Raw genomic sequence first — 72,089 nt, 5'->3', positions numbered from 1 at the left:
AAGAAAGATCTATCAATTTCTAAATCTTTTTGTTGGAAATACTATTGCCAATTTTCTATGAAACCTAGTTTCCAAATTTGAAATTTCTCGAGTACCACGGAGTAGGGATAAGTCCCTCGCTACTATTTTTTTACCTCATAACGAATGTGCTCAGTGTTTGAAGGTTAGTTAAATTACCCATTCCTAACAGCATTTTATAAGAATCCCCCCATGACACTGCAGGGAGAAAAAGATGACGAAGGCTTACTGTAGAAATGCAACCCTAAAAGCGATGCAGAAGGTAATGGAAAAACAAGAACAAACAATGCACACAAGTTTACGAGGTTTGACGAGATTGCCTACGTCCTCAGTGAGATGAGATTCTGCTTCACTATCAATGGAGAATAGGATTACAGCACTCATCCTCACACCTCTCAGAATTACTTACAAAGAAAGTAAATCTCACTACAAATATATAGCGAAAAAATTCTAATCCAAAAAGTACAAAACTGCCCTCAAATAAAAAAACTTGAGCGGAATTTGTGCCCTTACACCCCCGTTTTGCAAGTAGTAACTAATATCTTACTTCCAACTTCACCGAATGCAAAAAGGGTTCTTAAGGTATCCCATCTATCGTACTTTTCATTCCACATGTCATCTAGAACAAACAAAAATCTTTAAATCTTTTTTTCACTCACTACATCTTGAAGTTTCGCCAATAGCACATCCAATGAATTAGAAGAAAGGGATGACCCAATGGCTAACTCGAGAATTTCTTTAGTTAATCTCACCACATCAAAATCTTCAGATACACAGACCCAAGCTTTCAGACCAAAATGCTTCTTAACTCTCTCATCATTGTAAACAAGTTGAGAAAGGGTCGTCTTTCCGGCCCCACCCGTACCTACTATGGGTAGCACTGAGAAATTATTGTTACTATCATGGTCCGTTAACAACTATCCAATAATATTCTCTATATCTTCCTCTCTAGAAACAACTTTAGATCTAATGACCAAAGAACTCGTCGGTGGCCTTTGATTGAATAACCTGAGCCTTGAGGACCCAGATCCTATGCTAGGGTTCAAACCTAGAACAACATCTTCTTTTGCTATACTTTTTAACTTCTCATCAATATCCCTTACTTTTGATCCAAACCCAATACCTTTTATTCCTTCTATCTTTTCATTGAAGCCCTTAACCGCACATTCAACACTGGACTTGAAGAAAGAGGAAACATTACTTTCACTTGGAATGAGAGGAACAGGAGGGTTGCGTACCTGTTGGGTCTGATATACAGATTCCAATTTCAGGTTTAGAACTTCAGTGGCAAACTCATCAAGTATGTCTTCAGCATCATAGAGGAGTTGTTTGAGGCGTTGGAGCCATAGTTTTACACGAAGGTTGGTGAATTGCTTGGCTTCAGCTTCATCAGATAAGGCTTGATCATGGTTGAAGTGTCCCTCAGTGAATCCACTTCATCCAAGTTGATCTTCCATCGGAGAACAAAGTCCATAAAGTCATGGTTGGCCAACCTGTGAAGGCCACCTGAAGGAAGGCAGAGAAGACAATATCTCCCATCAGAGAGAAAAAATCTGTAAAGAAAAGAGAGTTCAACAATTGAACCAGAAATTAGACTGAGAGAAAAGAAAAGAGAAATGAAGTGACTTTCTTTTTAAATTTTGGTATGACTTATAATCCACACCTTTTTGACTTGGCCTAGCATGGGTTGATAGCTTTTGCATTATTAGGGTTAAACTTTCAATTCTACAGTCCCTTCAGACCGAGTATGTGGTTCCCATTCCCATACGCAGCTGCCACTGCCTGTAAGCTCTTGACTTATCTGTGTATTAGTCTTTTTGAGTGAAGACTGGGCAGGGAAGTGATAGATAGTTGCTGACAGTTGGTTTGATGGTCCCACATGAGTTGGTGTACAATACATAGGGCCAGTAGTAGATCGATCTAAGATTTTTCTTTTGGGTTTAATTAATGAATTATTTAATTATTTTAGGAAACATTAGAACATTACTCAAAATTGAATTTTCATTTATATTACTCATTTAAGATAATTTTTTTTTTCAATGAGGATAAATATTATCTTTTTATATAAATATTGTATTAAATAACTGTCGATATTTTGAAAGCCTATACTTATTTGAATATTGTATTAAATAACTTTTAAGAATAAAAAGAAAACAATTAAAAGAAAATTATAATTTTTTAATTCACCACTTTGGGACAACAAATTGCACTCATAGTTAATAGAATAATAACTTTTACCTTTTAAAATTTTTTTAGTTCACCACTTTGATGACAACAAGTTAGACCCATCGTTAATAGAATAATAACCTTCACCTTTTAAATACCTATCCATAAATGTGTCGTGGGTCTTAAGGTGTGGATACAAACAAAAAAAAAAAGGCTCTTAAGTGTGGATAACACTTAATTTTTAGAAATAAAACATATTACAACAACAATAGAGCTTTATCCCAATTGAATGGTGTTAATTACATGGATCCACAATGGAAAAAATTTGTAAAATAAAAGTGAAGGAAAGAAAAGGGGGAAGAAAGGAAAAGAAAACAAAGTTACACCTACGGGACATCCCACCTAAAAGCGATCAGCGACATGATCTTTGCCCTCCAAACAGTTCTATTTGATATCTTACTAAGATCTAGACCGAGCTTCTGCAAGTACTTCTTTACCAACTCTTCAATGTCCATTTGAGGCCTCTCTCTAACTCTTCTAGCTCCCTCCATCTGGATTTGATCACTCTTCTTTATAGGAGCATTCAAAGATTTACATTGAACATGTTCAAATCACCTTAAACGACATTCTTAGAAATAAAACATATTATACTAAATAAAATGTTTAATATTGTTGCCATTTGAGATGCATGTGGAAGATATTTGATAAATATATACATATATATATATATATATATTTTAAGATGTATACCCTATAGGAAACAAAATCTAGCACAATCATTGATGATGATATGCAATAATATATATATATATATATTATACTCTGGGTGTAGCACTTGAAATGAAATGGAATAATGGATGTCATATGTTTAGATTTTCTTAGATTACCGTTTTATGTGCAAATTATTCATGAATTGATGATGATATGCAATTTTCTTTGGGCAGGTCATCCCACCAAATTAACTAAAATTGAAGCCAATCCCTATCAGATTTAGTTTTATTTGTTTCATTTCTAATTTCATGAAATATCCTGGCAATATTAATGTTGGTTATTTAATTATTTATTTATATTTCAGATCATCTAAGCCGTCTCCTTAGTCAAATTTTAATCCAAAATAAAATTATTATATAATCTAAATATGTGGCCAAAAATACAATTTCCAATTTTATGAAGTATCATAATAACATTCATGTTGGTTTGTAATTTTCCAAATGTATTATCAATTTTCAACCCATATAGATGTCAAACATTGAAACATAAAGGACATTACCTAAGGCTCTGTTTGGTTGCAATGGGAATTTAAAGGGAAGAGAAGTGAATTTTTTATACTTTAAAAAGAAATATTTATAATCATTGTCCTATATGATTGTATAAATTACTTAATTTTTTTAATCATATTTATTAATGATATATTTTACATATAACTTTTGTTTTATATATTACAACAAAGGGTTTTGGATGCAAAGTAAAGTGAAATTTTATAATTAAATATGGAATGATTTGAAGTTAATGTCAAAGTGAGTAATGATTACATATATTTCTTTTTTAAGTATGAAAATTCTACTTCCCTTCCCTTCAATTCCCCTTGCAACCAAACATAGCCTAAAGGAAACATGCAATATAAACTAAAGATGTGAACTAAAGTTACGAAAAATTCTTAGAACATGCCCTCTCTTTTTTACCTTATTCTTTTTTTCTTTTTCTTTTGTCTTTTTTTTCTTTTTTTCTTTTTTTCTTTTTTGTAAATTATGTCACTAGCCTCTACAATTACACACTAGAGGTTGTTATTTTCGTAATGGGAAACTACTACACATGACTCCACTTAGAAAGGGTTTTCTAAACATCTCACTTTTATTGCTTTATGGATGGATATTGTAGCTATTCTGACTTGGATAAAGATGATATGGTATAATTCACTACATATCAAATTTTAGAGTCTAGTTCACTCGAATGGTGTTCCATGTATTGGTATGAACTCCTAGGTATGCCTATGCATGCACACATAACTTGACAAATATTTCAAAGCCATAGACACTACTTGGGAAACTCCATTATCATTGAAACTTGACATGTGAGCAGGAGATCTTGAGATTTGACGACCTAAAAATTTGGGCTCTCTGATAAGTCATGTGATAGATTTTTACGTTTGATTATAAAAACTGTACCTTTTTATAATTTGATATAATGTTGAACCACATTTGACTCTTATTTCATACATGTATATATATAATTTGAAATCAGAATCAAACTGAACGGATTAACCGGTTACAACCAATTATGGGGATTTACATATAAACTCTTGGGCAAGCATACTTATGCTATAATAGGCCATTGAGTCCACAGGCTAAATGTTTCACAGATTTTATCTAATTTATCATAGATTGTGTATGGGCCAATAATGGGCTAAGCAAATATTTTCTATGGGCTTAATTACCCAATGTTTTAAGCCTTTCGACCAATTAAAAACCAGAATCAGCCCATCCTGTTTGGTATTGGCTCCAAAATTTGAAACAGATTGATTAATTAGTCGGAATGATTCTGTTCCTCTAGCACCAAAGAGATGAGATCAATTAAGACCCATTCTGATTAATTGGAACCGTCCCAATTTGCATTCCTAGTGTTGACAGGGTTTGGCCGCTCATAGACTTTATTAAAGCCCAATGTAAGGGTATTAATCGGTTTGGTTTTGATATAAACGGTGACGTTCGGTTTGGTTCACATTTATTTGGTTGAAATCAAAACTGCACCATTTACTAAACAGTTGCACTTTTTGAAACTGCAACCGTTTAGTAATTGATTTCAGTTTCAAAGTTTTTACGGTGTTGATTTTACGGTTTTGATTGCTCTTTATTTTATACGGTTTATAAACGATTAGCAATCGGTTTGCTAGTTTATTCGCATGCTTACTAAAATATGTTTTTGTTGATAAATGTTTCAATCTTGTATCAAATTAAATGAGGCATTAAACAAGAATTTAACTACATAACTACATAATAGGAGTAAATTATTGAATAGGTTGTTGGACAGCCTCTATGGTCCTTAATTCTTCCCTAAATTAAACCATTATGTTTTGTTTAAACAACCAAACAACTAAGCAAAAGAAATATTACATGGAGAAAGTGAAATACAAAAGAAAAAAAAAAAAAACTGCCAATGAACACCGGTATTAGTGGTGGATGATGCTAAAGTAGGAGTAGAAGGCTCTGCCCCTAGCTTATTTAATCGTTATATGGGTTAATCGGATTGGTTTTGACGGTTTATGCTGCTTGATTTCTATGGTGTCAATTCGGTTTGAAATCAACGGGTTAAATAGTTAAAACCGAACCAACTTGTTTAACTAATCAATCTTAAACTTGAAACTAAAATCAAACCATTTACTAAAAGATTATATGATTTCGATGTAAACGACTTGCTTCAATTTTGATTTTAAATTCACATCCTTAGCCCAATAGCTTGCCACAAAAGAGAAACATATCCCTAATATGTTAGTCAGCTGGTCTAGCTTTTACATTGGACCCACAAATAATAGACTAGGAACCCACCATGACGGGGATCCACACTCTTCAAATTCCACACAAAAAACAATGGTGGCCATACTTCCAAAAACTCAAGAATGCATGTGTGGATGGCTTGGAGGCATGGTTTAAGTGTCCTGAATCATGAGTAGAGGTGTGGATGGGTGAGAGAAGAGACAGGTGGGGGCCCATTGTTAACAAACATGAGGATGTCAGGGTTTGCCACTGGAAGAGGTTGCACATGGTGGCCCTCTGCCGGTCTGCTCTCCCTCTCTCACTGCTCCTGAATCATGTCCTGCCCTGTCTCTCCAACCCCACCACCTCTATCAACTTTTAACCCTTTCCAGGCCGGAGTCGCCAGACCATGAAAGTGGGTGAAAGATTCTACGTTTTTCTTCCTTATCCTAAGCTGGTGGAAATGGGTCGGGTTTTCGGGTTTGTGAGAGCGTTTCTTCTCCGGAGGATAGCATATGCTTGCAAGAAACACCGAATGAGTATCCGTAGAAAGGAATAATTTCAAAGGACAAAGAAGTCATTTCAGTAAAGAGGAAGAGAGAGAAACATATTCCCAAATCCAAAATCAATGTGATTATTATTATTATTAGGGGACTTATTATTATTATTTATTATTATTATTATTATTATTATTTTATTATTTTTAAGTTTTCATAGTGTAAGATCCAAATCTGTTAACCATTTGTGTATAATAATTTGATTTTTTTTTTTTTCACAATTTTTTGTTATGTGGTTGATCAAATGTTACTACAACAGCATAGCCTTATTTCAATTAAATAGGTAGGCTATATGAATCGTTGCTTTCCAGAAGTTATACAAGACACGAGGCCTAAACTAAGCATGTTTAGGTCTACCCTTGACTCTTTTAGTTCCTTCAATTAGAATCATATCACTCTCCTCAATTAGGGCATCCTAAGGCCTCTATTGAATTTGGTCTATATCGATCAGATGAGACTAAAGTTTTTATATTAATAGGTACACCCCAAGGTTCCTTCTTCCCATATCTAGTTTAAGACCAAAATTAATTGATTAAGTAAGAAAATAAAGTTATAAAAATACCGAATCATGGGAGGGTGCACACTAGTATGGACCTTTGAAAAATATAATAATTCGTAGACATGCATGGAAAGCTATTTGATGTTCTTTGAATTTTTTTTTTTTTTTTTTTAGGAAATTTCACTCCCCTCCCCTAGCTTTCCATTTGTTACATTCTATTTCCTTGTGAAGTTTAAAATTACATCCGTCGATGTATTGTTAACACTGTTAAAGTTACATGTCAAAAGACATTTTTACCTCTATCTTCTTTGTCATCATCATGTTTTTGCCTGCTGCTCATCCACTTCTTCTTCGTCTCTTCTTCTTCTGCTTCCGCATTGGAAGTGCCAAATAGCTACAGAACAGATACTCATCCATTCTCTTCAAAGATTAATTCATTTTTCTGGTTTTTTTTTTTTTTCCTCTTGACTTCACTTTCGACATTATTGGACTAAAGCTTCTTAGACCTACCCTGTCTGTTCAACCCATTTGTTTATTTGGGTTTCATAGTAATTGAGCATGAACCCCTCCCCCCTTTTTTTGTTCCCTATGCCTTTTATTTTTTAAAATTTGTAAGGGTTGATTGAGTTTCTTGTCTGAAATTTTTGGGTTTTGGGTGTTCATTTTCTGCGTGTTTCCACTTCTCTGTTTCTTCAAATTTCTTTACCTAAGATTTCGATTTTTAGGAGCATTAAGGGGTTAGTGTTAAGCTTGTCCTTCGATGGCGGAATTCGTTGGGCCTAGGGGTGTCAATCGGTCGGTCCGGCTTGGTTTCGGTTCAGGTTGAGTCGGTTTCGGTGTGAAAAAGTTGAAACCGAAACCGAACCAATAAGGAAATTCTGGTTTCGGTTTGGTTTTGGTTTTGGTGCGGTTTGGTTTCGGTTTGTCTTCAGTTTCTTAAATCGATTTGTAACCGGGTTGGTTTTGATTTTTGGTCTAGTTTGGATTCGACTTTCCATACAAATGTTTACAAAACTATGCAAATTTTGATTTTTTTAATGAATTTTGGAGTGTTTCGGTTTCTTACCGGTTTGGTTTCGGTTTCAGTCCGGGTTTTGAGCCGGTTTCGATTTGGTTTTGGGTTCATCCGGTTTCCGGTGCGGTTCGATTTGGTTCTGGGGTTGCAATACTTGAAACCGAACCAAACCAATAAGGCTTCGGTTTGGTTCGATCCGTGTTGTTATTGGTTCGATTCGGCCGATTTTACCGGTTCGGTTTAGGAATTGACATCCCTAGTTGGGCCTCAGTTGTACAGTTGTTGTAATTGCCGAAACCATGTTTCTCTTCACGACGACGTCATTTCTAAATCTGTAGCTCTTCGCGTTGGATCTTCGCTTCAACGAATTCGAGGGATCCATTCCCTCCCTACTCTTTGACCTCGATGCACTTTTCATCAACAACAACCGGTTCTGCTTAGGCATCCCTTAGAATCTGGGCAACTCCCCCGTCTCGGTGTTGGTCATCGCCAACAATGATATGGGAGGTTGCATCCCAACCATTGTTAGTTAAAACAGGAACGACAAAAAAACAGAAACGTACGGTACGGGTTTTAAACAGATAAAAACGTTGAATGGTACGGTAACAAAAAGGGTCAAAAAAGCAGGGAACGGCAAACGGACGTAAACGAACGGTACGAGTATTAAACGTGTAGTTTTCAAAAAAACAAAACCAAAAAAACGGTAGTATACTCATGCAATTTGAGAGATTATTACTTATATACATGCATCTAATATTCCAAAAGCTCTAAGAGTCATAAGATAAAATAGCCCAATGGACTACAAGAAAATTAGATGTTGCTAGTTTTAGCTTCTCCTTACTCAATGGGCTATAAGAAGATGAGATTTTTTTCCTATAGATAGTATGGAAATTAAAAACAAAAAACCAAGTACCATATTGTCTTCACTCTTCACTTTTACTAATAGTTTTTTTTTTTTTTTTTAATTAATTAATTAATTTTTTTAATAAAATTCCTATTTTACCCTTAAAAAACGGATACGCGTTTAAAACGGATTCTTTTGTCGTTTCTGTTTTTTTCCGAATTGTATGATAGCATACGGGAAAACGCGTTTTAAACGGCAAAAAAAGGGGAATGCGTTTTAACTAACAGTGATCCCAACCAGCATTGGAAGAAGATGAAACTTAGGAAGGGCAAATATGTAATCTCACGTTAAGGTAAGGGTATTTTGGGGTTTAAAATGAAATTTTACATCTTGCATAGTTACTTAACATTGGGCAGCTCACGGCATGGGTACGGTTGATAGAATCTACAACATTAAAGGGAGCATTATGTAATCTTCAAAGGAAAAGGGAGTGTAGTAAATAGAAACATCGGGGAAGAGGAGTGAAATTTCCTCTTCTTTTATGGGGAGAGGTGGTCTCTACCTATCTAACAATCTAATAATATTGTATTGGACCATGGCTATATATAGATGCTCGAAAGTTTGAGAGGGGGAAAAAGAACGAGTGTTTTAAGGTGTTTTAAGACATAAGGTGAATACAAGAGAGTTAAACTTATAACTTCTTAGGAGTCTATATTTACTAACAAGGCATCAACTAACTAAACTAACAACTGTCTTCTCATTATGCATTTTTATATGTACATATCCAACGGTAACAACAGCAAAGGTTCCCACAACATTCTTCCACAGGTCACAAAATAAGATATGATCGTCTGAAGGCCCCCACTAAATATGGCTTCCCCTTTGTGTAGAGACTAGAGATCCATTATCAACTCTATTTTAGATTAGGAAAAGAAAACAACTTTCAAAGTTTTTCTTGGGATCATTCTTAGTGCAATCATGCATTGGTTATATGGAGTTTGTACACGATTGTTTTATTTCAATTTTCGTGCAATAAGAGCGGAGTATTTTGGGTAATTTAGATGTCAGGTTTACGTTAATGCCATGTCAATGTTATAATGGAATTTTAATAGGAAAAAGAATTTTCAATTGGGAGGCGAAATAACTACTCTATCAAAAGAAGATTGCATTTCTAAATGTATCAACGAAACTGTCATTGAGACCATTCCAAATTTAAATAATTAAGATTTATATCAACGATTGAAAATCTACTAAGACAAAAGTTTCTTCAACAAAAAAGAAATAGGCAGAAAAGTTCAATATTAGTTATAGGAGGAGGTTGGGTATGTTGCTGATTTTTCTATAGCTAAAGGCTTAAACAATGGAAGGGCTAGGATATGAGACTTTTCCAAGGAGAGTAGGAGAGAGATAGACACAAATTTGGGTCTTTTCCCATTAGTTATAGGACGGTCTTCTTTCACCCATGGCTGAACGATGGGATATTCCATATGTGACCCCTTCTCTCCCCACCTCCTCCCCACTCCTCCCAGTCTATTATTTGGGGTTGCAATGGGCCACGGTGATTTGTTATATTGTTTGAACTTGGAAACAAATTTATGAATGGCTATTCCAATCTTAAAGCAAATGATATTCTTCAAAAAAGGGAATAGAACTACAACAAAATTTTGGACTGACACTTGAATTCCATCCATCCCAAATTTTTCTTTATCAAATCTTTCTGTCTCATGCTATATGTCATCTTATTTGCATTGGATTAGTGATTTATTCATGGGGAATGTTTGGAATGTTAGTCTATTATCTTCCATGTTTCCTTTTATCCCTGACAAATAAAATTCTACAAATTCTAATTACCTTAGACAATGACAAATGGTGGTGTCACCTTTCAAAAACAAGGATTCTTTCCACTAAGCTTGCTACAAATTTTTTAAAGTGTGTTTTAGCTACTAACTCTAATGGATTCTCAAACAGATGTGCTTACTTATCTCTATGCTCTCATTAGTGGCGATACTTTTAGAAATTCAAATTATACCCAAAATTTTAATTCCTTTTTATTTTTATTTTTTAGAGTAGCACATGAAGAGATTCCTACCAACCTAGCTATACTCTGTTCTAGGTCATGTGAGGTATTGGATTTCCGAATCCTCACATTCTATTTGCCGACAAGTGACTCCTATACACTTTATACCCTTAGATACACCAATTATATAAATTAGGAAAGAAAGAGCGCTACCTGCAGATGCTGGTACAACCTAGACGTAGCGGATGTGGAAAGACTATGATGTCCCACATTGAAGATGTTCTGCACGCCCTCCCATTGGCTCATGTGTTGGTGCGTACTTACCCATCAAGGTAGTATTCTCTTTCCCATAAATAAGATAGGGAAATAAGTGCTCTCTAGTTGCACTCCGCATGCCTCTACACCCAAACACAGAGGGCAGCAAAATATGCCCCTACCCCTATGAAACCCAAGAAAACCTACCCCCTTGTTGATGCCCATGTGCACCTTCTCATTGGCCCCCTGCACTAGCGTAGGGGCTACGCAATCAAGGGGCATTCTTTTCTCCAAATAAGACACATTTTAACATATAAAGGTCCCCACACCTCTTCCATTCACGATTGGTAAGTAGAGACGGGACATCAACCGGTCAAACGTGATTTTTTTCGATGGAGCATAATTGATCCTCACCGATTTAAAGTCCCACATTATTATCAACTGTTAAGTAATTGGGCCTTGTAGACTAAAACATGGACATGTTTCTATTCGGCTGATCAGTTACCATTCCATAACCAGACTCACAATAATCGGTCTAATCAGGCTATAGAAAAGCTAATTGGTTAATTGGGCTATATAAACAAGCTACTTGGCTAGTCAAACTATAATCAAGATAATTGATCTTTAATGGACTAGACAGATTACAAACAATTGGTTAATGGTTCCTGTCGAGCATCCCTCAGGCTACAACAAAAAACTATTACTGACCCTTTTTTCATAATCGGGCTAGATTCGGCATTGATTGTGACACCCCTAAATTCTCTACATTTCTAACAAGTAGAGATCCAACTCTACCTAGGACAAGGTTTGGACCCAATCAGGTCATGCGCGCAGTTGGTCAAGCGCTTCAATTATAAGATCAGGTTCAAATTTAAACGTATATATTACAGTTAGGGAAAAAGTCTCTCTGAATGGAGGCGCAGACAATGGCCTTCTCACATAAAATATTTTATTTTTTCAAATTCTACTCTACCTTTGAAAGATGAAAAATAATTAAGCCTCAATGTAATTGTGGGATCAGTATGGATCCACAGGACTAATCAGGTCAAGGGCTTGGATACCCATCATTAGTAAAAAAAATAAAGGGAAAATAATTATTTATAATCCTAAGGAGATCCAAAGGGGAAGGAGGACTTGGAAGACCCCAAAAATCATGAACCATGGTAGAAGTAATTGAATGAATAATGACGGTGATTGATCCCTCAGCCAAACATGCCTTGAAGAGGGTTGGTGACCCATTTGGGATGGACGTGCAAGCCAACTTTGTATAGTTTGTATGTATTACCAAGTAGTGCTCACGCTTCATCTTCTCAACCACAGACATTGTACTTAGCTGATTGAGACGTCGAGAGTGATATGTCACTCATGGCGACATTATAACGTATTTGAAGGAATGGGTTTGAATTATTCAGATAAGGCCATAGGTTCAATACATTTTGAATTATTCAGATAAGGCTATATATATATATATATATAGCTTGTGGCCAAGAATTAACAAGATTACCTCATCAAATAAATTTCTCCATTCAAGAAGGAACAGTAGGTTGCTTCTAATAATTATAAAATTAAAATGAACTAGACCAGATGGTTGAGCCATCAGTAGTAGCTTGTTAATTTTCATATTTTGTGGATCTCGGTCAAGGGTTCGAATCAGGAAATAATCTCTCTGACTCTCTGCAAAGTAGGGGTAAGAACACTTAGGGATGTAAATGTATAGTCAAAATCCGAATTCGAATTCACATCTATATCCATTTAGGGGTATATGTTTCTGATCAAAAAGTATCCAGATTAAAATCTTATTATCCGAAAAATAATTATCTGATCCGATTAATAATCAATTAAAGATTTTGAGAGTTCTTGAAGTTTAGACAAGTTTCAAGAGTGAGGAAAAGAGCTAAGAGAACATAAAAAGATGGATTAAGAGAAAATTGTATTCATTTGGGGGAGGAAGGTCCGGATTACACAAGTCAGAGAATAAATGGATGGTAGAAAATCTAAATTCGATCCGCATCTGTTTCCATTTAAGGGTATCTGTATCCAGTCAGGAAATATCCGAATTCAATCCGTATTCGATCCGTTTACATCATATGACCCTCCTAGGACAGTGGCAAGAGTCTTATGCGCTAGGTAGACCCTTTTTTACGGATAAAAAAAACATCTTTTACAGCAGACCAACCGGCCAAGCCATCGAATTGTGAACCATGATAGAAAGGCTTCAACACCAATTCCAAAACATTTGTTGTATATATGAAGCTTGACTTGGGTGCTTGTTTACCTACCCAAACCACCACCCATGACCCATAAAATTTATACAGTTAGTTCATAAACCAAACCAACAAAATCAACCACCAGATTAGGTAGGTACCTGATGATCAAATATAGAGAGAATTTCCATTGCTTAAGGATTTGATGTGATGGTGATGCAAGAAAAAAAAGGGTTTGTGATGATAATGCAAGTTGAATACTTTAGAAGTAAAAGGTTAAAAATAGAGTTTGAAAAAGACTAAAAGCCTTTTGTGCTAGGGAAGATACAACCCTTAAGTAGAAATATGGTTGAAGTAAGCAAGAGTTTCAGTTGAACATAAGGGCAGAAGTAATTCATGAACATGATCATTAAGCCTTCACCTGCCTAACTTAAGACTAACATCATTAATTAACACATGGTCTGAGAAATTGGATCATAATCAATGGAATTGGCCAACCTCAATCTAGATCACCGCCGCTTCACGCACTCTATTTTGGAATTAAATGTTCTTTGATATTTATTTTTTGCTATTTTTTTCTTCTTTTAGTCAATAAAATAGCAGAAAATCAATGAAGCTTATATCAAGCTTATCTCTTGTCAAATAAGATTTCTGTAATCCAATCGATTTAGGATACTATTGACTTCATGCTTATCTCAAGCTTATCTCTTGTTAATTAAGATTTCAGTAATCCAATCTATTTAGGATCATATATATTATTAACTTCATATTCAATCATAACTTTTAGTAGGGGTATCAAAAATCAACTAGAACTGGTTTGAAGGAGAGACCAGAATCAACCGAAAAAACAAAATCGAAAGAAAATGAATCCCTTATCGATCGTATTTGGTTTTGGGTTTTTAGGAACCGGCAATAAATCAAAACCAGTCACAAACTGACCTTTAAAACCTATCAAAATCGGGAAAATAAAAAATTTGATAAAAAATGGTTTTTTCATTAATTTCCTAATCGAACCAAATCAAATCTTAACGGTTCAGCTTTGGTTTGAACTGATACATGTATGAAATCAATTCGGAGCGATTGAACCAACCTCTTGACACCCTTATCTCTTGGCCTCTTGGCAAGATCTTGTCAAAGCAGTTATTGCTGCATTTAATCTTGGAAAAATTACATGATTATTCACTTTTGGGTTTCCTTTTACAAAATTACCCACAAAAAGTTTTGGTTGATAAAAATATCCAAAATCAGGTTTGGGTTTATAAAACTACCCACCCAAAGTTTCAGTTAACAAAAATACCCAAAATCAAGTTTGGATATACAAAACTACCCAAAATAGTGATTCTTCATCTTCCACATATAATCATGTATTTTTTACTACTAAAACTTTGAGTGGTTAGTTTTGTAAACCCAAACTCAATTTTGGGTATTTTGTTAATTTAAACTTTAAATGGGTAATTTTATAAACGAAAACCTAATTTTGGATATTTTTGTTAACCAAAATTTTTGATGGATAATTTTGTAAAGAGAAACCTAAAAGTGGATAATCATGTTATTTTCCCTTTGATCTTTGCCCTTCCAGCACCTCTAAGTGGTACCATATTTCCAACAAAGCAAAATGATATTATAATAATAAAAAATAAAAATAAAAAAACACCAACATGTAGCTGCCCTGGCTTGATGTATCTGGCAAGTATTTAACCAGTTTCTAAACCAGCCTGGCACATCACTGGGTTGTTGAATTCTATATTTATGAACCAGGACTGCAAATTATTTTGCATTATGTAGGAGTAAGGCAATTATAAGGTGCTCTGCACTTCATACACAGTTGAATGATTAAATTGAGCATTGGAAGGGATATAAGAAAGCTACTAGTGGAATTAATAAATAAATAATGAACAGCTATGGAAAGTAAGTCCCATACCAAATGAAATGGGAGATCCATAGACTTAATGAACTTTTCTTTTTGTTTTTACTTTAGGAAAGTGAATAAAGATGCAGCTTTTTGTGTTTAATTTGAGCAGAGTTATACAAGAGCTTTTTCAGTTCTTTTCTTTTGAGGTTTCCCATGTGATCCTTTCCCATTTCACAACAGAGAATGTTTAGGGATGTAAACAATGTTCACAGGGACAACCAAAAGGGAATTATATCATTAGAAAACAGAGTACTTTAATTGAATTGGTGGATCAAATGATTAGGAAACCCAATTAAGAAACACAACAACCCTTTACACCTAATAAAAAACCATGCCCAATAATAACAACAGTGAGTCAGTGATATTCCTTATCAAGATTCAAGACAGCCCCAAAGTTGGATTCTAAATTAGAAAGACAGATGATGAAGAACAACATAAATGAAGCCATTACAAACAAACAAATCCTTTACTATGGCAGCATTATTTATTACCACAAGAAGGCCAAATGAAGTCAAAAGAACATACTTAATAGACAACCATTTTTAGCTGTGAGGAAAAATACCAACAAATGTACATAGAAATTTTACAGGCATCAGAAGTAGTAACAGAGTTTTCTTTCCACACTTCTATAGCTTTCTTTTTTACTACAAATTCCATTCATTCCTCTTCCTTCCACATTATCTTCACCAGTAAAATCTCACAAACCAACACCAAATTCATCTTTCAGAAAAGAAAAAAAGAGAATACCCAAAAAATTCCCAAAAGTAAAGAAAAAAAATATGTAAAAATTAAATTTAATAGAAAGAAAACTTTGATTTCTAGACAAAAAGAACTTTCAATTCCATCCATGTGATGTTGCTGAATTCCTGATGATGAGGTGGGATGCAGTAATTGCAGATCAGCTTCTTACAGTTCTTCTTTTGAGAATTTGGGGTTCATCTGATTGAATTCATCTCCTCATAGAGCATTTAGAATTACAGTGAACTCAATCTGAAAAGGGTTTGGTCTTAAACCTGTAAAGAAGCTTCTTCTTCTTGGAGCTGGTGTTGTCAATGGTGAGCACCACCTTTCCAGGCTCTCCAATCTTGAAAGAGTTGGAGAGTACTGGTTCATCAGTGGGAGTTATATTCCTTGTCTTCTGTACAATCACAGTGTAACCATCTTCTGCACTTGGGACAAATTCAGCACCATAACTAACATCCCAACCAAGTACTCGAAGCTCCCAAACAAGAAGGCTTGTCTGCAAATCATTTATCAAAATTAGAAACTTTAATCGTACAAACAAGCTATTAATGGGCATTTATTGTATCAGAAAGAAAGAACCCACCTCAGTAACGGGGATTTCAACCGTGTGCTTTGATGTCGGCTTCACAGTGACATCAATGACTGCATCAGATGTCGAGAATTCTTGCTCTCCTTCCCTGCTCAGGCCTCCGTATTGAACTGGTACTTGTTCAGGAGCAATGTATCTATTACAGAAACAAACAAGTCAGAAAACCCCAATCATAGAAACCCAGAAATAAATTAGAAACAGAGATATTTAATCACATAAATCTAATAAAAACCAAGTGAGAAAGACGAAGTCTTCACTGACTTGAAAAGGGTTTCAGCAGTTTTGGATGGCCCAGCAAAGACAAACTTGCTCTTGGTTCTCTGGGTTAGGAAGGGACTGATCATCCGATTGAAGGCAAGATACCACCATGGAACATTGATGAAGACCTGAACAATTACCAAAACCAAAATCAACAAGTGGGTCACAATCAAAATTCAACAAATCTAGTCCTTGAATAAGATCAATAGCCAAGACAATGAAGAAGAGGAAGGAGAAGCAGTACCTGTTTGGCGACGAACTCAGGGTAGTTGTCCTGAAGCAACAAAAGGGCCTGCCTTGTAGCCAGGCGAAGCTCCCGCTTTGCGAGTCCAGGAGAATTCTTAAGATCATTAACCTGAACGATCGTGCAAATTCCATCTGGGCTAAAATCAAGCTTCTGAATGCTCTTCTCAAGAAACTGAATCCTCCACCTCAGGAATTTCTGTCGCTTCTCCTCATCAGAAAAGGCCTTCTGATACAATTCCTTGCTCTGGAACTCACCATAAACGTTGTAACACACAGGATGACCTTCCTTGTCAAACCCATACATGAACACCGCCTTTTCCAGATCATTACCCAAGTCTTCCTCGAGAAGGGTCTCAATTCCAAACTCCTTTCTCCACCCAACAGTAGCCTTGATCATTGCAAAAGCGTCCTTCACCTTGAAATCCCTAGCACGGAGGAACTTCAGAAGGATCGCATCGCTCCGCTCGTCTGCAAGCAGAGGGACTCCCCATATCGACACCTCCTCTGGGGTCGGAGAAGGTGGCGCAGCCGCATCAGCTATCTCTTCCTCTTTCGTCTCAGCAGGCGCTGCAGAAGTTGACTCTCCCTCCGCTTCCTTCTCCGGCGTTGCCGCCGCCGGTTCCTCAGCCGGGGCTGCAGGAGCAGAGACAGCTACGATGGTTTCTTCAATGGCCTCAACGGTCTTAGCACCGTCTTCATCAACGGTGGTTACCGTCTCAACGACCTCTGCAACCACCACAGCCGCTGGTGCCTCAGCTTCCGCTGCCGCTTCCGGTTCCGGTGCCGATTCTGGTTCTGGTGCCTTCGCCTCTTCTTTCTTCTCTTCCTTCACTTCCTCCACAGGCGCCGGCTCTGCAACATCGCTAGTCTCCACCGGCGCCGCCTCTGCTGTTGTCGACGCCTCGGCAACAGCTTCTTCAGTAGCTTCCGCCTTTACCTCAGCAGCAGCAGGGGCAGGGGTCTCTTCAGTCTCGGCCTTCTTCTCCTCCTCTGCCGGCTTCTCTTCCTCCTTCGCCGCAGGTGGAGGCGGTGGAGGAGCAGTAAAGTCGTTTTTATTAAGAGCTTCCTGGATGAGCTGCTTCAGCTCTTCAAGGGCTTTCTTCTCTGGGTCAGGAAGATCAGACACTACGTTGCTCTCCTCCTGAAAAGCAGCCGCTTGATCGACGGTTTCTTCCACTGTGGCCTCCGCCTTCTCAGCCTTCTCAGCCTCCAAAGTAGCAGCAGGAGCAGCAGCTTCTCCTTCAACAACGGCTGGCTTGATAGGCTCCTCCACTTCTGGGACCTTCGCTGCCGGTGCTGGTGGTGTGTCTGTCTCAATCGCCGTTTTCTCAGTCTCAGCTACAACTACTACTTCCTCTGCTTTCGTCTGAGTTTCTTCTGCCATGGTTAAAGATGATGATAGAGATATGGTTTCTTCGCTTCTTCGATGAGATCGAAATTTAATTAGAGAGAGAGAGAGAATTTGGATTCAGGGCTTGAAGAGTTGAGAGAGGAGAGGGTTTTAGTGGAGAGGCTTTGCTGTTCTGTGTTGTATATAGGGTGAGAGGAAGAGGAGAACCAGCGTCTCAAGTTGGACAGCTCGTACTAATCCTTACGTGGGACCCACATACATTTTTTAAAATTTCATTTTCATAAGTAACGGCGTTTATTACCGTTATCTTCCTGTCGCCGTTTCTTGACGGCGATTTCGGCATTTGTTTTTTTGGGTTGTTCATTGTTGCTTGGTTTGAAGAAACATTTTTTGTCTTTTTTTTTTTAATATTTTTGTTTTGGGGCGATTTTGTCGTGGGTTACAACTGGCTGAGGAATATTCTGAATTGAAGTGACGGTTATAGCGTGTTTAAATTAGCTAAATTGACGGGTGAGATTAAGCTAAAAGTGCTTGACAGTGAGGATGGAAAACGAGTGGGATGGGGCCCGTGGGGGGAGTCTTCGGGAGTGAGGACTGTTTGCCCTAACCCAAATCAGGAATAAATACATTTGAGCCATGGACCGTTGTATTCAGTATGTATTTTGGGTTAAATTCTTAAAATGCATATCAAAAACAGTTTTTTTTATTGGGTAAAAGTAATATCAAACACGGCCTAAATCTAAGCTAAATGGGTTGGGGAATGAATGGTTTTGTTGAAACCCGACCAGTATTGATGTTCATAGCGGTCTAAATCTGAACCAAATGAGGAAAGAAAACTTGATGCCAAAACCATCAATTTTTAACTAGTTAACTTGCTCTATTAACAACTATACTTTTGGATTTCTTTGTTTGAGCTATGGACTAGGGATAGAAAATTTATGAAAGGATTAGGAAAAGATAGCAAGTAATTAGAGGATACAAACATGGTTTGATTTTAACTAAAATAAAAAATAAAAACATTGTTGTTTTCGTAATTAAGGAGAGAGAGAAGTATAGGAAAGGGGATCCTCTCTAGTGCGTCCAGTGCATATCCGACAATTGATAAAACGTAAACGGTACACATTCTAAGTGCTTTCCAACTAGTGCACATCCGATAATTGATAACACGTGAGCGGCACATATTTTTAAATGCCTCACAAGCATTAGATGCATATTGGACGATCCTCTCTGGCATCCAGTGCACATTTGATAACTGACAACACATGAGCGACACACATTCTAAATGCCTCCCGAGCATTGGATGCATATATCTTCTCTGGAATCCAATGCACATTCGATAACTGAGAGCATGTGAGTGGCACACACATTCTAAATGCCTCACTAGCATTAGATGCATACTAGACGAACCACTCTGGCATCCAGTGAACATTTGATAACGGACAACACGTGAGCGGCACACATTCTAAATGCCTCCCAAGCATTGGATGCATATTGGAAGATCTTGTATGGCATCCAGTGCACATTCGATAACTGTCAACATGTGGGCGGCACACATCCTAAGTGCCTCCCAGCTAAGGGTGTTAATCGATTTGGTTTCGGTGTAGAGGGTTCGATTTGGTTCGATGCAAGATTTTTAGGCAAAATCAAAACCGAATCGTTTAATAAGCGGTTTCATATATTAAAACCAAAACCATTTATAAGATTTAAACAGCTTTCTTATGTTTTTAAATTTTTATCCAAACAACTTCTTAACCTTTAAAATTTGTAGGGAAATGGATGTAAATTGTAATAGTGTATTGAATTGTTATTATATGTTTTTCCCAATAGTTTTTTAGTGCAAACTTAAATTTTTTTTACTAAAATATAATAAACTTAACATTGAATGACTTAAACTTACTATGTATATGTTAATCAAGTTAAGGGTTTATTTAAACAGCTTACTAACAGTATAAACTTCAAAACCAAAATTAAATCACGGTTTCAATTTTAAAACCAAAACCAAACCATTTAATAAATAGTTTCACGATTTCAGTGTAAGCACTTTGATTTGATTTCAGTAAGTGGTTTGAATTTTAAATTCACATCCTCACTCCTAAACATTGAATACATACTGGACGCACTGATGCACAAGAGAGGATCCACGTCCACATAATAAAAGGACAAGAAAATCACTCCCCATGATAAAAGGATAAAAAAGTCACTTCATGTTTAAAGTATGCACTGACGTTCAGAGAATATTTTCCAAAAAAAAAACAAAAGAGCAAAAAAAAATGTTTGTGGACTGACTCGTAGGAGTGCTCTAAACCCGCACGTTTAACCTTCCCCATTGCCATCCTTACCTTGTTCTTGTTAGAACTTTTGACTCTCTCTCTCTCTCTCTCTCTCTCTCTATCATGCCTAATGTCATTAATTATTAGTGTAAGAAAAAAAGGTAGAACCATCTGTTAATTTTAGGTTGGTTTTGGCTTTGGAAAAATGATTAATTTGAACAAAAAGAACAACCTGCGCTGATCCAATAGAGTTTGGATAGAGTTGATCAATAGTCTTACTTTTAAAAGTCTTTGTGTGCTTGTAGTCTACTGAAATAGGAATTTTTTTATTTTTAAAAAATGTTAAAATATTTTTTTGACAGATTATATATTAGATAAAAAAATATCATGACTAGGTGTATGAGTTGCTCTCTAAGTCATGAGGGTGTCACCATTTTTCTCTTTCCTTCTATTGGGCGAGGAGGTCTGTGAAGGAGTGGAGAAGATTATGCCTTAGATTAGTACTAAAATATAAGATTGATTATAGACATCAAAGATATTTAATATAATCATATATATTTGTCACGATGTCTAAGGGACCCAAGACATCCAAAGGGCCCTGAATGCAAGGTGTTTGAACACCTAGGCTACACGACATGCTTTGACTACTACGTATCTGATTTTTTTTTTTTTTTAAACCTCTCCTCTTGATAAATCTAAATTTGAAATAACTTATCTTGAGACCAATTATTCAACTTAGCTAAGCTCCTTCCCATTTTGAGAACCGGGTCCTTTTTTATAACCAGATAATTGGATACTAGGTTAACTTGAAAGATATGAACTGAGTCAAAATATTATTCTTGAGTATTATTATTAAATTATTAATTTAACCGAGATTAAGCTCAATTTAATGCATAGTGACCATTATTGTAGACGCATCCAAGCAATTAAAGCATCAAATTGTGTAGGTGCTTTTAGGGAATTATAGCTTTCTTATTTTATTAGACCAGAACTTCATCCTTCTATATTGGAACTCTAGAGGATAAGCACCACATAATCTTACTAGGGAAAAAAAAATAAAGAAAATAACCAAGTCAATTGGCTAATCAGGTTATATTTGAGGGGGAAAAATGATTTTTCTATTCTTTATATCTTAAGTTTGATCTGTTTGGATTAGATTTTTTTTTTTTTAATTATTGTCTAGTATTTTTTAATATGGTAAAGCAATTTGGGGAGAGAAGGGGGTAGGTGACCGTTATAGAAGTTGGATTCTTAACACTTCTCAATTTATTAATAAATAATATGCTAATTATTATTGATTAATTTCGTTTATTAGGAAAACATAATCCAAAGGAAAAATTCAAGGAATCCTTCAAACTCATAAAAGACAAAATTAAGTCTCTCTTGCTACATTATTTCATGTTTCTTGGACAATTGTACATATAACATTTAAAATAACAAAAGAAATCTGAAAATATCATTAAAGATATAATATTTTTGTAACATTATTTAGTTTAAATGTAGAATTTTTCTAAACCCTAGGGGGTAGCGTAGTTGGTGAGCAACGAACTTGGTACATGTCGTTCGACTCCCAGTACCCATACCTTGGGCCACTCACACGGGGGTATTTAATACTCTTCACTACTTTCAGTGAAAGTTGAATGGTTTTCATTCAACCTTGGTATGACTCGATCCATGAAGTTATGGGGTCAGTATGGGCCCGCAGCACTAGTCAGGCCAAAGGCCTGAATACCCGTTGTTAACAAAAAAAAAGAGTAGAATTTTTCTAAGAAATCTAAGACATAAAAGACATGTATGATTTTTTATGGTATTTAAATATTTAAAATAGAATTCTAATTTTAGAAGCTATTTTTCCTCCACCACTAACTTGGCTTGTATGAAACTTTGTTGGATTTTTTTCCCATTACCAATTTCTCCTCTTTTACATTTTTCATTTGAATCATTCCATATTATCCAAAATAATGAAAAATAGAGGTGGCACTTATTGGCCTGACTAACCAAAACAAGAGTTGTGAAAATCCAACCACTTTTAATTCAAATAGCTTAGAATTAGACCTTTTTTTAATCCAATCCTTCTAAGTCTAACCCTTCCTAAATCTAATAACACAATTATGATTAAAAGTAAGACTCCAACTATTGGGTTCTACCGAAGCAATTAATACTTTGTGTCCATATTCAATGGCATTTCTCTTTATTTTTTTGGACCAAAGAAGAGGGAGGACCTGAAATTGAACCCTCACCTAAAAAGATGTTCAATGTCTAATAGTGCATTGTCATAATCGGTAATAAAAAAACTGTAAGGGCATTTTATTTTTTGGATAAATTGATAAATTAATTTTGTCTTATTGTCCTAATTGTAACTTTCTTTTTCTCTTTCTTTTGTATCAACTAATTGCAACCAACTTAAGTAGAATTGGGTAGGGTTTTACATTTGAGATTCTTTTTATTGACATTTTTTAAGTGTCAAATAATTTGTAACTTTTTTTTTTCTTTGTTTAGTTCTAAGGGAAATTTAATGAAGTGAATTTTTGTAAACATAAGAAAGAAATTTTTGTAATTATATCCAATATGATTTTATAAATTATTTAAGATTTTCATCATATTTAGTGATGATATTATTTGTATGTAATTTTTTACTTTATTTTTCAAATCCAAGGAATTCAGATGCAAATAAAATGAAATTTAATAACCAAATATGGAGTTATTTAAAGTTAATCAATAATCATATGAGCTAATAACTACGAAAGTTTCTTTCAGATTTGAAAATTCCACTTTTCTTACCTTAAACTTCCCTAACAGCTAAAGTGAGTTTATTTTCAATGAGGTAAAATCTTATCATTTCATATGTACTATTAAAAATATGCAAAGACAATTACAGAAAATAATAATTTTTTGTAATAACATCTATTGGTACTTTAGTCTTTCCATCAAGAATAGCCATCCACTTCGATTATTTAGACGAGGATCTGGTGCCATCTTAAAACACTTTGTTTTCATCTTGATAGATTCATTGGTGGTCTTTCAAATCAAAAGAAAGTTAAAAAGGTTTTATGAACGGCCGTATAAGTACATGATTATGCCTTCATCCATTGGATGGGGAGAAAAAGAAGATGTATAATTACAATTTTACCGAAAGTAAAAAAGTTTTATGAGCGACCGTACAAGTACAAAATTATGCCTTCAACCTTTTTTTTTTATTTTTTTTTTAATTTTTTTATAGATTTCAACCACCATGAGAGAAAAAGAAGAATGTATAATTATAATTTTACTTCTTATCACTCCCTCCCTCAAGCTATCATAAGATACAATTCTATACATACATGACCATGCAAAAAAACTGACGGTCCCATAAAGAAAAGAACTTTTGACAATAATTAGAAAATAAGTGATGAAATGTAGATTTACAAATTTTACATTTTTTTATCTAAAATCCAAATTTTCACCTAAAAAAAAAGTCTAAAATCTAAATCTGACTTTTTTGGGGGGGTCTAAATCTGATTCAACCTTTCATGGGTTCAATCCATCAATTAATCTTTTAGACCAAAACCCACTAGCTGTGTTTTAATATTAAAAAAGAAAAGAAGAAACAGATAAGCAGGGCAAAGACTGGCGAAAGTTGAAAGAAAGAAGCAACTCACTACACTACAGATTCCCCAAAAATCTTCTTTTTCTAATCTCTTTCACAGATCACGATTCAAGAAAAAGCATGAAAATGTTTTTATTTTTTTATTTTTTAGTATCTATTTATTTCAACCAAACTGACCAATCAGAACCGTTGATTCCACTCATCACAGTACGTTGCCACGTAAGATCGAAAATCCCTCTTCCGCCGTCAAAAATCTGAGAAATTTTTTTTAAAAAAAACCACTGTCGAGTTGGGAGGTGGTATCTTAACAACGACCGTCAGTTTCTGCCGTGAAAATGACAGTTGTAACAGTACTATCAGTAATGACGTTCGGCGGATCCTAAGAACAGAAGGTTGTAACGGAACGACACAACGATCAGAAATGAAGCCCTGTTAGATGCCCGTGGCCTGTAGCTCCTGCGCGTGGTCTGTGGGGCCCACGATCTTCTGCAGTTGCCCGCGATTCTCTCTCATTTACTTGATTTGGGTTCTCTCTCTCTCTCTCTCTCTCTATCTCTCTATCTCTGTGACAGGGTTGTTAAATGGGCCACGCCAAGTTCAATCTATTTTTGAACTGCCTAGCTGTCCAGATGGGCCTACGAAGCTCTTGTGGGCTTTTGGAATTTGGATTTGGATTGTCATATATTAGTGTATAATTTGGAAGTAGTTGGCCAATCTCTTAAAGTATAAGGCCAAAGTGATGAATTATTGATGAATTAATAAGTCCTTATTTTATCCAAAAAAAATTAATTAATAAATCTTTAACCTTCTTTTGATTGTCATATATTTTATTTCGATGAGTTTTTTTAATTCATGAGTAAAAGAATTTTTTTAAATAATTTATAAATAACTTGTCATTATATCATTCTCGATAGTTTTAGACTCTAGTTGTTTTGCACATTTTTCGAATGACATGACAGGTTTTTAACCTCATTGAAAGAGGAAGTGTGTTACACTAAAAGGGAAAATGTGTAATGCTGTAACTTTTTTTTTACCCCTTAAATGTTAAATGTTGAAGTAAGATGGTAGACATGCCCTAGGGCCTTGTTAGTAAACAAGTTCTAAAGATGTTATTTTTCTTAAGGGATTAGTGTTTTTAGTCGAATGGGGTGTGTAGAGTGTTCTCCAAGTATGCCTTGCTTTTTCCAGTGGTAGGTCAGACCAAAGTATTATTCTATAGATAAGTGGTACATTAGGGTCAGTTGTTCACATGTCAAATTCATCCCAATCAGAGTTATCAAAGTGACAAAATCAATTATTGAAAAATTAAGGGGGTGCACGATAAAAAATGGACAACTAACAAATATAATACATACGTAGACATATATGAAAGGAATCTTATGGAATTTGAGTGTGCAAAAATATAATACGTATGCACACATATATGAAAGGAATTTTATGGAATTTGAGTGTGCAAAAATAGGTGGTACAAAAAAAAAAAATAACTCCATGCAAGCCCAGCCTAGGAAATCTTTGCTAACCTATGTATTGCCAAGTGGCAAATCGTGAAGTGTTATATTCGCTAGGCATAATGTCCTAAAAGGACCCTTAAAGTTTCTCAAAATTTTTATAATTTTTTTTTATTAAGAATGAATTTGAAATCATAAGAATTTTTTGCCGGTAGTACGAAATTTCAAATTATATGTCCCGCAAGCAAAGTAATAAAATTTAATATGCGTGGTGTTATTAAAAGAGAAAAGGCATTAATTGTTACACATTTACGTAGAGATGACAACTTATTTAAGATAATGGGGAGAAGATTCCCTACAATACCAGTGTGGGGAGGATACACACCATTTTAATGGTTTTTTGAGAAAGTATCATCCACATGGGCCCACATATTTAGAGTAAGAGAGGGAGAATAATAAAAGAAACTTACGTGAGGAAAATTCCACTTCAATGTTGTGGAAAAGTTTTGTTATGAAAAATTTTTAATTTGTTTTTTCTTGTGAAGTTATAATTTATTTATAAAAAAAAAAAATTTGAATATAAACATAAGCACATAAGATAACATATGATTAAATGAAAGTAATATTATCTACGAGTATTCTTATTATAAGATATACGATTATTTCATTAACATTAAAATACCTTTTTTTTTTTCTTAACCCATGATTTAATAATAGGTTTATTCTCTTACTTGTAAAGATCCCACATAGGTGTAATGGAGATTGATTAGAAAGATTAAGCCTTTATCAATACATAAAGATGATCAATCATCATTCGGAGGATCGCATTTGGCAATATTTATCTCTTAAATTTTTAAAATAATAATAAATATATATATATATATATAAAGGTGAAGATGGAGGAATCCAAATGTAACAACCATTATAACTGGTATAACAGCAAACAACAAGTCAAGTTCCACATATCATTTCATTTCAAATCATCTTCTACTTTGTTAAGGCGTGCAAGAATAAGGAATGCACAGAGAGGTGATGAACAAAATGGTAGGGTTCCCATCTTTATAATGAACCCCACGTCCAATACAAAAATGGGTCCTACCTACCCCAAGGCCCATGTGGTGAATCGGAATTATGATACCAAGTCTAGCCCATATCCGGCCCATTATGGGCCCAAAAGAACTTAGGATTCTGTCCAGGATTCCCGGCCCATGTGGGCCAGAGGTTAAGCCAGAGTAGTCCTCCTTTAACTGACACACATGGGAGGGTGGAGGGGCCTAAATTAAAGTCTATAAATCTTTGAAATGATTATTATAATAATTTCTATTCAAATTATATTTTGGTGTGAGGAGGGAAATAGCAATGATTAAGGATGCTTTTCTGAATGAGATGTATAACGTTAGTTGTCTATTGCCAGCTGTCATAATGAATAGTTGGAATTAAAATTTAAAACCCCCCTTTTTCTGAAAATTTTATTTTAATTTAATAACTTTTTTTTTTTTAAAGTAAGATACTAAAATGACTTTCTCTGGCTGTCAGATTGGAATAACTGAGGATGGGTCCCACATAATGATGAAGAAGTGGAGTGGAGAAAGAAAGAGAGAGAGAGAGAGAGAGCGGAGGAGAGTCTTGAGAGAGATGTGAACAGCACTTACAGAAGTTCAAAATTAGAGGTGAGTGGACCCACCACTACTTATTGATTCTTGCTTCTAGGGTTATCTTTTTTGAGCTGGAGGAGATTCCTTCTTTTTCCTTTGTTTAGACAGATGGGTGAAGACGACCTTGGTGACAGCGACAGGCTGGGAGGATTAGGGCATCCAATGGGCGACAGTTGAGACTTGGGAATTGGGTTTTCTGCAACGGTCGTTTTAACTGTAATAACGGTTATATGTCTACGTGTTTAGAAGATGAAAAGACGTCCTTGTCGAAGATTATGTTATTTTCAGTAGTACCAAAAACACGTCCTCCTTGTTTAACACCCCCCGCCCTTAAAAATAAGTAAATAAATAGTGTTTGCCAAAAGTTTAATGAGGTTAATAATGTGTTATATGGAAGGTTGATTTAGCAAATTTAACTCTTGAATAACAAAGGTATGATTAAAAAAAAAAAAAAAAAGGAAATGTACGATTTGGATTCACTACACACATTAATGGTGATAAATATTACCTATTTATAATAGATTATTAGGCTAGATTCTAAATAATTCCAGCTAAATCAAAATTGGAATCGATAGAGGCCAATTCTATTGTTAATTTTTCTTACTAGAATTATGTATGTGAAGTTTCACATCAATACATTATAATTTATTAGCATGTAATAACTCAAAGAAAAAAAAAAGTTTTTTTTGCATGTATTGATATTTGTTTCTTTCATTTTTATTCATCCAATTGTTTTAAAAAAATAATGAACTTTTAATGTTTCAAATTAACACATGATCGAATCTTGTTGAGTTCAAATTTGATAGATAGTTAGAATACAATGATATTTACTTGTACACAAAATTTGAGTCCCAATTATATGCCATGTGGTAGACATTTCATTCAATCACTTGCGTCATATGATGACCACTAGAATGTCTTCCCACTTTATTATGTGATATATTATATCAACAAACGTTAGGAAAATAATTTTTTTTCAGACCCAACAAGATTAGAGAATATCTCTAGGCCGATACCATGGTTTGCCACATGGAAAGGTGACATAACAATCATTGTATGGATATTGAGAAAATGGCGAAGATAGGTCATCAAACATCAAATTTAGATTCAACCTCTTCATTCCTTTCATGTATTTTCACTATTTCATTTATATATATATATATATATAAACCTTATTTTGTCATTTAACTAGTTCTATTTCTCTAAAACTTGATATGTGAATAGGGTGACATTCAAATTCATTTATTTACAAAATTTCAACTCTATTATATACCATGTGATAAATATCTATGCTAATTTAGAGAAACTTTGTAGACCTATTGGACTAGAAAACTTCGTCCAAAAAAGTATAATGTGTTTTCTTCTTACCTATTATCGTAATATAAAATTTTCATGGAAATATCCCATTCAAACAAGCCCTTGCTTAGGTGATGATGGACTCATAACCAGTGTGAGGCTTTCTTTATCTTTTTTTTCTTTTTGGCTTAAAGTGAGAGGTTTTCCTTTGCGGTCTTAAATGGCTTTTTATAAACAATGACCAGAAAAAATGGAAAAGCTATTTTATGTCCAAACAATCCAGGGTGACAAAATGAGGCGTATACTATAGTGGGAGCCAAAAATCTGAAGCAACTAACATCATCAAACACAATCTCCCCCCTCCCACCTCCCCCATAGATAAGCCCCAATTAAGGTTGAACTCATGACCTCTGTGTCCTAAAGTGTGATCGTTGCCAACTAAACAACCCCTTGGTCTCCAAACACAACCTTCATCAGTCTCAGAAATGTATACTCCCATTTTTATACAAGGCCACCCTTCATTTTAAGGGGGGTAGAAATGTTATTATACTAACTACTCCATGCCTATGGCTATCCAACCAGCTGAACTGACAACCATGAAAAACAAAACTGATTTATAACTCCATGGGTCACTTAATGGCATCTTGGATAGACTTGCTACTTTAACTCAAGTTTATGGACTTGGTCTAGTTGACTCGTTCAATTTGTGAGTATTCTCTGTGCCAAAAATCCTGGGTTATTAGTTTATCATAAACAAGGGCTTTTAAGTTTTACCACTGTTCAGCAAATGATATTTAAGATAAAACCATAATTTATCAGAGAATTGTTTTTACATGTGTTATTTAAATTTTCATTCTTTTGAATTTTATTTAAATCTTCATTTTTACATCAATTTTTTTTTATCTATTATCTTATGCATCATTGGGTAGACTAAACTTCATTAGGGGACTAAAAATAACTTCAAGTTATGCTGAGCATTTAGGCTTTGTTACATGGGTTGCACCTAGTTGGACAATTCATGTGGAAAACAAATCATTAAGATGGTCGAGAGAATTTAATTTTTGGGACACAAGGCCTTTGTTCGGGAAGAGTGGCTCCTGCACTAGAGCGAGGGCCAATAAGAATATATGTAGAAGCATCAATAGGGTTGGCATGTTCGCCTTTCATGAGGGTAGGCAGTCATCCCCTTGTCCCTCCCCCCCCCCCCCCAACCCGACTCCCAGACATTTGTTCTTTTACCTTTGTTATTATTTTAAAGCCTTTATATGAGTGCAAAATGTATGAGAATCTAAAATAGATATTCCAACACATTGCTATAAAGATATTGTTTCTGAGTTTGATTTAGGCCCTACTAATTTGTGCCGAAGCTCATTAGAGAACCAAATAATTTGATATATATTTTACCCGAAACCTTTTAAGGGAGGGAAACTTGCACATGAAATTAGAGATTATTTATGAAATGATCCATTTATAAGGAAACTTTACACGTGAAAGACTTGATTGGTGGGATAGGATTTTCCTATACCCATTTAATAGGGATAAAGGTATTAGGCTTAGTTAAGGATATCCTCAATAATAACGAGGGAAGAATGAGGATCAGTCCAATTCTACTTCCACCACCATTCTTCAATGTAAAGATGATCTTTTCCTCCCAATCCTGAGAGAGCCAACCAATCAACCAAATCTAATTGCTCTCACAAATATAGATTGGAATTAGTATACTCAACTATTTCATTACCACCAGGGTTGTAGAAATTGGTACTGATGGTCATATTGGTCACCGTCGATATCAATACTGATATGATATGGATGGACCGTATCAGACAAAGACAAAGGTACCACTTTTTGATCGATGCTCTATCCAAATTGGTATCAGTAGGTGTTAAAGCAAGATACGTTGCAGTCTAACTGGTAAACATTCTCATAATGTTCACATGACTATGATCCTAACATATGAACCGAACCTATAAAGCTTTCAAGGGATCCCACATCACTTTACTTCACATGCCCACATTAGAAAACCTATTGATTTTAGCTCAATTAGGGTTTGAAACAGAACCAACCGTTGATTTTGTAAACCAGATAACTAGGATCCAGTGCAAATGATACAATTCTATCTACTAGAAATCGTAAAGTTATTGATCTTTTATTTTCTAGATAGATAGACACCCATTATCAATCTGTAGATTGTCTCATTTATGCCTCGGCCAAGTTCGATCCAAACTGGATTTCTAGGGTTCGGACATATTTTGGCCAATTCTTGATCTATCCATCAAGATTCTATTCTTTTTAAATTGGTAAACACAAAATGTTCACCTAAGGTGAAGGAAAAGAAAAGAGGGGGTTGGAGGGATGCTGACCTCAATCATGAACTAACTTGCACCAAGTAGGCTGGATTTCCTTAAATCAAGAGTCAAAAAGGTGACGTTCCCCCAATACCAATAGTTACACTTGCAGACTCGCAAATAGTCAGGCCTAGAATACTGATACTGTACATGTATACTTGATAGATATTTACCGAAATACAAAACTCAGGCCTCGGATCAGATTAGCAGGCCTCGGATCCAAGGCAAATCTTTGGCCAATACTTCACAGAATCGGACTGATATCAGCACATTGACATTGGTTGATCTGCCAAATCTGATCCTGATACTTGAAACCTCATGCAGGAGTGATATAAATCAACATGCACTCCCAAAACAAATCCCACACATCCATATTGAATTATGTTTCAGTGATATCATATCTACCCATCAAAGGCATACTCCTGGAACAACTTGGGACCTTGAGCTTGAACTTTGTTTCCTGGCGTTGACCATGATGGTAACACTCTGCCTCCAGCATTCTTCTGAATTTTCAAGTCTGACCCCAAGATATCCTCATCAGATTTGGAATCATCTAAATCCACCAGATCATCGTCTAAGTATTTCTCATCATAGTTTAGCACCTCAGAATTATTACGCTGATCATTTTTTTTCAGCCGCCCCTTCGTCACCCTTTTCTTTGGTAAGCCAGAACTTTCAGTGAAGTCTTCATCCTCCATTGTGTCTGAACAAAGAATCTTGCTGGTGTCTCTCCTCCTCTTGACTGTCCCAGTACTATCATTACTGCCGCTGCTATTATAGTGCTCATTAATGGTAGATTCGATGACTTCCAACAATCGGTCCCCATACTTACTTATCTTCGCCCTAAATCAAATCCTCATGTTCAATAGAAAACTAATTGAATGACCTAATAATAATACCAAAAATTAAGTATGAAGTGACTAATTCAAACTTCAAAGCAACCAAATCTTACTTTCCAATGCCATTGATGTCAAGAAGTTCTTCTTTTGACCTGGGAACCCTCTTGCTGATCTGCTGCAATGTGGCATTTCTTATTTCAAAAAGAAAAGATGGCATGTCAGGAATCATTGCCAGGATCAAGAAAGAAATCTCTGAACGCAACAAGGGGAAAAGAAATAAACTAATGAGCTTACTGAAATATGTGGTAGGCATAGACCCCATCACCAGCTTCCTTCAAAAGAGCAGTTCGAAGCATTCGCAAAGAAGAATAAAGTTTTGCTGAGAGATCCTGCAATTGAATGCACACAACCATTTCTTGCAGTTAATGTTAATAATACAATTATCATTAAGTAAGATGGAAAAAACAAGAAGGAGAAACTATAAGTTGATGACTTTATATTACCAAATCTACACTTTGAGGTTGGCCAGGAGTTTCACTTTGTGGGGGGCTTATCTTTCCTGACAACAAGCCTTTCGCTGGTGTCACTCCAGATTTGCTCATCTTAGCTTCTTTTGTGGAGGCCGGGAATCTGCAAGATGGATCAGATCTCACGACCGCAATATGTAGGTGAAAGGCAGGGAAGAACAAATACCGATACTACTGACGATGAAGTAACAATAATAATGATGATCATAACAAATCATAACAACAATTATAATAGGCAAAAGGTTTTGTGAATCGCCGTGTACGCACGGTTGTGCCTTCAACTGTTAGATGGGCACGACTATGTACAGTACATGGCCACCCACCCCCTATTCAACCATGGTTAGGGTTTTTTCCTACTCTTTTGGTGTACAACCACCTATGCTGTTTTGTCTGGTAGAACCCTATTTTTTTTTTTTTATCATGTACAACTAGGGTTTCATCATTATTGTTACGGGAGGAAAATTTTCTCTGAAGATGCCCTTATCATACGCTCAGGTTTTCTGTTTGGCACCTACTAATAGGGCTTTTCTCCCATGGGTATAGGAATTTGATCCTTTATGGGTTCTTATTTGGTGATGTTGGTTATTCTCCTCTGGATTCACAAACATCATTGCGAATCCTATTTTATGGACTGATTAATCGGATGCCTTCTTCTTTTCTTCCTAATAAATGTCCTTTCTCTCTTGTTTTCCCAAACAGCCCATTATTTGGTCTACAACCACGTATTTTCAGGTGCACATGTTTTGTTCATAATCTTCACAAGTATTGAAAATTGTCTCCTCGTGCTTTAAAGTGTGTTATTCTTGGGTACTCACACCCAAAAAGGCTACAATTGTTATGATCATGTTACTCATTAGCAGTTCATTAGTATTGATCTTACATTTTTTAGGTTACTCCCTACTTTGTTCTTATTTCTGATTTAGGTCTTGCCTCTCCTAGTCATCCCACCTATTCCTCAAGTCATTCCTCTTAAAATTTCTAACCCCAAATCTACAGGGGTACTATTACAAGTATACAAGAGCCATCCGATTTCTTTGCCTGGAGGTTCTTTTTCTAACGAGTTACCTATTGCTCTTCAGAAAGGTACTCATTCTTGTACCCAGAATTCTTTGAGTACTATCTAATTTCTAATTATGTTTCTATTCCCATCTTTCTGTTCCCCTTTAGACATTTGCCCTCTCATTGACCTCCCACTCTATTCCTGCCAAACACCAAGATGCTTTATTTCATCCTCGGTGGAAGTCAGCCATGGATGTGGAAATGGATGCCTTGCTTTCTCGTAAGACTTAGGTTTTGGCAGATCTACATCTAGGTATGGGATCTTGTGCTGTATCGTTGGGTGTATACCGTTGAATATAACCTTGACGGTTTGGTTAAGCGCCTCAAGGCTCATTTGGTTGTAAGGGATACACTCAAACCTAAGGAGTTGATAATTTTGAAACATTATCTCCCGTTGCTCGTGAGAATTTTGTATAAGTTTTGGTGTTTGGCTGCTAACCTTGATTAGCCTCTTTTTCAGTTAGACATCAAGAATGCTTTTTTGGTATGATTATCTCCGTGAGGTTTTATGGAATGGAGCAACCTCCTTGAGGGTGTTGCTTAAGGAAAGAGTGCTCAAAAGGTCTGTACATTGACCAAAGCCATTTATGGGTTGAAACAGGACCCGACAACATGGTTTGATAAATTTTGCAAAGTTGTTGTTGGATGTGGCTTTTCTCAATGTAACTCCAATCAATCAATATTTGCTCGTCGTTAAAACTTTAAAATTATTGTGCTGGTCATTAATGTTGATGATTTTAATGTCTGGTAATGACTTACATAGGATTGAACAGATTAAGTCTTACTTACAACAACACTTCCAAAATGAAAGATTTGGGAGCTGTCAGATATTTCCTTAGCATTGAGGTCATTCAAAGAAAGAAAGGGTTTTGTCTGTTTTAATGGATGTATGTTCTTCACCTTTTGAGTGAGACAGGAATGTTAGGCTATAAGCCTGTATAAACTCCTATGGATACTCATGTCAAACTTGGAGCATCCAATGACAAGGAATTTGCAAGCAAACATCAGTATCAGAGGATAGTCGGAAAATTTATTAATGTAAAGCTAAGGCTCCATTAAACAATTTTGAACCAAACTAACAATAGGACCTTTCAAAGCTAACATCAGTACCTTATACTCCAATTAAAAACAACAAAAAACAACAGTAATCCCTAACAGTTTGTGGACAACAAAGTAGTTAACTCTTTAAACTCTTAACAAAGACTATCAACAGTTTATGTCTAACAACAGAGGGAACAAACGGCAACAGTTCTGGTATGTCGGCTGGACAGAAGATTGGCAGGATACCCAGAAAATAAAGGGGTAGCAAAATAAGCAACCAGAAGACCCAGATGGGGCAGGTCCCCATCGAAGGTAGGCCTCTTTGGCATGAATAAGTCTTCAAAATCTCAGCCAAAACTGATGGTTTTTAGGCTGAGATATCAATGGATCTCAGAATTAGAAAGTAAATTCCACAAATAGTAATTCACAGTTATAGCCAAATCCAGCCAATGGATGAGGCTCATTCACCATCAAAGGGAGGGTATTTGGATGTCAAAATATTGGCTCAAGTTGATGGATGGATCTGAAGTTCCTTGGTCTTGAAGATCTCAGCAGGAAATCATCAACCAACAGAGCCACAAGGGATGAAATTGAATCTCCAATCAGAAATCGATGCAACAGCTCAGGACAGTCTTCTAAGGACCAACAACTCCAGCAGCAAACAACTGAGCTTCGAATGTGTCTCAAATATTGAGAATGACACAGAATAGTATAATAGAAACTTGAGGAATCGATTGAGAGAAGAAAAGGATGAAGATAGGTGGGGGATATGATCAAGGCCTCTCACCGATGGCCTTTGTCTGTTTCTCACACACCTAGGTATCCCACCTAACTACCTCTAATAGCCATGGTACTCTTTTCTTAATTCATCAAATTATGAGGCATCTAAAGACTCATTACATAATATAGATGCTGTCCTACAAGTTACGAAAAGGAAACAAATCCCAAAGAAGGCTTGCACATGGAAGCAAGCACTTATTACATGGAAAGAAAAAAAATTTTAAATAATAGAATAGAAACTAAACAGAAAATAGAATTTGAAGGAAAAGGAAACAAAAATAAGGGACAAAATCGAAACTAAATAAAGCACTCAACACCATAGTTGTCAAGGCACCGCCTTGGCTTCCAGGCAATTTGTTTGAGGTCTAGGCAACTGTCACACTTATTTATGCCAAATATCGTTGGTCTGGGCACTTATTTATTATTGTTATTTCATTTACTTAAGATATTATTCATAAATAAGAAAGTATCCCCTATTTGAATCTAATAAGAATAGTAATCAAATTCCAAAAGGATAAAAAGTCAAACCTCCACTCCGAGAACAAAAATTGGATTTTTTGTTATAGGGGCAATTTTCAATTTTCAAATGCTAGCATTTTTCTCAATTTTGAAAATTTCATAAATCTTATCATAGTCGGTCTCGATCGGGCTTAGTTGGGCATGACCACTTTAAAACCTTGCATTGTGAACACCCATTTAAGTAAATGGGCCTAAATTTGGGGGGATGGTACGGTTTATAATCGGGCCAGTCGGTGTCGAGCTTTAATCAAACTACCTTAAATGGACCTTAACCGAGCTACGAGTTATTTAAGTCTAAACGGGCTCAAACGAGTTCTAAATGTGCCTACCTTAAAGTTATTTTCTTAAGTGGGTTGAAGGCCCATAATTGTTCATTTTGAACATTAAATCATTATAGCTTTTACATAATATCATCATGGTAGAAGGTGATGCAAATCTTTAATAAAGAAGATAAATGATATGAAATATGGTTGTTCTTTAACAAAGGGGCCAGGCTTGGTCAGGTACAACAAATCAGTTCAAGTCAGGCCTATAGTCGGTGGAAAAAAATCCCCTACTGCGGATGTAGTGGTGCGGTGAGCATCCTATGGCAGGAACTAGGGGTGAAAGTTTGGCCTTTTACTAAAAACCGAAACCAAAAGTGCAGTTAAATAATATTTTCTTTTGAATAAAGACCATATGGAAATCCTTCTCGCAATCTCTAAATCTTTCCATGAGTTTCCTAAGTAAATAGCTTTTGTCGTGGATCCCCCTAGTATAAAAACCAAATTGGTTCTCTGTAATAGTAGTTTCTTATCTCAGATGGATTTAAATAACCCTCTCTCATGATTTCCTAGTCTAACTTTAGTTTTATGCCTCTATAGTTATTGCAACTTTGGACATCCCCTTTACTTTAGTAAATCAAAATCATAATGCTTCTCCTCCATTCATCTGGCACTTTCCCTGGGCTCATAATCTTATTAAACAACTTGGTTAACCAAAGATAACCACCATAGTTATTAAGGCACCGCCAAGGCAATAAGGTGGTATAGGTAGGCTAAGGCAATCATGCTCTTTATGGGTTTCACATAAGGCGACCGCCTTAATGGCTAAGTTGACGCCCTATGACACCTTACTATGCCTCAGGACCAAGACAGACACCTTTTATGTTTTTGTTCATTATTTATTATTTTTTATTTTTTTTAATGTATTATCATAGATTCCATCTCTTTCGTTGTGATTGGCACGTCTATGGGAATTCTATACACTGGAGAACTATGGGATCAAGTCTATATAAAGTCAAAAACCACACTTCGGTTGAACAAATCACAAATCGCAAAATCCTTTTGGCTATTTTCTTCTTCGTTTGGGAGAACTAGGGTACCAGTGTTCCTTCCTCCGTCGAAGACTCTCCGGTGAGTCTTCCTTAGGCCATTCCAGCTCCTGTAAGGTACTATTTTTCTTATTTTCTTCTTCTTTTTTCTTTTCCCTTTTTTTTTCCCAGTTTTTTGTTACTGAACAGAGACCCAAGTTGCAACCCTAATTAGACTGACAGGAGTAGAAATATAGTGGATGACCTTAGGCACTCATTTTAGCATCATAGAAGTAAGTATAATAAATAATTACATATTTTAATAGTCTTTTTCTTTATATTTAATTTTTTTTTAATTGTTATATTATATGCTATGATAATGATGAACTTAATTTATTCACTTTATTGATTTGTTTTTCTGATGAATATCTTGCATTGGTATGAATCTTTAACCTTTAATTAGTGTTTGAGTAGAATTGTATAATTTTTAATATGCTACTTGTGCCAAATAAAATGGTTACATTAAAATAAATAAATAAATAACACTAAAACGTTTTATTCGATAAGGCGACACCTTATACCCACCCTATCGCCAAAGCGTTTCGGAAGACCCTCAAACGCCTCAGTCTCCTTTCCGTCTTAATAACTATGATAACCACAGATTCACACTTCTATTGGGACCTCATCTGGGCCTAGTGTCTTGCCCACTTTCATCCTCATTAAAGCTTCTTTTACCTTAGATACCCTAATTTTCCGTACATATCTATGACATATGGTATCTTGATGGATAATGTAATCGTAGTCTTCCGACTTCCGGGTAGAAATAACATTTCCATCTCTTCTTAATGCCCTCATCCCTTATGAGTATTTTACCATCTTCAGAAACTTTTCCCATATGCTATATGATGGGCAATATGGAAGGAAAGAAATCCACTGGATTAAGAAGATTAAAAATCAAATCATGCATCAATTGTTCTAAAGATTAACACTTAATGAACCTTTGCCTCAAATCAGATTTGGGGAATTGAAATGGGTAGATTATTGTAATGCAATGAATAATTATCAGAAATGGTAAGAAGCCGTATATTGTTTTGTTTGTTGCTCCATCTCTGTCCTTTTTTTTCTAGTTACATGAGCATGTAGCTCTCCCCTTCTTAATAAGATTTAAAATTTTCATTCAAAATAAATCAGTTTTTACTATAAGTTATAAGAATCTCCTTCACATCAAAACCCAAGGATCTAGCTAATGGGGATGACATCACAACTCAATCAATCTGGTACTTATTGGGGTAAGTTTGGGAAAATATTCTTTTATATATATATATATATATATATAATATTGGGGGGTGGAGGAGGAGCAAAAAAACCATAACCACCCCAAGACCCCTTCTGCCAAGTAACAAGCACAAGCAATGAGGAAAATTTTGAAGAAAAAAGGGACAAAGAAATATCATCCACCTCAAGATAATCTTCTGTCCACCAAAGCAGAGATTATTTGCCTTTGACTCATTCACCTAAAGAACAGAAGTATTGAACAATAAAAATTATATTGATGGATATAAACATATGGTGAGAGCTTTCATTCCTTTCATAAATTAAAAGATACACAGTATAACAGAGTAAAAATAGAGCAGCTTATTATACCTTTAATACTGATGATAAAGATCCATAAATATCACTCTTCTTAACATCCTCCAAAAGCAATTCCTCAATAACGAGATGGCGCAATACTCGGGAGGCATCTCCTTTTGGTAAATGTTTACCAGATCCATGAAGGCTCAAAGTATCATGTCTGTACTTCTTAACCTAAATTTTACAAGAACCAATATCACTAAAAGGAGATTACCTTATGGAAATAAATCAATAAACAGAGTTCAAAAACTTAGACCAACAACACACATTCTGGCTTAATGAACCCCGGTAGACTTCCAGTATATGAGCTGATGAATGCTGCTGACCTGTTGACTTCACCAATTCAAGCTACATGATGCAGCACATAAATAAAATAGGACAGGTTAAATCAGTGCTAGGATGTTTCCAAATAAAACCAAAGAAAAAATTTTAAAAAATTTTCAAAATCATCAGGTAAGAAAAAAATAATGAAATCATGCAACATCAAAGGTAAGAAGACTATCCGAACCAAGTGCCTTGCTATGTCAGTGACATCCTTCTCAACACAACTTAAAGTCTTGGAACAATTATCGCAAGTCTTTCCACAGTTTGCAGGATCAAATTTCTCTCCAAAATGAACAAGTTGCAGGAAGCGTCGACAATCAATATCATCTTCACAATAACTGACCTGTAAGTTTAGGTCTAGTAAATCATTTGAAACCAACAACAGGCAAAATAAAAAACAAAAAAACTACAAATCAGTACCATACGAAGAAGATTTTCAATATTTGTTTCTAGTATCCTCCCTGAATTCACCACAGAGGTATGTCTTGACACTGATGCCAAGGGGCTTTGCTCTATGACTCCTTGGCTAATCATATGCTTGATTCGAATCTGTACAAAACCAGACATAATTTGAGAGATAGAGGAACCAATCTTGTTAATGTTATCCACAAGAAAAACAGAAATGGAACCCAGAATTGAATCCAGAGGGTAAATTAGTTATGATGATGGATAAATTACATAGTCACTATAGCTGTAATACAACACACAGGAAGAACGCTGACCATCTCTACCAGCACGACCACACTCCTGTAAAATAGTGACAGAACATCAATCACATAAAATTGTTAATGGCATAATTTTAAGCTTACTCATCACTCTCTCTCTCTCACTTTTGATTTTTAAGATAGCAATCATAATTCAAAGGATAACTAGTATTTCTGCAAATTTACCTGATGGTAGCCTTCAATAGATTTTGGAAGCGAATGATGGATGACAAACCTGACATCAGGTTTGTTGATACCTGGAAACCCTAGTTCAGCACAAGGCATCTATGGCAATAAATGACAGCCAGAAAAAAAACAACTAAAATGGTGATGAATGATACCCATCCCAAAAGCAACTGTAGCGCATATTATATTAATCTCATCTTTGCTCCACTGCTTTTGAACAGAAGCTCGCTGTTGAGGATCCAGGCTACCATGGTAAAATGCTGCTTTGTGGCCACATTCCTGAGAAAAATAAAAATCATTTAAGTGTTAACTCAAGGATCAGAAATACAAGGCTGACAAGGAATTAGTACAAAATTATCTTAATACAACAATAACAATAAATTCAAAGAATTTACAACACAAATATGTACACTCAACAGTAGAGTAGTGATTGCCTCTGCAAAATTACTAAAATAGAATTCAATGAAAGAGTTGAGATAAGCAACGGCATTGCATTCTGACATTTGATAGCCAAAACAATGGCAATTTACCTCCATGTGGTTAATGAATCTGAGGAGTACTAGATATAATGTTGATTTCAACTGTTATCAGCCTCATTAAGTGTATGCTTTGTAATGGTGTCATATGTGATTATTTGTTGTTCTTACTGACTAATTGTGAATATCTTCTTTGCTTACTCTTAGGTTCTCTGCAAAAGCACTAATATTTAAGATTTGCAGAGCACAATATTTCAGGGATTTTTTTTAAGGAAAATATGCCCCATTCCTTCTTTCTTTATAGGATTAGCTGATCCAAGCAAGAAGCAGCAAGCTCAGGTAGGAGAGAACGAAGTGAACGGAGTTTTCGAGTTAGCAAAGCAAGTCCAATGGCCAATTAGCTTTAGACAGAAGGCCTATTCAGGCAAAGTCATAATGTGAGACTGACACCTTCAAAGCAGAAGTCAGTGAAACTGCTGTTAAAACACTTTAATAACACCGTTCCGGCCATATTAAAGATTGGATAACAAGAGAGATCAGGTTTTCTTAGAAAGAAAGGAGCTACTAGAGCATCCTATTGCTAAATCGCAAGCGACCTCACCTGCTGTACAGCTAATGCTACCTCATTCGAAAGAGCCAACTTAATAGCCAGTTCAACTCCAATGGCCACTCTTGGCTTGCTTGCAAACAAAAACAAAAGTAACCCGGCAAACTCTTTCAGCCTTCGTACTACTATACGGACGTTCTCCCGGGCAGAGCGTTCTTCACCCAAGGTACTCCACAATTCGTGGCATGGTACAAAATAGTCTCCTCTGCCTAAGTGGATCAACACCAGGCTTGGCATTTCAAAGCCATGGTCCCTTCAGTCAAATGTTGAATCACCTACCTTCATCTCTATTTAAAGACAAAGCACAGCCTAAGAAAAGAATATGATCATGCTCAGTAGTTAGCGATATTAACAAAACAGACTACATAGGAGCATCCCTGGATCAAAATTCTTATGTCTTTCAGAATCCCTCCAGAGGCTACGCCTCGCAGATCAGCCATCCTCAACTTTTTTGGTGCCTTTCAACAAATAGTACACCCCAATTTCAAAGACCGGGTTGTCAACCCCCGTGACAAATAGTTATTTCAAGGTGCCGTTCATCGCCATAGGCAACCTCAGTTCACTTTCTTTCAGGAATCACCACACTCTGAATGACTAAGTCACCCTATCTCTGCGGCTCTCTTCTCGGACAAGCCCCTACCCATTTTTAAAGGCTGATTGACACGGCGACTCCTGCCTTCTCTGCACCCATTGTCACCCAGGCAACGCCATGCTCTGACAACTATGTTTAGGTCACAAACCCACCCAGATCAATGGGGAGATTCAGTTTTCTGATGATCACACCAATCCTGGATTTTTAGTTTGATCAACCCACTGGTCCAGATGGGTTGAATTACCATGCTTTCATACAGCAGTGACAGATGTTGAAAGGGAAAGAAAACAAACAAATCAATAAAATTCTCTATATGTTAGTGGCTCACCCCAGGGACACATTCCCCTTAAAAATTAGCATAGGGTTACTGATCGGGGCTTGGGGTGCCTCTTCCTTACACCCCCCCCCCCCAAAAAAAAGAAAGAAAGGCAGAAGAAGAAAGAAAGAAAGAAAGAAAGAAAGAAAGAAAAAGAAAAAAAAAAGGAGGAAGAGCTTACTTATAAATAGAAAACAGGTTAGCATGCATTTTAAAGAGAAGTGAAATTTGATTTGTATTCACAATGATCTACTTGATGTCAACACCACATTCCACACCTTAATTCAAATAAGAGAAAACCATACTATTCTCTCAAATAATAAGAAGAAAAAAAATCATAAGAGAAAAACCTGCAATTTTTCAGCAACTTTCTCACAATCCATTCTCGAAAGACAATAAATGATACCACATTCATCAAAATGATTTTCTTTAATAAATTTGTCGATGTCATCCAAACACTTTTTTGTCTTGGAAATTACGGAGTACCTGCAGTTTGGAAGGGTGTAACTCAGTACCTTAAACATTGATCATTATAAGTTATGAAGCCAAAGTAAACTCATTTCATACTTACGACAAATTTGGGCGATTGAAACTTTGTCGAAATACAACGCAATCAACAAGACCAAGAGCTTGCACAACGTCTTCTTTAACACTTGCTGTTGCAGTAGCAGTTAAAGCCAACACAGGAGTTTTTGGAAACCTCTTTTTCAAGATGCCAAGGCCCTGAAAAAAACAAGAATGAAAAGTCAAACATCATATAAAATTATGAAGATTCAGAAAGAAAGGGGGACAGCAGAAGGATTGGAACTCTATAACCTGATAATCTGGTCTAAAATCATGCCCCCATTGGCTTACACAATGAGCTTCATCAATAACAATCCTAGAAAGTGATTCCCGAGCATGTAAACTCTCTAAGTGTCTCAAAAGAACATCGCTTCTGCATGAAAGAATATATTATTTTATTTCCAGAATGTTATTAACGTAACAAGGGTTGGTCATGTTTGGAAAAAATAACAAAATAGTGAAAAGACTAATACGGAATAAGTAGTGTGACATTAAATAATCAATTAGAAGGGGTAAACTAGACATTTCAATATCTTTTATTAAAAATCTCCCGAGAAAACCAAAAACTTTAACTAAATTTTTTAAGAAAGGATTAAAATGTAATTGAGCATAACCAAGTTCTCCAACATAGATCTCTTGTCTCCAACACAATTTCAAATTCTCTTCCCATTTTATAGGAATAAAGACAAGATAAGCGGGGTAGATGATTTTGGGGAAGATGGGTTGTGTTCCATTACCATTTAACCCTTTATTACTAAATTTCAATTGATTTTGCTTTTCTTTGAATTTTTTTTTTTTTAATTTGGACAACTAGTGTGATTTTACTCAATTAACCTTTAAATTTATTCCCAACAACATTCTTTACTGTTGTTTTAAGAGGGTAATAGGTGTCTTGTTATGTTTGGATAAATAACAGACCCTTGTTATGTTAATAATTTCCCCAGATATAAAAACATCAGTTCTAAAACCTTCCTCACAGCATAAAAGGAAAATTAAATTGAGGAGCATCAGTCTGAAACAGCTAAAACATTATTTTAAACCCCCACTACATATCTGCACAGCTGATTTTATGGTCACACCCAGGAGAAGAAATTGATTTATATTTGACATATTTTGCAATACCATAGTTTGCATGAAGCAGTCACAGTGATGTCTCAAATTATGCATTCTCCGAGTCAAATGTTTGACTCCATTGACTCATTTTCACTCCTCCCGATTCACTTTTTTGCAAGGCAACAGTAAGTTTACCAGAGGTTAGTAAACCAGCACCAAAGGGGGAAGAAGACGAAGTGAGGAGAGAGAGAGAGAGACTGAAGGGCAAGAGGATAGAAGACAACTTCCTATCATCCCATCCAAATCACTTTATAAGATGTTGAAACATGATGTTCGTAGGATACTGCTAAGGAGAAAATCCATGGTTATGATATGAAACTAAATAAGCTAAACCTAATCCTAATTACAAAAGGAAAGAAATAAACAAAAAGACAACTTAGCTAACTAAGTTATCAAAGAGGACTATCCCACGGTATGCTGGTCCATGGATGCCTATGGACCAGCACCTCAAGCTACATACTCTAACATCAACAAAAGAGAAAATTAACTAGGAGGAGAGAGAGAAGGGGGGGGGGGGACCGGGAAACAGAAGCCAACCTCCAAATGACCAATGGCAAACAACTACTTATGGCCACAACTTAGTAACTTACACCCTAAAAGCAAGACCAAAAAGATAGAGGCAATGGGGGGAGATAAGAATTGAGTTTGGTTGGATTGCTTTCCTCAATGACCCAAAAACTTACCAGAAAGCCTCTTCTGTTTAACCATTCCAGCCCCAATTTTTTTGACATAGAATTTCCCCCTTCTGTATACCTCCCAAACCATGTCAAGCCCACATCTCTCTTTTCTCCCAGGAAATAAAAAAACAATTTTCTTTCCAACTTCAGCAGCCTAAGCCATGATCGATGAGTGGCAGCATATCCTCTACTTTCACAATGATATCCACAATCTCAGTCAATTATGGGCTAGAAGAAGCAAGTGGGAGAGATTTATATTGCTGTTAAATGGATCCTTGAATATTATGAATCCTTTTCGCTTTTGTTGATTTACCCAGCTCTCTAACACACTTTAGATTGACTTCATTAAGGCTTTGATACTGTAGCTTGCAGCTTGCTGGTGTTCTCCTTAACTAAGTTTACCAAATATTATGTACTCTAGCAGTAAGAGGTGGCTGGTAGAGAAAGAACTTTTTCTTCATGGGGAGGGCAAATTAAAATGGGGAACCAAAAACTTCAAACGTCAAATTACTTATTAGGGAGAGGGATTGGCACACTGCCAGGATATATTGGCATCATAAAAACAAATCCAATGTGGAGAAGGGAAGGAGTGCATTTCAGTATGTATACAAGGGGCCCACATGATTAATGAGGAGAGAGAGTGTCATGATTGTGAGAGACTCTTTTCCCTAGTTCTTGTGATAACAGATAAATTACTTCAAGATAAGAGTGCTGCTTGTCCAGCCCATTATCATACATGATACACTTACTAAAATTTAAATCAAACTAAAGGCTTGCACTCTATCTATGATCCAAACAATAAGGATAATTAAAGCTCTATCCAAAATAGTCAAACCAAATCAGACCTGTTTTTCATGTCCAAATAGCCCAAAAAGGCCAAAATTTATAAATCCTGAAAGTACAGGATAGCATCCTAGGAACTGTTAACAGGAGAAAACAAATTTAAATAACCTAAAAAAGTGGCAACATACAATCTAAGGCTGCCCCTAGAGTTTTTGAGTTCTTAGAGAGGCTAGCAGGGTTGGGGAATACAGTGGAAGTTGGAATGCCGAGAATAAAAAAAATTCCTCTCCTGCAGTGGTTTCAAAAGAATCTAGTTCTTCTTATGCTACTTGATTGTTATTGCATCAATTATACAATTTCATTATTTGTGGCATAAAAAAAAAATGTTCAGATAAAAGGGGTGATCAGTATTATGTTTGGTTTGTTTATTCCTTCCCTTTTTATCTTTTAGGCAGGTTATTGACTCATGTGGTTATAAGATTCTTGATACGTAAACCTTGATTTTATAATGATATAATGACACAACACAAGGGAAAGGATGAAAACCTTCTCATGTATCATATTTCTAAAATAGGCAGTTTAAAAAAAGTAGTAGCAACAAAAACTGAGTTTTAATTAGTTTTAATTCATTAAAAAAAGGATTAACCAAACTTTCCTCCGAAAAAAATTAAAAGACCAGGTTTTCAAATAAATCTTCTGGGATATTTATAAAAATTATTCAGGTAGCTAAAATAAGATGAATGGAACTTATTTTGATCGAGTGTCCTTCCCCATAAGAGGAGAACTCAATCCAATTTCTGGACCAGCTGATCTTCTGGAATCCAAAATCTCCAGTAATTCTGTCCGATATTTGATTTTCACCCTGATTTGGCCTTAAAACTGAAATTGGTAGATTTTTGTTGACTTGTGGTTCTGTTACCTACATAACAGAGACCCATTTTCAATCTACAATTGCATCCTTCCTACTGCTATTTGGTTCTGTTTCTGTTTAACCCTATTTCTGTCCCTGTTTTGATGTTTCACCTGTTTCTTCAGTTTGTTTCTTTATTCCTAGTTACTGGTGTGAGTTCATACATATATTCAGATATCATAAACTGATATCACCTTTTATCCCTCACACTCGACCATAGTCTCCTGGCCTATTGATCCCTTGTTTCAGTCTCAGCTTCAGGTTACCTTGAATCTGGATTTTCTTTAAATAAAGATCTTGCAATTTTGGAACTATTTTGACTATTCAAATATTCTACATTAAAAGCTATCCATTTTCTGATAAACAAAAAGGAAGAAATATTTCAAGAAACAATTCAAGCTAAACTAGGAGAAACAGGATTGGTTGATTTAATAGATTTCAAACACTTTACAAGAGGAACTGTATAATTCATCAATTTTTTTTTTTTTGTCAATATCTTTTAAATTTGACTATTATTCTTTCCATATCTTTCCAAAAAAAAAAAAAAGATGAATACAAACCCCACTAGGCCACTACTGTCAACATTTTTCTCATAAAGTTCAATCTTAACCCATTTCATATAGTGCATTTAATTTGTTCAAAAACTGCATGTAATCAATTAACTGTTTGTTATCCTCCACCGATAGGGACAAAGACATTGGGTGCCAATCCACCTAAAATGCCCACCTTATAACCCCTTCTCTATTCAGCTTCGTAAACTAATTCCGACATCAGCTCATCCAGTTCTTGTGGTTAATTTGCTAACGCATGAAATGAGAGAAGCACATTGACTAATAGAATAAAGGCATTCTGAAGAACATCATGCTAAGGAAATCTGAGATTGAAGTAATGCAAACTCACTTAGCAACTTTCTCAGGTGTGACATATAAAAGCTTGTATTTACAGCAATCTGAATTCAGTTCTCTAAGGATCTCCTGTTGTTCAGACCACTCCATATTTGCACTTAGGTATGCAGCGGGGATGTTTGCCTTCACAGTGATATTCAAAAAGAAAAGCATAAATTGTTGATTTAAGCTCTTCACATTAAAAAAATAAAATAAAAAGGTCATACCCAGTGCATGAGGGTCCCGCCACTGCAGGTCCGGTGAGGGTCAGAATGATAATGTACATAGCCTTAACCCAGCTTCGTAGAGAGGCTGTTTCCCGACCCAAACCCATGACCACTAGGTCAAAATGGATCAACCTTACCGTTTCACCAATGTCCGCCCTCAATTTAAGCACTTGAGATACAACAACAACGACAAACTCAACCTTATCCAAACTTAATGGGGTCGAGAAAAGAAAAAATAAAAAAAAATAAAAATGAAAGATGAAATTAAGATGAAAGAGGCACAGCCCAACAAGTCAGGAGAAACTATTGCATCATATCATATAGATAACTAAAACAAAAAACACCTACCTGAAGCAAATGCATAATTTGATCTTGGATGAGTGAGACAAGAGGCGAAACTACCAAAGTTATTCCTGGGAATATAAGAGCAGGAAGCTGCAAAGTAACATGATCAACTCCATAAGCAGTAGCACTGCAGTATCATTGAACTCTTTTCCCCAAAATGTTTTTTGGGTTGGGTTGGGGGAGGGAAGGGAAAGAAAACACTACCCAGTAGAACTGTATATAAAAAAATCAAACACCTTAAATAAAAGTGCAATAAAAAAGACTATGCATGATTCAACAGAAATAGTACACTTTCCAAGCATCATATATGGATCCCACTACCTAAATCTGACAATGAGGTATTTCTGAGGAATTTCATTATCAACTCAATGAAGTAAATACTTGTAAATGAGGACATCAAATGTCATACAGGGACAATAACTGAAAAAAAAAAGAAAACCATATTGCCACACTCAAGGTTTCAAGCATTATGATCAGATTAGGCTGGTCTGAATCTCAAATGCCAACAAACAATCCAATAACATGAGGTATCAGCCAAAGATTGGACAGGATAATGATGGATTACCCAGCCCGATCCCATCTTCGATACCAAGTATTAAATCCTTGTCCACACTTCATGGGGCAACTGATCATTAATTGCTACAGAAAAATGGGAATAGAAGATTAGAGAAATGAAACTTGGAAACAACATTGATCGTGCCAAACCATTTGAAAATGAAACATTTCACCTCTTTAACTCTTTTCATATTCTGGAATTGACAGTAATACCCCATAATAGTATGATCATCTTTGGTCTAATCTAGTTCAGAAAGAGGAATAATGATTCTAGGATATGTTTAATAAACAGCTAACAGATTGTTGAATATAAATGGAATGATACTATGATAGGATATTCCTTAAGGTGGTACCTAGGAAAAGAAAAAGGGATCCTTTCTACCTGGTATGTCAGGCTCTTTCCACCACCGGTTGGCATCAAAACAAAAACATCATAGCCACTCATTGTTGCATTTATAACCTCTCTTTGATTGGGGCGAAAGGAATGGTTTCCAAACACTTTCTTGTTATTAGCCTGCAACAGGAAACAAAGTACACAAGCAATCAGATTATGAAGCTGTATTATGCTATGGATCACAAACAATAATGTAGATAAGAACCTCCAGCTTCTTGGTCCATGGGAAATCTCGACTACTCCACTTTGAGTCATTTGATCCTTCAATGTAATTAACATCAATCAAATTTGGAACATATGGTTCTGTTTCCCGAGGCCCGGGTGGAACATCAAATCTGTCTACAGAAGAGGATAATAAAGATGATGAGTTCCACTTTCCACAGCTCCCTGGCTCATTGTGCAAATCAAACTGTGGATCAAGCCGCACAGGATTTATCCTGAATCCACCGGCCAGAGGAGTTTCATATTGGAAACCCTTAGATGTGGCTGTAGTAGCTGAAAAATGGGACCTCTGTCTTTCTTCATCCATTGAGAAAGAGTGAAGACACTTTTCAAGTTGCTGAATTTGTTTATTCAGCTGCAACCTGACTAGGAAAAATGCAGAAATGCATAAGAACAGAAATATGATACTTTTTGGCACTGAAAAGGGGAAAAGTTTAAAAAAGAGGACAAAAATGTTTTGAAGCAGAATATCAAAACAATACAGAAATGTACAAATCAAGTAGGCAACCTCTCCTCCCGAAGCTTCTCTATGTGTGTTGGACTGAGGTCACCAATATTGTCAAGAAGTTCATTTGATATGGAAATTAGCATGTCCTTCATCTCTTGCAAATGTCTGGCAGCTTCTGGGCAAAGGCCTAACTGCATCAATTTCAGGACTCCATGGTATCAAACTGATGGAAAACAGCAATTGAGACAGATTCATGACAGAATGCAAAACTGCATACCTTAAGACCATGATTACATTCTGTGCATAATTCTTGTGGCAAACATGTTCCATCAGGTCTTGAAACATTATCTTTACTCATAACAGATGTAGAAGGTGGAGGTTTAGACACCAAAGACTGAGGTGTGCAAGTTGTTTGATAGTGTTCCAGAACTATTTTGTCCACATCAATTTCCTATATGCAAAGTTCATCGATTAGATAAGTCACATCCACACTCAAGAATCACGATTCACAGTGAGAAACAGAAGAATGCTATGTATAACAATAAAAGAACAAACAAGAACGGCTGGCATAAATGAACTGAAACTAAAATCACCTTTAGTATATCATCATCTTCAATTTCATTAACAAAACTCCCTCCATTTCCTTCCTCCCGGTTAACACAATGATTATTGGATGGTCCATCGCCAATCCTTGCATTAGTACTGAACCGCACTGATGCTTCCCTCTCTTTCTCTTGCCCTGGACCTACGCCATCTTCACTGGGATAACTCCTGCTTTGTGGCAAGGAATTTCCAAATTCTCCAACCATAGCACTGGAATCTCTGAAGTTCTGATGCATTTGAAATTTATCATTAACGGATAGTCCATTGACAAAGCGTGTATTAAAACTGTGCTGCACTGGTGCTTCCCTCTCTTTTGATTGTCCAGCACCAAGGCCATCTTCAGTAGCACTAATCCTGCTTTGTGACATGGAAATGCCAGGTTCTCCAACCATACCACTGGAATCACTCAAGTTCTGATGCGTTTGAAACTTTTTATGCACTGAACTTTCATAAGATCTATCCGCCAAGTCAGAAGAGCCCCATAAGGTACTTTTTTTTATACAAGAATCTAATTTCCTAGAAGGTAAGTTATCTAAACCAATATTCTGAGCTACAGGTCCAGTTACTCCAGGTTTTAAATAGCTCCTGCATGTCATGTTAAGGCTTGAAAGAGCTTGCCAAGCCTGCCAAAAGTGTATAGCCAATGAAAGTGCCTCATTAGTGTAAAAAGGCTACACTGTCAAATTTGGACAACAATTTCACTTTTGAGTTAACTGAAACCTCTTTAAAAATTAAGGAACAGCTTCTAGAGAAAAATAATAAAGAGATTATAGGAAATAAAATGATAAGGCCGCAAACAAAAATATAAAAGACAGGGCATTTATCTCATTCCCACAAATCCTGTTACATCAAAATAAAGCTCTACCTTGTTAACAGCTGAACTCTGCATCCTTGGAGGGGTATTAATTTGGCAAGACATTGACCTAACAATAAGTGTAAAGAAGTTAATGCAAATAAATATACTGGAGATTCTTAAATGATATTCATTGGGGAGAGAGAGAGAGAGAGAGAAAGTGCATATAAGCTAATGCCATTGGCCATGAATTGGACAAAATCCTAGTCTCTTATTTCCTAAGGGCTAAATGCAGGTTACAAATTTCTCAGCTGTAAATAGCACTCTGTAGGGAAAATTCTTCCACGATGTGTTACTTTCATTCCTTACAATTTTGTCATGTGTCAAATAAAATACAGAAATAAACCACAATATTTTCTAATAAGTCTCTAAATAACAGCATAAGAAGAAGAAGAAGAAATGCAGATCAGTAAATACCTTTCAATCAATGATCCTCCACGGGGCATTTGTGTTTGTAAGGACAATAAAAAATTTGAACTCAGAAACTTATTTTGACACGAGAAACCACTATGGGCATTAGCATGATGAGACCAATTCACTTTGGGAGGTTTATCATCACAATTGGAATCTCTACCTGCATTGGTTTTGCTGCAGTGGAAAGGAAAACAAATAGGTTTATAAATCGAATAAGAAATTCAAAAAGAACCAAAAGCACACAATTTTATAACTTGCCTCAGTGACTTTCCTTTAGTCATCAGTTAAACATATTCACACACTTCTAGTAACAGAACCCCCTAGATCAGAACAAAAATAAAACAACGAGACCTGCAAAAACTCCAACTGAAAGAGTCAGGAAAAAAGAAAAACTCTAGTAAATATGAAAATAAAAGAAAATATTTTTTTTTCTTGAAAAAAAAAGGGTTAAAATAAACAAGTTTTAAGCCTAAAATAATGTTCATGTGATTTACAAGTAGCATTTTGTCCTTGAAATTGTCTGGTCCACCCATCAGCATCAATGCTTAAATGACATACCCTCATTATCTACTTCCATGTAAACTAACAGCATGAATTTGATGTGTACACAATTACAGGTGGAGAGAAAATAGGGAATAAAAGAGAAAATTAAGAATTAAGTAGACAAAAAAGATAGAGATAAAAGAAATAGGAGATAAATTAGACTTTGCGGACGAAGCCGGGCATCTTGGCCTAATTAGGAGGTAACCACCTCTTGGCTTTACGGAGGAAGCCATGACCTCCTCTCAAGAGAGAAATTGTAGTAACCTTTTGTCATTCAAGTCTTATCTTCTATTCAACGTATGTCTACTAAATAGGCTTAACAAGTTACTTAACTGAATATAACTCCTTCCCTCCACGCATTACAATTCCTACCCACGTACAACATTACTTATCAATTAAGTAACCACAAGATAACTACACCCATAACTATACCATATCATAACTGCACCCAATCACTTAAGTAACTACAAGCCTATGCATGTGCATACGTAACAGATTCCTTCCCCCTAAACTTTGGTCTTGTCCTCAAGACCACATGATGGGAATTCTTTGCATATCCTCCATATCATTGGGGATGATCCTTGCTAATTAATAAGGATTTGTGTCCTACATGAATTTAAGAGACTAAAACTGCTTGGGGCTTGTCTCCTACCTCTGTGTTATGATTTCGGGAAGATCCCCTTGAATTTCATTATCTCCTCCAATCTTTTTCTTCAAGAGCGGAATGTGAAACAAATGATGGATGCAAAAATATGTCATGTACCACTTGAAAGGGACCATAGTACCCTGGGCGATGTTGACTCCGATACCAGATGAAAGTTCGTTCTTGAGATTGTCATCTACAGCATCAGAAACGACTATTTCACCATTGTTGTCGTTGAATTGAGGAAGTTCAAGCTTGTCCAATTTGGGCAGCATGGAAATGCAGTGCCCAACCTTAATAAACTCATTACGATCATTGCCGCTACCTACCAACAACTCAAGGCAGGTGAACATCGCCCAAATTTTCTCTTATCCGATGACAAGGGATGCCACCTTTGCCTCCAACCTACTAGGCCTTTGCTCCTCCGCCATTCCTGGCTCTGATATTGCTTGATACGAACCTGTTACGTATTCTAAATAAGAGAAATAAAAATGGAAGAGAGAGGGTACTTATGTTGGATAAGAGAAAAATGTGAGAGGAAATAAAGATAAGAGATAAGAGTTTGGTTTATTGAGGGAACTGCCTCAGGCTTTACGAAAGAAGCCCCGCCTCCTTCTCTAAGAGAGAAATTGTAGGTAATTTTCTGAGTAAGATGATCTTCATTTCTTCATTCTATTAGTTAAATAACCACATTGAATGAAACGTACTAGACTACATCTCCGACATGACTCCATTTCTCTAATGGTTACAATAACTTCCAAACCCACGTACAATATTAACTACTACCCATCTCAGCATAAAATAGTAACTACTAAAATAAAGTACTGCCCACTAACCCCTTAAACATAAATTAACCATCAGCCTACACTATCCTGCCCATTCCATTGAGTACATAACAGAATTATACCCTTTACTTAAGGATTTAATTAATTTTAGAACTGCACAGACCTGTAGGAAAGAGGTAATATTTAAACAGTGCTCCTCTATCTAATTTGGCAATTCTATATAATTTTATTGTAATGCGCACATAAATTTGCTTCAGCACCTTCATGTTTACAAAGATCGACAGGAAAAGTAGTCCAAACTCCACCTTTGGTCCCTCCCTTAATCTAATCTGTACTGTTCCCCTCATAATTTTACTCGATTTGTATAATTAGCTGCCAAGCACTCTAAATTATCATAAACTACTTATCTTTCGCTTTCACTGCTAAAAATTTTGTCGCTTTCAGTACTAAATTGTCTTTATTCTCAAACTACTTATCTTTTGTTTTCACTGCTAAAATCTGTCTTTATTCTCAATCTGCACACGTTAGATTTCTTCCTTAGTTTGGTTCCGGACCTATAATTCATTTTGTTTCATTTGATCTCCATTGTAGAGAGTAACAGCATTCCTAATATTTCATGAATGCTCCATATTTAGCCGCATGCATTGATTGTTCCCACAAAATCTGTCTATTTTTCATCGAACCCTCTATAGGACTTTCACATGCTTCAATGCTTTCTCCTTCTTATAGAATGAATTATAGAATGACTGTCAACTGTCATATCATAAATTGTCAATTTGTGATAAATGTATTGAAGTTAGACATTGAAGTTTGAATTTTCTAAGAGCCACCTCCAGTGAACATTGATAAAGTCTATAAAAGTGCAATCTTGGGCCCAGGGGAAGAGACATGGTCCACCAAGAAAAGCTTCATTCCATAGTGACTGGATTTTTCCTTTTAGCACAAAATCCCCAGGGGCAAGACAGTAAGATACATGTAGCTGACAGAGAGTATACCTCCAACTCTTCGGACCCCCAGAGCCTATTCCCTGATGATACGGTTGAGGTTACCACTTACCACCCTCTCTGTCTCAGACTTGACTATTCTTAGATTCATTGGCCAGTTCGTGTTACAGATGCACATCCCATCCATACAACCAATGGCATCTGTCTTTGAGTGTTATTTCTTTAGTAAATAAGGGAAGGTTCCTTGTTCCTTTGATAAAGAAGAACAATGACATGATTCTTCCAAACGTTCCCCGACTGCTGCTGCTGTTACCTTCTAAGTTTGTTTAATGCAGTAGGTGAACCCTTGCTGAGAAAACATGCCATCTTCACAATTGGAGTTAATGTCTGACAGGGCTTTCTTCCTTATCACTCCATTCGGCTTCTGTACCCAATCACAATATTTCACAATTAAACAATACATGCAACAAAACAAATGAAGGTAGGAAGCACTAGCCCATGGAATAAATAACACTTGAAAAACAAAGGCAAGAGATGGAAGGAGGAACCACGTAGAGTGGAAAAAGAACTAAAACAAGCACAGGTTTGACAGTCAATACAAGCCATTAAAGAAAAGCAATGGAATCTATTTTTCTTCCACTTTCATGAGTATATGAGTATCATTTAACTTTTTGTATTTTGTTGCAACACCTCCCAAAGTAGTGATGCATTTAAAGCCACCTCCTCATCCCAATTGCCAGTTGAAGATGACTCACTTTAGTAAAAATTGGACTGAACAGCCCTCGGTATAATTTCCTCAAAAGGATAGGATACGTTTACCGTTACTCAAACAGAAGAAAATTATTAGGGGGTCAACAAATGCAATACTTTAAACAACGAGCATAAATTTTTCTATGAAAGAAAAAAAAATAAGGGAACCAAATTGAAAACATCACCTCAATGAACACAAGAATAAAAATAAAAATAAAAATCACTGGTAAATAAATTAACACCTCTAACAACAACAACAACAACAACAACACCAACAACAACAACATCAACCAAAGCCTTATCCCAACTTAATGGGGTCAGCTAAATAGAAGGTCCAAGCAAGGACGAACGCAAGGATTCATGCAAAAAGATTGACTGGTTATGGCTGATTATAATAAAACGCCGGTTGTCTACCCGACGCACCACTATAGATCAGCCACAGGCTTATTACGGCAGACTATAATAAAGTATCAGCTGTCTACTTGATGTACCATAATAGATCGGCCAAGCCAAAACGTCCTACATGCATTACGTCCACCACCATGACAATCCATCACCCAACCTACTTTTATGAAAAGAGGAATGAGCAAACGAATTCTTCGATAATTCTTCTAGAATTTGTTTAAAGTGTACAAATTTTACTAGGTTTCTATTTTTGAGTTTTGCTGTATAAGGATGTTACCATCCCTATCAGATTACACAGTCAATAGGATTTTATCTTGTGAAAGTGGGTGAGTTGTGAATTCTTCTCCCATACCCTCCTTATTTTTCTCTTCTTTTTTATTCATGTTAGTGTTTACAGTACTATTCATAGTCCCAAAACAACCCATCTCTTCTCTTTCTTCTCTTCTTTGTTTTCTCTTTCTTTCCCCATTGCAGGCTGCTGGAATATCAAACCAGCAAGCTTCTCAGTCCTTGATTCAACATATAGTCTCAGAATTGAGCTTGTGCCGTTCCATTCATAACTCCACTTACCAAACAGAAATCTAGGGTTTGTTCCGCTGCATAAATTGCAACTTTGAGGACAAGGTCGATTTTAACTAATATAGGATCAATATGACACAAGTTGTAAACAATTGTATAAATTAGTATGGGGCGTGTTGGTCACATTTGGGGTGCATGAAAAGGAGCTCCCTCAGTCAGTATGCCGACAGCCTCAGCTGAGAAGTTGCTTATCAAAGGAAATGGCTGTTACTAACAATTATTCTTATTACTCCACACAATGTCAAACTATTAAGAATTTTTACATATCAAACTAAGGGGAAGAAATCTTTACTAATTGCGGCTGTCTCCGAATTTTATTTTACCCTCTTTTAACACTTGTTCACACTGCCAATCAGCCATGGTTACCCTTTGCCCAAGCGACCTTCCTTGTATTAAAAGGGAATACAATAATAACAACCTCATTTGAACTGACAGCAGGACTTTAGCAGATTTATATCCTTGAGATGGGATTATAATCTTTAGTCTAATATTTCCAATTCCGGTTTTACTTCTTGTTTTTGTGGCACCGAACCATTTCATTAAGAAAAAATAATAAGGTAAAACACAATCGAAAACTTCAGAGTTCAGAACAATCATGAATCCATAAACAGAAGCAGTTGCAACATAATTGATTGAAAACTGCAAGAGATACAGAACAAGTGATTTATTGATTGCAAAACAAAAGGAATGGCTTCAAATTAAGAGGAAAACAGAAGGGGCTACGAACTCACTGAAGAAAAGTAAACCGCCCAAAGCACCAGACAACGAAGAGTAAACACCCCAAAGGACCGTAATATCAAGGCAAGTATCCCATTTGGCGTCTAAATCTAACTGTGGAGGGATTTGCTTGTTTTCCACCATTGATGAACTTTTTCACCTTCGCTTCTCTTTCTCCTCTTCGTCTGAGGCAAGCAGAAAGCAAATGTAAGGGAGGACCGGACGAAGCCAAGGGTTTTCGTTTTTCCTCCACAGCTCTAACAATACCCGAAGTTAATCAGACCTGATTTAACGAAGCCATTAGAAATAAAATAAATAAGAGAAAGAACCCTAGAAATTGCCTACCATAACCAGCCCTAGCAATTCTTCACAGAGAACCAGAGACAGAATCGAACAAGACCTGAGATATCCACAATCTCAGATTCTGAAGAGATATCATTTATCGTCTTTGGTAATACAAACAAAATCACAGATCAATATAACGAACAGAAAACAGAAATGTCGAGAAATTTCATACATTTTGAACAAAAAACATTAGAAAATGATGATCGAAATCTGACCTATTGCCTGATTTTAGGGTCTTCAGTGAGCACAACAGGCGCCAGAAATTCTTATTTTCATATTTTTCCATTGCAGAGAGAGCAAGCGCTCGGAAGTCGGAACTTGCGCGGGCAAGACGAAATGAAAAATGCCGCGAGATTCTCTCAATATTAATTTTATTTTGGCGGCAAAGTACGACCTACGGAAAGGATTGTGGACCTTGTGTAGGAACCACAGGATTGGATTCCTCGGGGATAAGCTAACCCAACTCATAGGCTAACCACAAAAATGGGAGTATGGTTGGTCCATTTAGGGGTGTCAAGTTTAGTGCCGCATCGATTAGCCCAACCAAGGCCAATCGGGCTCAAGCCTGGACTGAAAAATACTCGATAGTCGATCCTTCCAATTGCAAGGGCCCAGCCCGATGGTCACGCAACAGGGATCAAACCGCCTAACAGTCCTATGTTTATTTAGAGATAAATGAGATCATGCATATCCTATGAAGACCGATTGCTGAAACAGACTGATCATAGGGGTGGTATCCTAAAGTTGGGGGACGAATTATGCCTGACTGAAACCAGGCCCAGAATTGACACCCCAGCCCCAAGGTACATGACTACATCCATGTTAGCATCCACAAGCTGCACTGCTTAATTTTAGTCTTGTGGACTTTGGGAATTTTGATTAAATTGTGTTTGGTATGCGTTCACAGATTGTGGGGTCTATAATGCAGTGTGAAGTGAAAAAATAAAGAATAATTGGGTTTTCAAAATGCTTTCTAAACCTCGAATCTATTCCGAGAATTCAAACCAAATATAACCTAATGTTTCGTAGCTAATTTCACAAGCTATGATGGCAAAACGGCAGAACGGCAAAATATTGAGCCTTTCTATATATTCAGTGGGATTGAAATCAAATGGTGATGATATCATTTGTTCTAATCAGAGCCTCATGGCTGCTTGGTATCACCCTAGCTTGGTAAAATGGTGTCAAGGTAGGCCCTCACATACCAAACTGATTTAGCTTCAACTTGAGATAGAAGTTCATAGGCGTCACGTATCATGCAGGGGCTATAGATGGTGAGGAGAAACCTCATGTTATTCCATACAGACAAGGGATCCTGACATGGCAGGCAGGCTGATGGTAGAGTTGAAGTAGCCCAAGTAGGATAGATGATGCCCGGCCCAACTTGGGCCATTCTCTATCTAGTTACATTTCTCATGAAGATGGGAGAAGTACTTGAGCTCCATTTGGTTGCAAATAAAGGGAGGGGAGAGGATGTGAAATCAATTTTAAAAATAAAATGAAAATTTTTTGTGATCAGATTATTTAACTATCTAAAACTCTTATTAAATGTAGTCATTTTACTTTCCAAATAAAATCCTTATTTTCTTTCAGAAAAAAAAAATCATTTCCCTTCCCTTGAAATTTTCCTTGCAACCAAATAGAGCCTAAGAAAAGAAAAGTCGGGGGAACCTCAGTTTAGAAGCAACAACTTTTCAACCAAATGAAACATCTCATCCAGCTTTCCATCCTCTCTTATATAGTGGAAGTTCACATGAGGATTTAAGTGTAATATATTGTGTGGCTCATGCAAATAAAAGGATGGAAAATAATTTGTTTACTTCCAAGATGTAACCTTTATTATTATTATTTTTAATTCAAATGGATTTTGGACGCAAAGTAAAATAAATAATAATCAGATTTTGAATGACCTGAAATTAATTTCACAATTTATGTCAGGTAATGGTTGCAGAAGTTCCTTTCTAGTTTTGATTTAAGTTTACCGCCCTTCCCTTTATTTCCCTTGCAACTAAACATCTGTATGCTTTTGAATAGAATTTCTTCATGAGGTGTGGAGGCTGAGGTGTGGGACATCTCTTGCTCTAGGCTACTTACCTGCATGCATCAGAACTTGTTTGAGTTTGTTGTCACTTAAATCTATAAACATAAAGAGAATCAGATAAGAATGGTTAACTTGATATGTGAGATATTTTATGAAAATGAGCTCAGCCAATTGGCCTATAATTAGAAGCTCAACCTATCAAACAGCATTATTAATGCATACATAATAGTATCTAACATCCATAAATGTGTTGTAACTGAAAGAAATATTGAAAGGGGATTCGGACTTACCTCCATTAGGATCGTTAGGCATGTCATTCCTGTCCAATTCCAGCCTTTATTTTTCTTCCTCTCCGGCCACAGCAGCAACAATGGTGTTGGCAGAGCAACTAGGTGCTTCTGATTTCCGGGTTTTCCTTAAGGGCTGCTCTGATGGAGAGTAATGCCTCTGTTAACTGAAACCAGGACCTGTGCTTACTTAAGTACCTTGTGGATAACCACCTCCAACAAGGTGGCTATCCTAAGCCACATAAGCTTACAGTAACAGCAAAGAAAACCATAAATGGGACAAGCTCCACTTAATGGTCCAGTCAAGGTAAGCTTAGTTGATGACCAACCATTTTAAGCCACGTAGAGGGTTGGAATGGACAACCCCCCCCCCCTTTTTTTTGGATGAATTTTACAAACCAATTGTTTAATGGTATGTATACCCTATTGATTAGTCACTTATAAAACTTGGTTTCCATCTAAACCATATATTTCAACCATTACTAAGCTCTTTACCCATGTATCTTGAAAGGTTAGCTAAAACTGGAAGATTATTTCACCAGTTTTCAGAGCTGTATTATATCTCCATGTGGGCAAATCAGATTGGATTGAAACTAACTACACTGATGGATAATGACTTGGACAACATGTCTACAAAAATTAAGCACCAAAGAATCTGCCAAAGCCCAAAGGGCACATATTTGGATCGAAATGACTAGTTTTTCATTACATGTCATCAAGGAAACCATTCCTATAAAAAAATATAATGTGTAGATATAAAACTATCTGTGTTAGGATTAAACACAATTGTATGAAGCTTTGCTCTACAGCTTAAATGCTCAAGTCCCTGTACATCTCTATGAAAACTGACGTGTCTCCTCATCTCAAGCATAAGCATATAGTCCATCATTACTGAGCGTTTCGGCTTGGACTGCACAATGAAAACTAGGTCATTTCCTGGGGTGTCCTAATCGGTCTCCAGGCTTAGCAGCCCAGGTAAAATCTCCATTCAAGGTCTAGACTCTAGACACAAGGTATATAAATCACAGCCTGTGCCTTCTATCTACCTATTTCCTTAATTATAATCAAAACAGCTAACTTCGAAGATGTTGCTTGAATATAATCCTATGGGACCAGCTAATCAAATAGAATATGGACACTATCAGTTTGGTTCTAGCAAAATCAAATCTGACCAAAATCAGTCTTAAAGGAAACTGATTCATGCTCATGAAAATTGATCGAAACCTACCAATTAGACCATCCCTCTTGCATTTGGATTATTCTGGTAACTACTTGATCGATGTCTAGGTTAAACATTAGTTTTTGGAATCAAGAACTTGATTGATTTATAAATAGTTTACCACAAGGGGCTAAAACAATTATGAGAAAGCCACAAGTAAATGTCATTCCTTAACTGAGATTGTAAGCTGTCAACAACACCAAAAGGAAGGATACAAAGATTTCTTCCCTAGATGCAGACATCATATATCAACAAATAAAATTTGAGTACCAAACCATTACCTTACACCAACCAGCAAAAAATCAAATAATAAAGCACCACCAAACAATTACATGTGCATTGCAAGAAATCCCAAAACAAATGAACACATACCTAAGGACTACAGCTCCTGATGCTATGCGTTAAGTATTTGTCATCAATCAGAAAAAGAAAAATGATTTTTTTTATATAGCTCATACAGCAGAAATTTTACCAGTTCCACCTTTTCCTTGATTCATGTTTCCAGAATCATTGCCATCATCATCATCATCACCATTCATCTGCTTAGATGCAGAGGAACTGTACTGTACTGAAGAGCTACCAACTCCAGTTACTGATTGCTGATAAAGAACTCCCCCAACAATAGTGAAAATCAAGCAAAGCAAGCCAAAGGGAGTAGCATGCTTATCCCAAATCAAGACATTGATCGCTACTGTTAGAAACTTATTAACTACACCAGTAACTGTAAATGCCGTAGCTGAGACTGCCTTCCTCGCTGCAAATCCAAAGAAACTAATAAGCAATCCAAAGACGCAGGATAATGATACTGCGATAAATGCCCCTGATTCAACCCAATTGCCAGAATTTGATCTCACAGCAGAGAACACATCAATATACTCTCCAGTCACGATCCAAAAGATCGGTGCCATCATCAAAGACAACAAATTGTTGTAAAACACGAACCCCCAAGTGTTCAATCCGAGATTCGTCACCATGTGTTTGATGTAAACCATCTCAGTAGTAATTGTCACCAAATAAACAAATGCCCATGAATAAGCAGTGACAGTGAATGCCGAATCTGTAGCCACATACCCAACAGCACCACCCAATATGATCAACAGAGACACAAATGTGAGCTTTGAAGGGCATGGCTGCTTCCTAAATGTGGTGTCCGCGATGGCTACCAGAAGAGGTGTTAAGGATCTGAAAACCACAAATGTATCAACATTGGCGTGACGGAGTAGATTCGTGTTGGTGAAGATCGCCAGGTAGAAAACAATGGCCGCAGGAAGAAATTTCTTCGCTGTCTCTGTTGAGAATGGATCATGGTAGAGAAACCCTAATTTCCCAAGAATCCAAACCCCTAGAACTGAAGTCAAGTACTGTAGTGCTGTGAGTAGCCCAGGGAAGTTGAACTTGGTAATGGCGTACTTGTTGATGACTGCAAGTAAGCTTGAACAGAGAGCGTATCCGATGACGAGACTGCTGGTAGCGTAGTATTGGGTTGAAGCTACTAATCTTGTGGAAGCCATTGATTTTGCTTCAACATATACCAAGAAAGATTCAAATAAAAGAAACCAAGAAACCTTCTCAATCACAGTCGCTAATTAGTGATTACAACCCGAAATCTGGCAAATGCTTGAAGCAACCAATCTTGTGAAAGCCATAGATTTTTCTTCAACAATTACCAAAAAAGATTAAAATAAAAGAAAACCCAGAAAACTTCTCAATCACAGTTGCTAATTGGTGATCACAACTCGAAATCTGGCAAATGCTTTTGAAGACCAGTGAAAAGAATCTGCCATTCTTGGTGGAAATTATGGAGATGAACCCCTCCCCTCCGACCCAAATTTATCTACTAATTGAAAAGAAGGTCGATTTGACGTGGAAGCTGCAGCGAATCAGATCGTGAACAATTTCATTTGCGAACAATAGCGTAAAGAAGAGAGCAAAGATTAGAACAATCGGAGAAAGACCGTAGAAAAGACAAAAATCCATGAAACTAGCGCAGCTAGCTCCAACTAAAACCCGCGGTTTTCGGGTCTCACATAGCATAGCACAGAAAAAAATAAATTTTCTTTTTTTTTTTTGTCAGTCAGAGAATTGGAATCTAGATCTTCTCCTAAGCGCTAATCATCATGTCTCGCCTATGGCTATTTGGGCAATTGATAAGTGTCAAAATGATTCAGTGGTTTTTAGTAGAAACACAATTAAATCAGTTGAACATGTGTTGATCACCCAAATAATTTTGGGTTGACTTGAACGATCAATGGTCAAGAGAAAAGTCAAATTCTAGAATTCGGAGTTGGAGTGGCAATTGTTCAGGACTTATTTGATACAACTCGATTGATTATATCATCATACATACAATTTACAAATTCACCAAAAAAGAAAAAAACATTTCAATTTACAATACATTACAATTTTTTTGGTAGGTTCCCATACTTTTCTGATACCTTATGGAACGGTCTGGATTGGATCATATAGGATAGATCTATCTTTTTTTTTTTTTTAACCCTTAGATCATACATATGAGACGAGATCGAAAATACCATAATTAGGATCTATCATGGTCCATATCATTCCAATCTGGCCAATACTTACCGTTCCATACCATTTTTTAGAACCATAATTCCCTGTGCACAAGGCTCTCACTACAACGAGATCTAGGAGGGGCATTGTGTATGTAGCCTTTACCCTTGCTTCATGGGAGAGATTGTTTCCAAAAAAATTTACAACACATTACAATCCCAGGAGATCTATATGACTACATCGCATATAGTTGTGGAGAATGGATCCTCCGTACTTATGCATCTCAGGTGCCAACATCTATCCCTTTTGTTTTTCAAATAAATTTCTTGTTACCCTTTAAATTCAAATTTTAAAATGATTCGGCACACTTGCCTATATTTACTAGTAAGAGATACCATCATGATTTTAGGTATTGACATCGGATTGGTCTTATTGGTTATATCGTATTGGTGCTGGCTGAAACCGATCCTAATACTCGCCGATCTAGGATTTGATATCATAACACTAATAGAGGTAAACTCGTAAATAAAAAGCCTAATTTTTTTGAAAAGTAAAGGTATTATTGACCGATCCAAACCAATACAACTGATCTCGATTGGATCAATATCGTATCAATATCGATTGAGACCGATACCAATATCGATATACCGATAACTAAATCATTGAGTTTACCCCAAAAATACAAGATATCATACTCTTGGACTTCCATTACTAATTACTTCCCGATTATAATAATCAAACCTTCACACACTAGTTTCGTAATGGCACCATTGGAATGGTAGCGGTCACAAATCACCATTGTGATTACAATTTGAAAGACATCTTATCTCCCATATATAACTCTTTTAGTGAAGAGATTTACAACAACTATAAAGCCAAGATATATAAATATAAAGCAAGACTTAGGCTGCATTTGGTAACTTTTTTGTTCCAAAAATGATGTTCCGTGTCAAAAATAGAATTTTCAGTTTTTATGTCAAAATGTCGTTTTTTTTTTAACGAAACTGGAATGATTGAACTATTTATTTTTTTTGTTCCGTCAATTCTCATTTTTTTTTCCTTTTTTTTTTTTTTTTTGCCTCTTTTTGTTAAAAAAAAAAAAAAGAAAAGGAAACACATCATTAATGCACCAACCGCTTTATTCCGTTTTTTCATTGCCGTAAAATGAAAAAACTCCAGAAACTTTTTTTTAAACGTTTTAGACGTTTCCAAACGCAGCCCTTAGTTCTTAATTTAAAACTCTAAAAACCAAAGGAAATTAATCTACAATTGAGTGCAAAATTTTAGTGAATACTGCCCTTAAACCATCTATTGAGAGACTGAGCCGTGCTTTGAGCCAGACAGTTGACATTGGCTATTGACTCGCCAACTTGGTGTGTTGCTGTGTGGCTAATCAGGACCTCGTTCTACATTTTACCATTCCTAGCAGTGGAGTCCGCATTTTACCCATGCTGGCTGAATATACTGATATGAAGTCCTTAATTCACAGGTGCAACCTCAGCTGTGAGCAGGGGTGTTGGGATAGACTACTCATTATGATGCTGAGAGCACTGTATCGGACTGACAAGAGGCACATGCTGATTAGAGCTCGAGAGTATTACACAGATACCTGGAGTGTCGGTAAATTAGAGCGATATGAAAGGTATCTTAGATATGTTTAGCGCATGCTGCACTGAGCGGAGAGTGTGGAGTATGCTCTTAACTAGGGTACTTGTATGACTTATTGCTATTGAGTACTCCCTCTGTACTTTGGTCTCGATGATGCTAATGCTGATTTCCACTTGGTCTTGAATTGATGCTTCAATTCTTACATGTTATAGGACATATGGGCTTGACTTGGATCTTCCATTGAGATGCTTGAACAGTGATTCCTTGCTTGGGCTTGTGTTCTTTCGAAGCCTTAATTTTTGGGCTCAACTTCCTGAGTTTGAAGGAGATCGATGACCTGTTAGTCCGTTACAACTTGAGGGTAAACTCTCTCTCTCTCTCTCTCTCTCTCTCTCTCTCTCTCTCTCTCTCTCTCTCTATTGAAATGACCCCTTGCTCTTCATGTATAATTCTTCAATCCCCCACCTCCATTAGTGTCGCTAGCTAGTTTATCGCATTAGGTGGTGATGTAGAGAATATTTCTGAAGAGTTTCTGGATCGGTTGAAACGGCAGAAGTCCACCCAATCAGGAAAAAAATATTAATTTTTCAGCTCAATTTCTAAAGGCCGTAATTTCAACTCAGGTGGAGTAATATGTTCTATAATACCATTTTAGAAATGGTAGATAGTGCTCTACGGTCCATTTAATAAATGTGAAGTCATTGGATGAGGATAGCTGCAATCCGTACGTGGCAGCAGCTCAATACATCACGTTAACTGTGATTTTAATATTTTTTTAATCTAATTTAACAGCACGTTACAGGTTTTCGTTCACCGTCAATGTAATACAGATTTCCCATATTACCCTATTGTTTTGAGGTAAAAAAAAAAAAGAAGCAAACTTTGGGAACAAGTTTTTCTCCTGTACGTTTCTCCTTTTTCTTCTTCTTCTTGGTGCAATCCCCTCACTCTCCTACACTGCTATCCCCTCCCCCACCCTGCATAAAGAAGCCCGTCTCACAGCATTGCTCAGCCTCGTCAATGGTGGGGCTCGTCTAGAATTCTTTGTCGGTTCATTGGAAAGGATTACAACAGTGAATTGATATATGAGGTATACTCTGTTCATATTTTCTGTCCTTTTTTTCAAAAACGATCTTTTTTCTTGCTCTTGTTAAGTCGGAAGGTATTAATAGTTCTACTTTCTAATGCTTAAGAAGATATTGATAATGGTTAGGTTCCAATATTTTCTCCTTGCGCCCCACACGCTTTCTAAAGTATCATCCCACTGGCCCACCTCCCCTGCCCAGTTTGAGACTATAATAGAGATTTCATACATTGAACATCACCCAATCAGCAAGAGTTCCAATCATGGTTTGAGGAATTGGAACAAATTGGATCGGTATTGGGCCTATTGGCCTTATTTGATCCCCTATTCGTTTTGATTCTTGTTACTTTCATGTTTTCCCTTTGTGTTGTTTTTTTTTTTTTAAGGAGAAACACAATGGAATAAATGGTCTCCTTTAATAGTCTAACTAAGAGATTACTGAATACCCAAATTTTAGTCCAAATGTACATAATTTATCTATTTATCCAATTAATCCCACCTAAGCTTGCTTAACCCAAATCTGTTGTTTTATGGTTGTCCTTGTTGGCAACCCGGCCACGTGGCGGTGATGACGTGATCAGTTTGAGTAACGTGGATGGAAATGATGACATGACAGTGTCTAGTGTCACTGATGAAATGACAGAGCCGCTTAGTATGCATGGAATGGTTTGATACATCTTTAGTATGTGATGTGGGTTTTTGGGTCAAAATTGACTTATTTATGCTCGGGAGCATTTTTCGACAGTGAAAATAACATTTTAGGAAGATTATTTCTCATGAAAAAGATAGATTATAATTTATCTAGTCCAGTGCATCTGATTTTGTTGCATTTCGATACCGTATGAAAAAGTTACAGCATTTGTGACAGTCGAGGGTAGTTTTGGCATTGAAGATTAATTTTTTAAATGATGTGTTCTCCATGTAACGATACGACAAAAATCCAATATTTTTCAACGGTTCTAATTTCATCGCGTTCCGATTCTGTATGAGAAAGATGCATCATTGGAAAGGTCTAGGGGTATTTTGATCTTTTTATATGGCTGAGTCAGATGATTGGGTCTTCTGAAACGTTGTAGAGCGTCCAGTCACGGTTTCAACGCACTTTGTTTCATCTTGATCGGATTTCCTATGAAAAAGTTATAAGTGTTTCCGTGAAGCCGGTTCGAAAATTCAAACCGAAAATTCATCAGTTGCTCTCGGTGTTGGGTGGATTTTTCGGAATTTATTTTTGAAATTTGAAGAGATTTTGTGTAATTTCAAGATTTTGAAGGTCTAAGTTGCAGGGGGTCTTTAAGCACTGAAATATATGAAGGTAAGGGTTTGATTGTAATAAAAAGGAGTAAATGGAAGTGAAATGGATGATCCAGATTCGACCACGTAGGCTTGATGCCCATCCAAAGGCTGCTGAGATTTTGCGCTGACATGGACGAGATAGATGTTTTGACGTGGGATTTGATTGGTTAGGTGCATAAGCCTTGATGCCCTGGTGCTACACCTTATCAAGGTATGTTGTAGTGTTTCACGCGTGCATAGAAGGTATAAAAAAGATTATGATCTTAAGGATCTCATGAGATCTGATTAAAACCATCTTGAAGGATTCAGATCCAATGATTGATAAGCCTTTCACTTTTATGAGTGGGAGACAAGCTCCTTTAAAATCCGGAAAAGTAACCAATCAAAAACCGACAACAAAAAGTGATTGATGACCGCTAATGTCAGCATGACGTCATTAGTTGACTCCTTTATTCAAATCTTGTGGCTGAGATTTACTATCATTTATTTTAATCGGACGGTCTAAATTAAGAGATTCTCTTTGATGAGATCTACGGCCAGATTCGCGCCTTTGTTGCCTGCGCCGCCGATGTAGCCTACGCCACCCTACGAAAATTCTATTTCAGGCTATCTCATTACTCCAATTTCAAATGATCATATCTCCCTTATTTTAACTCGGATTTGGGTGAACCAAGTTGCTACTTCTTTGTTTTTTTTATGACCTACACCGTGGAAGTAAGAAAAATGAGTTTTGAGTAAAGCAAGGCTACTGTTTTGGCAAGAGAAGCTTCCCCCTCTTTGTTGGTCCTTAAATGAACATGAATACTTGATGATAAATGTTCTTAGGCCATTAAAGGAGGTAAAAAAGGTGGTTGAGGTGTCTTAATAATACATTAACTCAAAGTCAAGAAGAAAGAGAAGAAAGCAACGATGTGTTTGCTTTGAAAAGCAAGAAGCGAATGAGAGAGAAGGTGTGAGAACCAAACTTGTCAGTACAAGTTTTCAGTCATCCCAGGCAATCGGTTGTGAGATTCTCTAACCTTTGATTTACATTATATGCATGTATATAAGTTAGGGTTAGTTGTGAATAAATGTATACATGCTAGGTTAGTTGTGGATGAACTGTAAGCATACTAGCTATTTGTGGATGTATATGTTAGGCAAAGCTTGACTGTAGGGCATTGATATAAGTCTAAATTTACTGTATTCTTTATTGAGTGCTTAGTGGGTACGAAGCACAGAGAGTGGATGCTCTCGTGTAGTGGGTGCTACACATTGTACTGGCACTGCAAGTGCCATTTCAGCTTCAGTTTGAGAAAATTGGGTGTGGGTGCTCCCGACTGTGGGTGCAGTCAAAAGTAGTGTACTGAGTAGGTACGAAGCCTTTATAGGTACTACTTCGGGGATGTAGGCAAATTGCCGAACCTCGTAAAAATCCTATATTGTGGGTGTTTGTTGTTTGCATTTTATATTGAAGTGCGTGATATGTGTGGATTGGGTGTGCACACTTGGAAGTGTCTATGAGAGGCTGAGTGTGCATACGACTGTGTACAAACAGGGACAGGTATATCAGGTTTTCTTGGCCAGACATCAGACAGGTTTTTTGGGATCGGAATTTGACTCACTGATTCACCCCCCCTCTCAGTGACTGCCGGGTTACAACAAAATCAACATTGACCTTTTCTTCTAACATTCTACAGACTAGTACAGTGTGAGGTGTTGTAGTAAGTTGATGATTGAACAATGAGGACAACATGGTTAATTGAATATTTTGCTAAAAGAGACCGATCAAAATCAACCGAATCAAATAGTCAAAATAGAAAAGAGTCCAACCAATAAAGGATATTTCTCTTCAAGGTCTAGGTAAGGTTAATGCCCAATATGCATTTACCTAATATATTTTAATTGATCCTTACAAAATTTTGATATTATGCCATATCATTTAGAGTTTGTAACATAATTCATTGGAATTATAGGTTAACGGATGTTAAAGAGAATACTTGCATGATTAACCAAAAAAATGATTGCCATCATGAAGAAACTAGTTGTGAATGCCCAACGCTATGGTGCATGAATTGTTCATTCCCTAATGGATGGAGTTATTTTTCCTGTTCTACAGGTGAAGGAAAGGATCAAGTTCCCTTCCCCCATGGTGCATGAATTCTTCCTCCTTCTCTAACAGTTAAGGAAAACCTTTGGCTATATTCCTTAGTGGTAGCTTTTTTCACAGGTTACCAGCATGAGGGAAAAAAAAAGATGGTTCACCAACCACAAGGTTGTAGGGATTTGCATCGATATTGGGTGACATTGATACTGATATCTGGCTGATACGAAATTAGTGATATGGTATGAATAGAGAGGGTAAAATGATAATAAATAAATAAATAGAGTATGATATTGGTTATCTTGGCAGGCGAAACCATCTATACAATCTATATGCCTATCGATTTTGAGACTTGACCATGCAATCAATACCTATGGTGAAAATGGGGTTCGTAGCCTAGTGGTGAAAATTCCCTCAATCCATCACCACTCGAGTCAGCTGGTTGTGGGTTCGAGTCTTGGTATGCCCCACTATCGCCGCTTGCTGTAATGGGGCTTGTCTAAGGGTTGTGATCACTACCATGGAGCACCATTCTTACCAAAAGAAAAAAAAAAAAAAAACCATGCAATGCCCATATAAATAATTGGATAAAGCACTAGTGAACAAGGGCTTGAGGGCGAATTAGGCACTTTCCTTCACTATAGGGCTTGAGGGCATTTAGATGAGACCTGATGGGCATTTTTGAACATGTATTGTAGGGGGAATAATTAAGGCCCTAGGATTTTGGGTGAACTCTTAAGCACGACTAGTTGAAAACTTTCCCCTTCAGAAATGCCTATAGAATTTTTTTTTAATGTTTGTCAGAATGATCACATAATAAATCATCCATGGATCTGCAATTATTTTTCCGTCGTAATTATGTATCACATGCATTCATTTACATAATGACGCAAGAATTATTTGATGATTATTGACAATCTAATGACTAGGTTTGGTTGCAAGGGGAATTAAAGGGAGGTGAAGTGAAATTTTCGTCTTTAAAAAGAAATATATGTAATCATTACCCCATGTCATCATATTATTACTTCAAATCATTCCATATTTGGTTATAAAATTTCACTTTACTTCCCTTTAAATTTCCCTTGCTATAATATGTAAAATAAAAATTACATTAAAATGTATCATTATCAAATATAGTTAAAAAAATCAAGTAGTTTATATAATCACATTGAATCACATGGGGTAATGATTATAAACATTCTTTTTTTTAAATATACAATTTTTACTTCCTTTCCCTTTAAATTCCCCTTGCAAGCAAACAGAGCCAATGTGAAAAATTTTAAATATGTTTGGTTGCAAGGATATTTAAGGGAAAAATAAGTGAAATTTTCATACTTAAAAAGAAAACTTTTATAATCATTACTTCATGTGATCCCATGTAATTATATAAATTACTTTATTTTTTAACCATATTTAATAATGACGCATTTTACATATTATATCAAATGGTTTTGAATGCAAAGTAAAGTGAAATTTATTAACCAAATAAGGAATAATTTGAAATTAGTGATATAGTCCCATGGGGAAATGAATACAAATATTTCTTTTTAAGTATGAAAAATTCACTCCCCTCCCTTATTCCCCTTGCAACCATAGGGAGCTCCATTGACGGATTTATTATTTGAATCCTAATAGTCTAAAGGGAATGATTGAATTTAAAAAAAGAAAAAGAAAAATAAGTGGTACGTATTTTCTAGCAACACATAAGGAAGGTAGTCAATCAACCTAGACTGATCCAAAATCTAATTTCAATCCAACATAGGACCTAAGGATACATAGGTAATATATCGAATCGATTCTATTTAATGAATAGATCCAACCACAACTTCAAATATGAAATTCAAAGCAATAAAATAGGAATTGATACTCTTAAGTCATAAAACTATAACGAAATATACAATCAACCAATATTTTTCGAATTTGAAAAAGAATCAGAATAAATGGTTTCATCCTCTTATTTCTCCAACGGAAAGATCATGAATCAGGACCTTGAAGCATATATAGATTCAATGGACCACCGAAAGCAAGAATTTCTGGAAAATTTTGGAACATTTAATTTCTTAGCAGATGATTTGCCAATTGTTCATCAATTTCTCAAGAGGACGTTCCTATCAGCCCTTTTTGTTGATTCTGTTGGGCTAGTTTGGATAGTAACAAACCTTTTTGGAACAACCACAGGTATCTCCCAGGAGAAAAGAGAGCGAGGTGGAGAAGAGGGAAAGCCAGAGAGGCGAGGGGAGCAGCGATTAAATCATGGTATCAGTCTCAGACGATACGGATCACCTATATAGGGCCTGATCGGACCATTTTGCCACCAAATTTGGATAGAAATTTGATTTTTTTTAAAATTATTTTACCCTAAATAGATAGTGATAGCTCTAATCCGTATCAGTATCAGTCTCCATCGATATCAGTACCTATCAGACAATACGATGCTAATATTTAGTACATGTTCACGGCCAAATCTATCAAGTTAACCGCACCAAAAGCTGCAATAGTGGCACTTGGGATGTGTGTCCATCAAACCCCATTTATGCACATTATATAAATTTGTTTGCATTATCTTTTTTATGGATGTTTTAAATTCTTGACTCATTTCGAAGATTGACCCGCTCTGATAAAAATTGGTGGTGAACCTTCTTTTTTTTTTTCTTTTGAGGCCTATAATGGTAGGAGAGGGTATGGATCTTGTATGGGTATGTGGGGGCTTTCCCTTTCCAGTAGTACGGTACAACCCGAATTGACGAGACCCAATGGATCGACCCGACTTGGAGGAGTATTTATATGTTATGATGTCTTGTTGTGTAAACAAGTGAGATTTGAGAATTTTGTGTTATAGAGTTTTTGGGTGATTTTTCTTGCCGCGATTTTGGGTGTTTTTGAGAGATCTTTGTTGTAATTTTTCTTCCAACATAGTGAATCATCTTCTTCACTAGAGGACATAGCACGTCACATGTGTAAACCTCGTTAAATCTTTGTGTCATATGATGTGAATCTGTTCGCTTGTATCATTTTGTTCTAACAATCTTTTTATGGGTGATGTGTTGTCCTAGGATTATACTAAAAGTGTCAACGCCTAAAAACGATATTATGTAAATTGTTCATATGGTGGGCGTATTGTATATTCTCAGAATGTGTTTCAAGAAGATAAATGTGAGCATTAATATTTTATGAGTATTGCATATGTTCTAAGTGAGACTCTTGAATGGATCACCATCAATTGTTTATGCACCAAGACTCTCTGATAGTTATTATCTCCATACTTGAGAGGTCCCTATGATAGAAAGTATATTTGTGTATTAATGGTTTATGTCTACATAGACTTTATATCGTAGGTCAGATTCACAATGCGTATTTGAGTATAAAAGATGCTCAAACTTAGAATCAGTGTTTGAGGAATTTATCTTTTTTAATGGAATTTTGGCTATTTTACTGAACTTTGAATAAGAGTTTGATAATTTTCTTGGTTTACTTTGGACTAAAATTTGGCCATTGGGATGTATTTGAGGTCCTTTATCACATGGACTAATCCATATATTGTCATGTGGCAAATAATGAAGCATTACACTTCATTAGGCATAGTGATGGGAAAGAAAACCCTATGATAAAACCTTGGCAAAAG

General features: G+C 36.3%; 4 protein-coding genes across 10 annotated transcripts in view; all 4 read right to left on the bottom strand.

Annotated features, from left to right (window-relative positions):
- LOC122073791 (glutamate receptor 2.5-like) overlaps window positions 1–1,634 on the bottom strand; it is a 14,996-nt gene extending 13,362 nt beyond the window's left edge. The window contains exon 1 of the mRNA XM_042638448.1: window positions 1,257–1,634. The gene's annotated coding sequence lies outside the window, so the exon portion shown is untranslated. The remainder of the gene's footprint in view (window positions 1–1,256) is intronic.
- Window positions 1,635–15,409: 13,775 nt separating this feature from the next.
- Window positions 15,410–18,302, bottom strand: LOC122083408 (patellin-3-like). Its single transcript, XM_042651211.1, has 4 exons — window positions 16,793–18,302; window positions 16,552–16,676; window positions 16,285–16,426; window positions 15,410–16,197 (listed from the first exon to the last, which is right to left on the bottom strand). The coding sequence occupies exons 1-4, from the start codon at window positions 18,176–18,178 to the stop codon at window positions 15,943–15,945; spliced, it is 1,908 nt and encodes a 635-aa protein (XP_042507145.1). The 5' UTR covers window positions 18,179–18,302; the 3' UTR covers window positions 15,410–15,942.
- Window positions 18,303–30,768: 12,466 nt separating this feature from the next.
- Window positions 30,769–56,689, bottom strand: LOC122083388 (ATP-dependent DNA helicase Q-like 4A). Of its 5 annotated transcripts, none has more exons than XM_042651171.1 (27): window positions 56,557–56,689; window positions 56,011–56,279; window positions 50,889–50,981; window positions 50,634–50,804; window positions 50,229–50,286; window positions 49,354–49,986; window positions 49,038–49,211; window positions 48,821–48,951; window positions 48,296–48,674; window positions 48,079–48,210; window positions 47,145–47,231; window positions 46,586–46,713; window positions 42,455–42,575; window positions 42,210–42,361; window positions 41,989–42,124; window positions 39,803–39,926; window positions 39,648–39,718; window positions 39,436–39,504; window positions 39,178–39,306; window positions 38,942–39,100; window positions 38,701–38,781; window positions 38,446–38,607; window positions 38,260–38,315; window positions 32,088–32,214; window positions 31,879–31,973; window positions 31,698–31,775; window positions 30,769–31,588 (listed from the first exon to the last, which is right to left on the bottom strand). In XM_042651171.1, exons 3-27 carry the CDS (start codon window positions 50,909–50,911, stop codon window positions 31,147–31,149), a joined length of 3,918 nt encoding a protein of 1,305 aa, XP_042507105.1. In that variant the 5' UTR covers window positions 50,912–50,981; window positions 56,011–56,279; window positions 56,557–56,689; the 3' UTR covers window positions 30,769–31,146. The 5 variants fall into 5 exon arrangements, with proteins under 5 accessions (XP_042507105.1, XP_042507118.1, XP_042507126.1 ...); XM_042651184.1 differs by having other exon boundaries at window positions 56,011–56,181; window positions 56,557–56,683; XM_042651192.1 differs by lacking the exon at window positions 56,557–56,689 and adding an exon at window positions 56,342–56,487 and having other exon boundaries at window positions 56,011–56,181.
- Window positions 56,690–58,207: 1,518 nt separating this feature from the next.
- LOC122086572 (GDP-fucose transporter 1-like) lies at window positions 58,208–61,936 on the bottom strand. Of its 3 annotated transcripts, XR_006142485.1 has the most exons (3): window positions 60,361–61,936; window positions 58,673–58,836; window positions 58,208–58,435 (listed from the first exon to the last, which is right to left on the bottom strand). XR_006142485.1 is itself a non-coding variant. In XM_042655626.1 (2 exons), exons 1-2 carry the CDS (start codon window positions 61,397–61,399, stop codon window positions 58,428–58,430), a joined length of 1,047 nt encoding a protein of 348 aa, XP_042511560.1. In that variant the 5' UTR covers window positions 61,400–61,935; the 3' UTR covers window positions 58,212–58,427. The 3 variants fall into 3 exon arrangements, 2 of the variants coding, with proteins under 2 accessions (XP_042511560.1, XP_042511493.1); XM_042655626.1 differs by lacking the exon at window positions 58,673–58,836 and having other exon boundaries at window positions 58,212–58,435; window positions 60,361–61,935; XM_042655559.1 differs by lacking the exon at window positions 58,208–58,435 and having other exon boundaries at window positions 58,465–58,836.
- Window positions 61,937–72,089: the final 10,153 nt, after the last annotated feature.

Source organism: Macadamia integrifolia, chromosome 1 (assembly GCF_013358625.1).
Source record: "Macadamia integrifolia cultivar HAES 741 chromosome 1, SCU_Mint_v3, whole genome shotgun sequence".
NCBI lineage: Eukaryota > Viridiplantae > Streptophyta > Magnoliopsida > Proteales > Proteaceae > Macadamia > Macadamia integrifolia.
Note: the sequence above shows the minus strand (reverse complement) of the source record. Positions and strands in the feature narration are given on the sequence as shown.

Coding starts and splice junctions, on each gene's coding strand:
- LOC122083408 (XM_042651211.1), bottom strand. CDS start 18,178: ATGGCAGAAGAAACTCAGACGAAAGCAGAGGAAGTAGTAGTTGTAGCT. Junction 16,677..16,792: donor CTGAGTTCGTCGCCAAACAG/GTACTGCTTCTC, acceptor GTAATTGTTCAG/GTCTTCATCAATGTTCCATG. Junction 16,198..16,284: donor TTGAAATCCCCGTTACTGAG/GTGGGTTCTTTC, acceptor AATGATTTGCAG/ACAAGCCTTCTTGTTTGGGA.
- LOC122083388 (XM_042651171.1), bottom strand. CDS start 50,911: ATGACTAAAGGAAAGTCACTGAG. Junction 48,675..48,820: donor GAGAAGCTTCGGGAGGAGAG/GTTGCCTACTTG, acceptor TTTCCTAGTCAG/GTTGCAGCTGAATAAACAAA. Junction 46,714..47,144: donor AAATTATGCATTTGCTTCAG/GTAGGTGTTTTT, acceptor ATCACTGTGAAG/GCAAACATCCCCGCTGCATA.
- LOC122086572 (XM_042655559.1), bottom strand. CDS start 61,399: ATGGCTTCCACAAGATTAGTAGCTTCAACCCAATACTACGCTACCAGC. Junction 58,837..60,360: donor TCAAGGAAAAGGTGGAACTG/GTAAAATTTCTG, acceptor TCCTGGTTTCAG/TTAACAGAGGCATTACTCTC.